Source organism: Strix uralensis, chromosome 21 (assembly GCF_047716275.1).
Source record: "Strix uralensis isolate ZFMK-TIS-50842 chromosome 21, bStrUra1, whole genome shotgun sequence".
In the NCBI taxonomy this organism is placed as follows: Eukaryota; Metazoa; Chordata; class Aves; order Strigiformes; family Strigidae; genus Strix; species Strix uralensis.
In genome coordinates, this window is record NC_133992.1 from 9,827,593 (window position 1) to 9,896,575 (window position 68,983).

The window sequence follows — 68,983 nt, forward strand, 5'->3', positions numbered from 1 at the left end:
TTAAGGATTTGAGGCTGATCGCCCGCGCTTCCTGCGTGGCATCCACAGCTGGCTCCGCACAACGCCGTCAGCTGCCTCTGCCTGCCTGACGGGGCCCTGATGGGGCTGAGCGCACTGGTTATAATTAGAAATGCTAATCAGCTCTTGTGTTTCTGGCTTGACAGTCCTGCCACCCCCAGCACAATCTTCCCTCCAATCTGTCCTATGCTCGCCCCCTCCACTTCCTCTCCAAATCCTTGCTACGTGTAACGAAGCCCTACGGAATTAGGGGGGGACCAAAGCTGGGGCTGCTGGGGGTCTTTGCATGCTTTGGGCCAGGCACGCAGCCCCCGCAGAGCTCCTGGCTTGCTGAGGATGCTTTGGGGGTCTCAGCCTCCATTGACCACCAGCCCCCTGGGCTGGGGACACCCCAGGGACACCCCTGCCCCTCGCCAAGAGCCTCAGCACTGAGCCATGGGGTGGAAGAGGGGCAGCCCAAGGGCTCTGCTGCAGTTTAAAGGCAAAGGGTGGTGGCTGTGGCCAGGAGCCTTGCGGCGCTGCTGGCCCAGCTCTGGAAGGGCAGCTGCTCTCATTAGGATTTCTGTCATGTGCCAACCGTGGGCTCTTCCCAGCTGAGGAGGAAAAGGAGCTTGCAGAGGAGCATGGACAAGGAGGCTGAGCAAGCAGATCCCTGCACAGGCTTGCTCTAGGAGACACAACCCAGGGGATTCCTCCCTCGCTGGTGCCTGCAGACAGCCCCTGCCAGCCCCCAGCCCCTCCGCACGGCTCCCCCCCAAGTCAGAGTGCTCCTGTTGCTGTGAGAGCCAGGACATGGCTTTCTCCCTGGGCATTTGGCTCCCAAAGTCAGGCTTGGCCAGCAAGTCGTTCCTTGGGAGCAGGCATGGGGCTCAGCTAGCCACGGAGGAGACAGAGGTGTGCAGGTGGGATGAGCAGCCACAGCATGAAGCCAACACAGCCCAGTGTGCTCAGAAAGGGAGGGACGGCATCCAAACACACGCTGGCTCGACGCCGGCCCTTCAGCGCTCCTCTCCCCGGCAAACAAGAGCCGGTGGCAGCACAGCATGGCACGGCCCAGGCAAAGGCCGGCGGTCCCTCACCCCACAAACGCCGTTCAGATGCTCACAGACACCCCTGCAGCCTCCTGGGGTTGTGCCCAGGGTGCTGATGTGTTAACTAGGGGTCAAACTCACCCAGCTGATACCTGAACCGCATCAAGTAACCCACAGCATCGGCACAACACAGCTGCACCAACATGGAGCAGGAAATTAATTTTATCTGGAGCCGCAGTCCACGTGCCCACCTGAGCTGTGAGATATTGCAGCATCTCTAAGTGGTGCTGTGCTGGGGGAAAACACACCCAGCTCTTGGGTTTTTAAGTCAGCCTTCATGTCCAGGTGCTCCCTGTTTATTAACTTCACATGGCTGCAGGGGAGAGGCTCCAGTCTGGAGGCTTGATGTGCAAAAGGGCAAGAGTTTTCAAGAAGGCAGCAGCTGTCTGAGCAAAGGAGACACCCACCCCCCTCACCTTCTCTGCCCAGGACCCCCACGCATGGCCACGCTTCACCTGGGGCACACGCCTGCTCCCATGGCATGTTACAGCACAGGCCCAGCCCGTGGGCACGTGGGAAGCAGAAAAGGGCTTCTTCCCCCTCCTCCCCACACACCGAGCACCGTGCTTACTGGAGAAAGGAAAAGAAACAAGGAGGTATCACAAAAAGGGTGCTGGGAGGGACAGGGTGTGGTGGCTCCAATGGTGATGGACTGGTGAAAAGGCCCAGGCACCTGACTGGGAAAGCACCGGGGACAAGCTGGATTGGATCTGTCATGACTAATTGACTCTCTCCAGTGCTGCAGTACAGGTTTCACGCGTTGGGTGAGCGGGGTCCCGAGCATCCAGGAATTAATGAGGGTCTGACCCTGTCTGCGCAGTCATTTGAGTTTTTCCAAGGCAGACAGCTGGCTTAAGAGGCCCCTTTATTCTTTACATATCAGATCAATCGGGATAGTTATAATCTAGTCCTTGCGAAAGCTTGGAGCAGGCTTTGCTGCCCAGCTAGCTCAAGGGGAAAAAAAGCAAGCAAGAGGGAGAGGTCATGATGAACTATTGATTGAGCAGACGGCGGTGCTGCTCCCAGAGATGGCTTTTGCAGAGAACTCGCCCGGGACAGTTTGCCTCTATATCTCTCACTAATGCTGCTCCATTGATCTTCTGTGACAGGCAGCAACTACGAGATTTTTTTAGCTGGAGTCATTAAGAGGCATTAATCAATAACAGGGGAAACAGAAAGAGAGAAACTGTTTGTTTCATGGAGACATATTCCCCGTGTGGATTTTAGCCCGCTGAGGTGTGCGTGTTTTATTTCCAGTGGCCAGGGAGGCCTGCCAGGAAAAGAATTCACCTTGTGCTGGACTCTGGTACTTGGAGGAGATCCTGAGCCAGTTGCAACACGCTGGCAGCTCTGGCCAGGCTGTGCGATGAGAGGAGACCAACTGGGGAGTTTGTGGCATCTTATTCCAGGTACCCCAGCATCCTACCCAGCACCCCACATCGCCCGGCCCCTCTGTTTCCACACAAATACCCCGGGAAGCGCTAGGTACCGATTTCATATGCCCAGAATGCTGGGTACTGGTTTCACGTCGTGCTTCTGCTAAATCCAGTGGCCGCCTGGCAGTGGTGCAATGGGTCCCAGCAGCTTGCTCAAAAATCCAGCCCTGTGTTTTGAGCTCAGCCCCTGCTCGCTGGCTCAGCCCGTGATGCTGCTGCTGTAGGCAAGACCCAGAGCTCATTCCCATGGCAAGACTGGAGTTGTCTGCTAGAGAAACGGTCTTTGTGCTGAAAGCACCCCAGGCTGCACCGCTCCCTCCCGCCCTGCCCCAAGGCATCAGTACATTTCCATCGCTCTGTGGTGGCAACACCCATTTTTCTTCTCCTCCAAGCAGCTCCTCTGCTCCAGCAAGTGTCTGTGCAGGTGCTGCAGCCCATTTTCCCCTGGAGAGCCGGAGAAGAGAGCTGGAGACGTGCTGAGGAGCAGGAGGACAGGATCGCCTTCAAAGGTGGCTGCAAAGAGTGTCCTGGAGGGAGCACAGGGAGAGAGAGCACGGCTCCTGCTAACAGGGCCTGCATGGAGCAGGTACCGAGGGATGCTTGAGAGAAAGGGAAATGCCCTTTGGGAGGCAGGGATGGAGATCAGCTTCCCTTCCCTCTCTGGAGCACATCTTGCCTCGACTCCCAAAGCCCCAGTCTCCCGCTGCTTCAGCTCTCACGGGCCACCGCGCAGTGGTAATTACCACAGCTCTCTGGGGAAACAGGATCTTCATCTTTGTTGTAATTACAGCTACACATCCACAGCAAAGGGATCGAAGGGAGCAGGAGGGGAGGGATGAGGAGATTGCTGTCTCAGAAGCAGGTTGCACTGGCAGTGCATGCAGCAGGCACACGCTGGCCGTAAGCACCTGATAGAGTCACAGCCCTGAAAACACACACAACACCCACGCAGAGCTCAGCACCATCACCCAAATCGAGCCCAGATGGGGCAAGTTATACTGCTGCTGGCTGGTGGCTCCCCGAGATGAGAGATAGAGCAAAACCCTCTTCAGCCCCAGGTTGCCCATCAAGAGAAGCCCTTGGCTAACGGCTTTGCCTTCCCTGTTCAGTCCACCAGTCTCCAGGTCGAGCACCCACCCCTTCCACCAGCACAAAACCCATGAGAAACAATTTAATTTCCTTTATTTACACATGATATCTGAGGAAGAGCCTAGTCCTATTGAAACGGGGAGGGGGAGGGGGGGGAAGTAATTCCAATTTTACAGCCTTGGGCCTGGAGGAGCTCAAGCTGCAGCCCGACAAGATGCTGTTTCCGGGGCTGTGTCCTGGCCTTGGTACATTCATTTTACTCAGAGCTTTGCCTGGGGCGGGTAGTGCCATGTCCTGCGGAGAACATCAGGTGCAGGGGGATTTCCAGCCTCGGTGTACAAATGCAAATGCAACAGTAAGATCTTGCAGTCTCATGTTTTCACTGCCTGCTGTTTTTGGCAAAGTCTGCTAGGAGAAAATATAAAAAACAGTGCTGGGGGGCATGGTGGGGTGTAAGCCCTGACTGATGGTGCAGTGACTCTCCAAACACCAACCTCTCCCCTCACTGACAGCCGGAGGAGCAGAACCCCGGCACTCAATGGGACGGCTCGTGTGGCATTCCTCCTGCATAAGCATCATGCCAAATCAGCTTTGTATCTCCTGTAGATTTAAATAATTGGTTGAGTTTTTCAAGGCTCCGAGAAAGCAGATCTTTAAAAAGCTGAGAAATGGTTTTAGGTGTGTTGGGAGCAGCAGGGCTGGGTGTGCCAAGGCACCTGCAGGGCTTTTTCCTGTGTGGGGCCTCAGACCTGCAAAGGGCTCCAGTCCCTGACAAATGGGACCATAAAACCACGTCGGGCTGCAGTGAACATCCGAGCAGGTAACGCAGTTACTTTCTCAATAGTTATCTGTAGGTGTGTAAAGGTTACAGGAAGGCTCTGATTATCTAATACACTTTTGCAATATGTTTCTCTCTTAATTGCAAGTTCCCAGAGTCAAACTCCCTCAGCCTCTCACTCTTTCCAGTGACCAGTGGAGGCTGTGCACGCACAACCCCAGACCAGGGCAGTTTAGCAATCTTCTGGTTTTTGTGTAACCCCGCTCCTGCGCAGTCCTGCGGGTAACTGCAGCGCTCGCCTTCACACCACACTGAGTCAACAGCCCGGTTCCTCCCCAAGTGTTTACTCTGTTGTCACGAGAGCACTGACGTGTTCTTACTTACAAGCACAGCAACTAAAGGGAGTGTGATCGCGGGGCAGCAGGAGCCAACGCAGCAGCGCGGGGGTCAGTCTGAAGCTCTGCCTGTGCAGGCGTGGGTTCGGCCGTGGGCTTCCGTGCTGCCCACACAGGAGTGGCAGGAGGGCTTCACCTCCTGTGTGCTGGTGCTCTTTTAGGCTGAAACAAGTGAGAGGGAAATGGGATTTGCCCACATCCTTTGCACAAACTGCTCTTAGCCACCATCCTTGCCTCGCCAAGCAGCCTGGCGCGGGCCCTGCTGTGTGCAGCAGTAGATACAGCACAGCCCAGGTCAGGTCTCGTCGCTGTCTTTGCTGGGACAACGCTTTGAGGAGAAGATTTCAGTGATGCCCTTAGGGCAGGTTTGCACACTCATGAAAAGATGGTCCAGGTGACCAGTCTGGAGCCCTGCCTGTGTGGGAGCAAGCTCTAGCAGCATAACCACATCTGTATCACGATTCTGGGCTGTTTTATGTACCCCGAGCTACACCAAGGTGAGCCGCAGCGATGCCAAGCTCCCAGCTGTCTCTCAAAGCCAGCTGGTAGTTGAGACAGTTAAAGAGGGACGAGGATGGATCAGTGGATGGATGGCCAGACTGACAGAGGAAGAAATTAGATCAGGTGCGTGGATCACCTTACTGTCCCCAATCCCTGAGGCTTGAGGCTGCTTTGCAGCACCCAGCAGCAGGGATTGCTGTCTAGGAGCTTGAGCAACTCGGGGCTTCGTGTGCCCACACTATCAGCCCTTTCCTGGGAGGGCTCACAAGCTGCGCATGTGCGTGCCTTGACATGGCCAAGAACGAAGAAGCTTGACTGGTCACCTCCTCTTCCCCCTGCCTTTAATGTCACAAACCCAGCTGCTGCTTCCAGCACATGTCCCTTGGCAGGAGGCGAGGAGAAGCAGGCCGTCCGGTAGCCAAAGATGCTGCGGGAAGTCAAGGGCAGCTGCCCGGTGAGGCAGCGGGGAGCGAGACACCGCTCCCAGCCCTCCTGCAGCACAGCCTGCGCCTCCTGGGGGATCCTCACCGAGCACCCACCCGCCTGGCCTCCCGCTGCTCTGCAGCCTGCTCGGCCCTGCTCGGCGATGCCAGGCGATGGGTAAGGTCTCTCCTTCTTTCCTACCCTGCTGAGTGCTTTCTTTCTCTTCCCTCCTCAGCTCACCTTCTCCCCGCGTGCGTGGGAGATGTTCTCCTGGCTCCATTTCTTTTCCAGTCAGAAGCTAGTCATCAAAAGGGAGGTCACATGTTGTTTCCAAGGGAAGCAATAAATTAAGACAAATAAAAGATAAAAAACACAGCCAGATTATAAAAGACACCAGAAAACTAAGGCCAAGGGTAACCCTCTCGGCTTTATGGCTTTTCACAGACCCCGTCACAGAAATCCCACCATCAGCGATGCTGTGTGGACCCTTCTGCTCACCATGTTTTGCTGTTAGAACACTTTTACCATTTCCAGGTAGTTTTTCCAGGCAGCTTTTCAAGGTCCCTGCTGAGGGTGCTGGAAGGCACTGGGTGCCACACACACCCGCAACAGGCAGCGCCTGCCGCAGAGAATTTACTGCCTGCTCGGCGCTGGCTGGGTGCTTGCTCCTGCCAGTGTTTCTGGACCCTGCTCAGCTAGACTACCTGCAGGCTACACTTGCCACACGTCTAAATAATTCAGTCAGTAGTTTAAATATGCAAAAAGTGCAGCACAATCTCGTAAGCTGGGGTTTTTTTAAAAGAATTCGGAGCTGCTTCGTTCTGGCTGCTGGAGCTTGGGAAGGCAGGGAGGGGGTTGCCTTTTCCTCTACCCAAAAACGGACACGTTTCAGGACACATGATGATGACATCCCTGTTGCGTTACGCAGCACGCTGAGGCTCGTGGGCCCTCTTCCATCAGGCAGTTAATAGTTACGATAATGTTAATGCACAAGCTGTCGTCATCTGGCAGCATAACTGCTTGCCTTATGAAATAACTCAGCGTGACAGCTCTGCTTGCTAGCAGGCAGGCCCATGTCTGGCTTCTAATCTGGCATCAGAAATCACTCCCCTTCCTTGAGCTACAGACTAATATTAAACGTTTCATTTGCATTACTCCAGATAATCTCTTGGAGAGCGTGGGGAGAAGGGAATTACAGCCAAGCTCCTTTAGGAGCCCACACATGAAGCAAACGCGCAACTGCCATCCCCATCACGCCATATCTGCTAAAAGCCGTTTGCCACCGGTGCTGCGGCCGCGCTGGAATTCGCATTTCAGTTTCCTCACGTCAGCCGGCGTTTGCGAGTTGAGCGGATCAGCTCGCACGATGCCCCAGTGACGGATCACCAGTGACTTTCTTCCCGTGTCAACAAAAGCAAAAGTCATGAGGATAATGTAGAATTGCTCCGGGCCAGCGTATGTTCAGCTGAAAAGGTCTCGGTGACTTCCCAGGCATATGCTGGCTGGCACGGCGCTGGAGCAAGGCTCTCTGAACAGCCTGTACGACGCAGGCCGGAGGGATTAATCTAATGCTGTGTTGAGATGCTAATACAATAAGGGTTCTTTGTGGCATTAGCAGGAATCATGAGACCAGCTCTGAGATGTCATTGCCTGGCAGCTGTAGGGAGCACCAGCGTTGAGCTCTCTGGCAGAGAGAAGGAGCTTGTCTCCTGCTTCAGGCGTTAAAGCTGCTGAGGGGCAGTGAAACTGCAGCGAACCCCTCTCCGTTTTGGTGACAGCCCATTTGTGAACAGCCCGCTACCTCTGTTGTTGAGTCTAGGGAGAGATGTTTTGTTAACAACGGTTATTTGGAAAGCGACAGTCACTTTTCCTTGAGTTTTTCAGGGGCTGCAAAGCTGCGGATGCCAAGAGGATGCTCAGGACCAGGGTTACATCTTACCCTGGTGAAGTCACCGCCACCCGTGGGACTGGGTTTTTGCTATAAAAAGTGTTGCAAAACCTGCTGAGGCCAGTGAAACAGTTTGTGTCAGTTCCAACAGACGTGCTTTCATCTCTCTTGCCAGCTTTGCGCCCACAAAGCTGTTGGGCCTGATCCTGACCTAACCCCAGTGCCAGTGGGGAAAGCTCCATCCCACTCAGCACATTTGTGCCGGTGGAAAACCAGCATCAAGCACCAGCGGAGAACATGGGCGAGAGGAGGAGCAGGGAGACGTGGCAAGCGGGGGTCTGTCACAAAAATTCGCAGCTGACCCCTGCTGAGCTCATTCAGTTGTGAATTTTCGTGACAGAACCAAAGACCCCACACCACATCAGGAGGGACCTAAAGACCCCACATAATGCCAAGAGGGCACCCAAACCCCCCATATCATGCCACAAGGGCACCCAAAGACCCCATATGGCTCTATGAGGGATCTGAAGACCCCACATGGCACCATGAGGGACCCCCAGAAACCCCATATGGCACTATGGGGTCCCCCACAGAGTTCCATGAGGCAACCAAAAGCCCTCCTCACCATGCCATGAGGGACCAAAAGCCCCCACATAGCATCATGAACAGACCCGAAGCCCCCACACCACACTGCGAGGGTCCCCAAACCCCCACATAGCACCATGAGGGACCCAAAGACCTTACATGGCACCATGAAGGGAGCGGAACCCCCCCCCCCCCCCCCCGGCCCTATGAGGGACCCAAAGACCCCACAGGGCTCCATGAGGGGACTTAAAGCCCGCCTCACCACGCCACGAGGGACCAAAAACCCCCACATACACCGTGAGGGGACCCCGCTGTGAGGGGACGCTCCCGCCGCGCCCTGAGGGGACTTTCCCGCCCTGCCTGAGGGGAGCGGCGGGGCGGCGGCGGGCGAGGCGGGCCGGGCCGGGCCGGGCCCTGCGCACCGCCCACATAAGGCGGGGGCTGCCCACGCTGCTCGGCTCGGCGGTGGAGGAGGAGGAGGAGGAGGCGGCGGCGGCGGCGGGAGCAGTAACAGCAACAGCAACAGCGGGGTTGTGTCGGCCGGGCTGCGCGGTCTGAGGCGGCGGCATGGAGCTGGGGTGGCTGCTGTGGGGCGCGGCGGTGCTGCTGCTGCTGCTCCCCGTCCTGATGGAGCTCAGCCCCGCCGTCAACTTCGCGCTGCGCATCAGCTTCTACTGCCTGCTCTGCGTCGTCAGCTCGGCGCTGACGGCGCCCGTCTGCCTCCTCGTCAACGGCGGCCGCACCGTCAAGAACATGAGGTGAATGAGGGGGGGTGTAATGGCAGAGCCAAGGCGCGGGCGGGTGAAACACAAACTGGGGGGATCGGTTTCAGTCCCAGCTTGTGTGGGGGGGTGATGGTGGCCTCCTTTACCTCAGCTCTGTGGCAGCAGACCCTCGGGTGGCCACTGTGGTGGCAGCAGGGTGGCCTCGTGGCGGGGGGGTGTGATGAGGGGCTGCTGTGCCCCATGGCTGTGCCCTCCCCTTCAGAGAGCCCTGTGTGGGGATGGGTGCCCTGCGGAGGGGGTGGAAGGTGTGAGGGTGGCGGCGAGTGGCCACGCTTCAGGGGCTGCGCAGGTTTGGGGGAAAGCTACATGGCAGCAGTGTGAGTTTGGGGGTTTTCCCCCCCTCTAGAAGCAGGGCTGTGCGCTGGCAGATGGTGTTTAATATTCTGCCCTCGGCCTGGCGCAAGGAGCGCAGCGGCCATGCAGCTGCCCGGAGCATGGTTGTTGCTGTCAGGCCTTGCTGCCTGTGTCCTCTGACAGGATGCTGGGGGCGGTGGCGAAGGCACATTTTTAAGGGCAGAACTGGCACTTCTGCTGGCAGCAAAGGAGAACTGGGGCTCTTTGCTTTGCTGTCCTGTAGACAGCTTTTTACCTACTCTAACCATCCGTGTCCAGGCCAAGTTATATGGGTGTGGGGGAAAGGGGAGCCCTCTTAATCCATCCTTTTGGATCAAAGGTTGGGCAGCGTCTCAGCTGGTGGAGCTGGACTTTGCTTTGTTCTTGCAGGCAGGGCTCAGGGCAGAGTGAGCAGGCGCAGGGCACCGACACGCTGCCTTGCGGGCTCTGCCCTGCCTGCCTGAGTCCATCGTCTGCCATCCACTCTGGTGCTGTGGCCCCAGGTGCTGGAAACAGCAGTCTGCGGGGGGATCTCCAGCCTAGCCCTGTCTCCAGCTTTGGTTGCCTCGGCTAGCTCAGGAGCAGCTTTCCAATGCACAAACCAGCTTTGCAGCTGGGAGAATTTATGATGTCAGTTACAGAAACACTCTGGGTGTTTGTTTGTTTGTTTTTCTTCTCCACCCCTAAAACTTGTAAATCTCCTGTAAACTTGAAGGAACTCTTTGGGAACAAAAATTCCTTGCACTGGACAACTCCTCATGTTGAAACTCGGAGCTGAATTTTGGCCAGAACCGCCCTTTTCCTGTAATTTAAGCTCATCGTTTCCATGTACTGGCACTGGCTGATGATCCTGGTCATGTATCCCAGCCCCTGGGAGGTCTGTGGCTGAGGTGATCGACCGAGCTCCCTCTTTCTACAACATCCCAGTCTGCTTATTCTGGCTCGGGGAAGGGGGTTGGAGCGGAGCACGTGCTGGTGGACAGACAGTGATAACAGTGTCACTGCCCGGCGCAGAACACCCCGTCCTCACTGTGCTCCTGGTTCCAGTGCCAAGCTGGTGTGACTTGGAAGAGGTTGCCCTCTGTGTCTGATAGAGATAGAGCTGTTTATCTAGCGGCAGAACCTCTTGCAAGAGCTTCCAATCTGGTAAGCACAGCTCATTAATTCTTGAAAATCAGAGGATCCTAAAAAGGCCTCTGGCACAGGCTGTGGAGCAGAGCACATGAAGCTGGGGGCTGCTGGCTTTCAGACTTGGGCTGTTACAGATGCATGAAAAGGCACATTCCCTCTTGCTTTTCTACTCTCTCCTTGCATCTGGCAATAACGTTAAATTTACAGCTCTCTCCAGCTGTGACTGCACCAAGTCAGGATCATTCATACCAGCAGAGAAGTTGCTTGCAGGGTTGGAGGGGAGTAGGACCCATCTGCTTAACCCCGTGGATGACGTGGCCAGCTCAGCAGGGCTGCTGGTCACCCGATGGTTCTTCTCCTGCTCTGAGCTCTGCCCCTTTCCCTCTTTCAGTGGCTCAGGCCACATCTTGTGCAAGGAAACGCTGGCTCCTTACTGGCAGGAGGAAGTTGAGTGGTTGCTCTTGAGTAATGTGTAACCAGCCTCTCCCAGCAGCTCCTGAGCAGTGTGACTTCCAGAGCAGTGACCTCTTTTTTGGTTGGCAGTCAGAAGGGAGGAGATGTGGGATTTAGGTTAGTCTGGTGGCATGGCATCCACCGTGACCTCACCGATTCATGTCACCCTGCCTCTCCTCACCTGCCCCCTCGTATCTTTACCTGGACTGCACTCCTGTAACCTCAGTGCAGGCCCGTGGTGCCCGGGAGCTCTGCAGGCTGTGCACCTCCCTGTGTCCTTTCCCTGAGCACGGCTTTAAGCTTTGCAGCGGGTTCAAATGACGGGGACTGATAGCAGTGGTGTCGCTCAGCTGTGTCACCTGCGGGCGTCAGCCTGGCCTGAACTCCAGTGTGAAAGCCAGCGCCTGGGTGGTTGGCATGGTGGGGCACCCCATGGAGATATGAACCCCACTGTGGGTAGAAGCAAGCTGGGGAGAGTCGCGTTGACAGAGGTGTGAGGTTGAAGAGCTGATGGCAGGAGTGGGAATACTTTTGGAGAGCAGATGCTGGGAGCTGCTGGCCAGCTGCTCACCTCCCACCCTGGGTGACAGGGATGCTTCCCACGCTGGTGGTGCTGCAACAGCTCTCCTGCTGCACCCTGTGGTGGGGGAGAAGCTGACACTGTCCCTCGGTCTTCTCCTGCAGGGAGGAAATCTCCATCCCCTGTCTGTCAGGGAGAAGGTGGGCCCTGAGGAATGGCATCCAGGTGCTTGCTGAAGGCAGGTCAGCTCCTGAGTCCGCTCTGGGGGAGAGCAGAGCAGAGCTGGTGGCTGCTTCTGGGAGCTTCATTCATGCGCAATCTCCTCTGCCTCCTGTCCTGGCAAATGGCTGCTCCCCAGCTCAAAATAGCCCCTGCGTGCTGCCAGCTTCTGGCTGTGTCCTTTGGCCGAGTTGGAGGGTCCCCAGCTCCCACCTGTCTGGGGGTGGTGTAGACGGGCCCTGCTCCCATGGGCTGGCAGGGTCTCAGCCGGCGAGCCTGGGCTGGGTGTGCTCAGCGAGGGCACCTCAACCTGCTCGATGCTTTGGCAGGCTGAGTGGAGCTGCTGGTGTCTCAGGCCAGCTGGGCCCCCAGCCCTCAGGCACCGGGGAAGAAAGCTGGGAGCTTTGTGGACAGACCTGTAGATCTGCTGGGAAGTGAACTGACAGGCAACAGCTATTTGCTTGAAGATGGGTTTGCCGGGGGCACCCAGCCTCTGCCAAGCTGTGTCGGAGCATCCTGTTTGCTGCTTGCATCCTTGTGTTGTACAGGGAAGTGTTTCTCACTGTTTCTCCTCTGTTCTTGGACTCCCCTGGGGTAACGACACCCTGTGTTTGTTTGTGTTGTTAAGCGGCATCTTCCAGCACTGCAAGGAGCAGAATTGGCAGTGCCTTCCTTGTGTGACGGGTGTGCAGGCTAACACCCATGTGCTGGGGAGCGGCAGCTCCTAGGAGAACTGTTTGAACAATTTATGGGGCTCTGCTGATGGCAGGAGGAAAACATTGGTAGTATCGGAGCAGACTACAGCCATGGCATAGGGGGAAACAAACAGCACTAAGTCGATGGGACTGGCAGGAGGAGGAGCTGTCCTTGATCCACAGTTGAAACGAGCATCTCTCCCTCCTGGACTTTGGAGGGATTCCAGTTCTGTTTGCAGGTGCGCTCAGCTGGACTTGCCTCTTCCAAAGAGCTTGTAGGGAGCTGATGCTGTCAGCTTGAAGGAAGCATGGACCATCAAGTCTGGCTGTACCAGCCTCAAAGTTACAATCAGCTTCTTCTGGGCTTCCAGTAAAATTCCCACCCTGGGAGTGCACAGGGCTTAGCATGTAACTGAAGTGCTGTGAGCACGTGGGACCATGCAGGACAGACACCTGCGTGCACCACAAGGCAAATGAGACTGGAAGCTCCAGGGAAGATGAGACTGGACTCTGTCACAGAGCTGCTCTTGTCTCCTTCCACCCACCCTGGGTATGGCAGACCCTGTCACCTTCCTGCCCTGCTGCTCTCTGACCGCTCTTTTCTTCTGCAGGATCATCAAAACTGTGGTCAAGACCTTCAAGTATTTCTTTGGCTTGAGGTTTGAGGTGAAGGGACTGGAGAACTTCAAGGTGGAGGGCCCTGCTATCATTGTGTCCAACCACCAGAGCATCCTTGACATGATGGGTGAGGAGCTGGTGGGAGAGAGGAAGGGAGGGAGCAGTTCTCTTGCTCGCCGTCAGAGAAATCCTGCTCGCATCTCCTGGCCAAGCAGCCCCCCGAGCCAGCTGCTCCAGCTTTTTCTATCAATGCTGGCTACAGGAAGGCTCTCCCCTCACTCCAAGCTGTCACACCCCCGTGCAGCACCCCAGATACTGCTCAGCTTCAGGTGCTTCTCGGCTCCCTGTTACCTCCCTGCCTGGCTGATAGCCTGGCTGACCTAGCACACGTCTCAGTGTGCAGGGTGGCCCTGCTGCGTGCCCTGGGGCCAAGGAGTGAGCTGCCTCTTGAGGAGTCTTGCTATGACCTGCAGCCACCCTGCCCCTGTCGTTCTGCTGCGTGCCAAGTCTCCATCTGCTCTCTTGATGGCAGCAGGAGCCAGCAAAGAAACAAGGCACTGGTCTGTCTCTCGTGCTCCCCTCCACACCTCAGATAGTCCCTCTTGTCCCCTCCAAGTGCAGGCAGAGGGGGGTGGCTGCTGGGTCTCACCCTCTGCCATCGTGTTAGGGCTGATGGAGGTCCTGCCCGACGACTGTGTCCAGGTGGGCAAGAAGGAGCTGATGTACACCGGCTCCGTGGGGCTCATCATCTACCTCGGCGGTGTCATCTTCATCAACAGGAAGAGCACCACCAGTGCCAAGATGGTGATGGCAGAGGTGGCCAAGACTATGACAACTGAAAATGTGAGTGTGACTGCGGTGTTTGGTGGGGTTGGTGTGTGGCTGGGCATCCTGGGGTGACATGGGGGCATGTGGAACTCCTGGTGTTGGCTCACCTGCAGTTACAGCCCCCAGCAGCTCTTGGTGGGGCTGGCTGGTAGCTGGGCCAGCAGGAAGGGGGCACTGCAGGTGGATTGCTGGAGCAGAACCTTATCTCCCTGTGTGCAGGTGAAGGTGTGGGTGTACCCAGAGGGCACGAGGAACTGCACTGGGGATTTGCTGCCATTCAAGAAAGGAGCATTTCACCTCGCCGTCCAGGCACAGGTAACAGCGCTTTGCTCCTCCACGGGGACCCTGAATGCTTTTGCAGTGACACTGCAGACGGGTCATGCAGCGATGCGGTTTATTTGCTCTCAGGTGAGCTCTGCTCCCAGGCCACAACTGAGCTCCTCGGCTAAACCCCCCTTAAGTGTGACCAGTGCAGGAGTCAAGGGCCTTTTCCATCCCCTGTGGGAGTGACTTGACCCCTGTGGACAGGTGGAGAAGCTGCCTTGTCCCCTCTCCTGGTCCCCCCAGCACTGTGTCCCCGTGTCCCATCTGGAGGGCAGAGCGTGGGGGACAGGCAGCACTTGGGCTTTGCAGGCAGCTGCTTGGCAGCGTGGCGGTGTAGTGTCTGCAGCACAGAGCTTGCTTCTGGCAGGGAGCCCAGCGGGGGCTATGCTTTGTGAGCTTGCCTGGGGCATCCCGAAGCTGTTGATGCAATTCTCAATCCCCTAGGTTGCAATAGTGTAGTGTTGATTGAGGATTGTCAGTGCCAGGGCTTTAGAGCAACATCTGGGCTTGGTCTGTGTGGAAATAGCTGCTCCCTCCCAGACAGCCATATGGTATTTCTTGGTATGTCTTAAATGCCTTTTCTCTCCAAAATGACAAGATCCGTGAGTTAGTGGTGGAGCAGACAAACAGCTCCTTGGCTTTGGACAGCTAGAGCTGTCAGTGCCGCTGAGGGAGCGGTGGTGCGTGCCCGGGCAGGGCTCTGGGGCGGTGTGCCAGCGGCACTGCAGGCCTGGCTCTGCTCCCCGTGTCCCGGCGGCTGCTGGAAGCTGGACCACCCTGCTCGGCTCCCGGGTGCTGGCGACTAGGTGCCAGAGAGGTGGCTGGGAGGAAGGAGATGGGTACTTTGCCTTCCCATGCGTGCTTGGCCTCGAATCTTGGGACTGGGATGACTCGAGACCTGAGGGAAAACTGCTTTCCCTAGAAGAGGTGTTACAGCAGGGATCCTGGGAAGGGAGTAAATGCCAGATCTCTTGCTGGGTTCAACTGGCCAAGCCCAGGGTGTAGCCTGGGTTGTACCATCCTCATTCCTGCTGGCGTGATGCAATCCAGGCAGGGGCTGGCAGCTGCTAGAAGGAAAAGAGAGTGGAAATGGTACCCACCTCTGCTAATACTCTCCCTGAGTCACTGACTGTAGATCCTGTCTGTGTTATTAGCACTGAGATAATGACTCTCTGCCTGCCCTCCTGGCTGTGTCTCTGCCTGTCTGAAGCTTCCCTGGGAGCAATTGTTTGCAACTGGTGACTCCTTTTCTTAGACACTGAAGGCACACCAGCCGGCCTCCCCCAAACATGTGCCTGTACAGCACGGCAGGACCTGTCAAAACAGGCACCCTCCAGATGTTTGCAGGTCACAAAATACCTCAGTTTTGAAGCCTGGCTTGGGACAAGAAGCCCTGAGAGCCAGTGCTGACCTGCAGCTGAAATGTAACTTGAGTGTCCCTGTGCCTTGAGTTGCTGGGGAGTGGTTTTGATCCCATTTAACTCCTGACTCTCCCAGCCTTTGGAAGCAGGTCTTGCCTCGTGAGTGCCCTGAGTGTCTGAGAGCTGGGCCAGGTCAGCTCTGCTGCGTGGGGTTTGCTGATTACCTCTGGCCTGCCCTGAGTTGCTGCAGTGCAAGTAACTCCTCTTTTTCTTCTTCCCCAAGGTCCCAGTGATCCCTGTGGTTTATTCCTCCTTCACTACCTTCTATAACCCAAAGAAGAATCTATTTACATCAGGTATCAAAGAGCCTGAGGGTCTTTACAGTCGCTTGGAGACAGGGCTGATGCCATAGCCATGTGGGGATCTGGTTCACAAGCATGTGAGAGGGAAGCGGAGCTGGGGTAAACAGGAGTCGTCCCTCTGGGAGATGTGTGGAATCAGTTGAAAGCACTTGGCATCAGAGCCTGGGCTGGGTTAACTCAGAAAAGAGCGTAATTAAATACGGTGAGGGATGTTGTCATTAAAAATTGGACACCACCTCTCCCTCTCATAACTCTCACAACCCAAGTCTTTTGGTGAGGGCTTGGGGGAAGGAGCCAGCGTTCAAAGCAGGGACCCCTCTGTGAGCAAACCGAGGAAGCTGGTTGTATCAAAGCTCTGGAGTCTGTCAGTGCAAGTGCTGGGCAGAAAGTTGGCTTGCAGTCAGCTTGGAGCAGTAACTCTCATTTTTGGGCAAAAGCCGTGCTTGCCGTGCTCCCTGCCCACATGGCTGGAGCCCCCCAAAGGTAGGAGGGCTGGAGGGAGGCAGATGGAGGGAGCACCCGGTCAGGCTGTGCCTGGCAGGGCCCTGGAGCTGAGCAGGTCCGTGGCCCTGGGCTCCCCCGACTCTTTTGGCCAGCAAGTGTGGGCAGAGTGGCCACTAGCCTTGGAAAGGGGCAAGTTCTGGCTGGGGTGTCAGTTTGGGGCAGAAGGGAAGTGCTCTGCGTGGCACGGCTGCTCGAGGGCAGGGTTGAATCCCAGAGCAGCCCTTACTCCTGAGACCGGTGCGGCCTCCGCCTGCGTTCCCTCCTGAAGCCCTGTGAGGGGATGAGAGCTGTACTGGGGGCTGGCCAGGGCAGGGGGAGCAGGGGGGCTGGGGGGGCTGAGAACAGCACTCCTGGGGCGTGTGGGTTTCTCACAAGCTCTTCTCTTGTTCCCAGGCAAAATCAAGGTTGAGGTTCTGCCTCCAATAGAGACCAAAGGCTTGACATCAGACGATGTCTCTGACCTCACTGACAGATGTTTCCGCACCATGAGGGAGACCCTTTTCAGGCTGTCAGGCCGTCCAAGTGAGGCCAAGGACTCATCCTAGATGCTTCTCCAGTGGCGTCACCTTGTGGCGGTGGCAGAAGGGACCCATCTGTTGCCAAATACCCAAGGAACTTCTCTTCCTCTGCAGCGACTTCTAACTCTGGGATCACCACAGACTGGCACACACACAGGGTGTCGAGCCAGCGCTGAGGTTCCCCATTGAGTGGATTTCTCCTGTGGGTTCATTATCTCGCAATGAAACGTCTCCTTTTTCTGAATTTCTCAGGCATCAAACTTGTGCTACCAAAGGGCTCAATGACCAGAGAGGTGAGTTCCCCCAGCTCAGGCAGCTGACGTGGGGTGACAATGAAAACCTGGCTGGAGGCAGGGCTCTGCCTCACGTCAGTGCCCCTGCACCTGTGTTTGTGCCGGCCTGGCCCTATGCTGCCCCTGATGGAAAGCACCAGGCAGCAGTTTGTATCTGCACAACCTTGATGCTGCTCAAACGGGGCTGAGAATCGGGTGAAAATCCAGACTCTGGCTCTTTGGCAGTGCTGGGAGCGCGGTGTCCTCCCAGAGCGCTGCACTGCGGCACGGTGGTCCCGGGGGCAGGACCTGTCTCCTTGAGAGCTGTCCTTGGGTGGCAGCAGCACCTTGTGCTGGGGTTTTATCTTGCCCAGGCACTCCTGAGCCAAGCCTTTCACTTCTGAAGGAGGCACTTGGGGCCAATAACCTCAGCTGGGCTGCGGAGGGGAATTTGTGGGGCCTTACGGTGTTTCTTCGGGCTCAATTGCCTTGTCTGAACGGGGGCCCTTGCTCGGGGTGGGGTGCAGCGGTGGAGAGGGAAGCTGCAGTCTGACCAAGCCAGCATGTATGGTCTGGGCCGAGTTTAGCTGAATGCTGCCCAGCCTTGCCAGGTTAGTCATCTTCTGAATGACACCCCACCCTTGTTTCTACTGCTCAGAGCCACCAGCTTGATTTTTAAAAACAGGACACTGGGCAAACCTGTCCTTGCGTGTGACTTGTTTGTGGCCCATCTCTGGATACCAGGGCAGGCTCGGGGCTGCTTTGGTGTTGGGGAAAGTGCCCCCAGCTCCCTGCCGTGGTGGTGGTTCAGTTGCGATGCAAAGGGCCCCACTGTTGCTCCTTTTGCCACTTGTCATGGTCAGCACTGGCCAAGAGATGGTGCCTCTCCCGTGTGTCTTTGCTGCTGCTCTGCAAGGCTTGTAAAACTCCTACAGAGCCACAGCGTGGGTGAGCTGCAGCTGTAAGGGGGCTCGGAAGGCTTCAGCTCTCCTTTTGGGGGCAAATGGGCTCTTTTCCCCGTTCAGATAAAGGGGTTTCCCCTGTGCTTTGAGGTGATGGGTCAACAGAGCTCCTGGATCCAGGGCTGGGAGCTGCAGAAGTGTTGGTGCCTTCTGGGAAGAGCAGGGTTGGATCAGGGCCGTGGTTCCAGGGAACCTTCCCCTCTCACTCGGGGTCAGGGAGGCTTTAGCCCTCCTGTTTGTGGTCCACGGTGTTTAACCTTGAGGTGGGCTACTTGGGCAACCAACGCAACCGGTTTTTGCAGCCCAGCTGGGGCTGCGCTGGTGGAATTGCAGTTGTGAGGCATTTGGGGGTTCAAGCCTCAACAGGAAAAGGCAGGGAATCCCCGAGGGAGCTGGGGACCCTCGGGCTGAGCTGGTGCCTTGGCGGGGGCCAGGGGGCTTTATCAGAGGGGCCTTAGTACAGACTCAGGGGTCAGACCCGCTGTGGGACGGGTCGGGGTGGGAGGATGGGAACGGAACCAGCACTTTGTAAGAGCAACAGATAAAGGGCTGTCGTGGAGGTTGAACCCAGGAGGCTCCTGGGAGAGCTCCTGGGGTGGGGGGGGGGACACAACCACGTCCACCGAGCGACTCCTGCAGCACCCGTCCGTCCCTGGGAGGAGGGAGTGGTGCCTCAGGGTGCGGTTTTCTGCTGTTCATTTTTCATTGGGGTGAGAATAATGTAATGTGCTTTAAAAAAAAAAAAAGAAAAAAAGTACACCTTTGGTTATTTAAATAAAGGAGACTCCTGGTCTTGTGTGGGAGCTTTGCTGCGGGAGGAAGAAGGGTGCTGAGCCCCCAGCTCTTGCAGGGGGTGGGTTTGGTGACCCAGGGGCAAGGGCAGGTCCCTGTCCCCACCCTGTGCCCCCCCCCGCCCCCCCTGGCAGAAGGGCTGTGCTGCTGCCCCCCCCAGCCTCCCCCTGAGCCACAGCTTGGCCGAACTAGGGGGACAAACACCCGCAGGGGCCTCCGGCAGGGGAGGAGGAAGGTGGTGCCTGTGTTAAAGCAGGGCCTCGGTGCAAGCACCCTCCGGGCCAATCCTGATGCAGCAGGAGGTTTTATTTCAGTACAACCCCTTCAGCTCTCAGCTGGAGGCAAGTAGGGAAGTGTTGTACCAGGTTGGCCACCTCTGCTCAGCTCTACCTGTCCTTGGGCCTGAGCAAAACAGTGCTGGGGGGAGGTAGGAGCGTGTGGCTGCCACGTCCGGCAGGGACTGGCTAAAGCAGCAGCCGGTGGCCGTGCCCCTGTAAGCACCCGCACTCACCAGGCCTCAGTCCTCAACACAGGGGACTGTCCCTCCCTCCTTGGCACAACCCAGGGGCAGAGGTTTGTCCCTGCCTGCTCTGTGCTGACGGTGGGAGCGTCGCAGGGAAAGGTTTTCTAACTCCAGTCAAACCAGACCCTCTGCACCTTCAGGCCCGTGGAGAAGCCTTGTTACTGCTGTGGTTCTCCAAAACGTGGGATTTGTCCCCAGGTTTTTGGCAGGGGGGGCAGCTGTCCTGCCTAGGCCAGGTCTGTGCTCCCCTGGGCGGGCAGCACGACCGCCCCGTGCCCCCAGCTCCTGGGGGGATGATGTCCCAGGGTAATGCTCAGTGAAAAGCAGGCAAAGCTCGGCACCGCGCGGCTTCGTGTACAGCCGGTCTCCCTGGCACAGCCAGGCACTAACGGTGTGAGGTAAGGTATTTTATTTTCTGCCTCTCCAGCAAGGAAGGGGGTGAGATGCTGAGGGCTGAGAGTCCAGTTTGGAAATAACTGCGTGACCTTTGATAAGGTGACTTGGAAGAGAAAATGATGGAGGTGCTGATAGGAAACCAGCCTTCTCCTGCTACCCTCTGCCTTCCTGTCGGTGCTGCGGCTTCGTCCCCAGCCTGGGGCTGGAGGATGAGACAAAAGCTGCTGATGCACTCGGCTAGAGTTCATTCCTGCAGGAACCTGGGAAAATGGGGGAAAAAAAAAAATAAAAATCCAGCAACGTTGTTAGCCTGGGTTTGGTTTGTCTCTTTCCCCAAGAAGGATATGGTTGACCTCAACCTCTGTGAATGTCACCCCCGCTTTCCCTTTGCCAGCCCCACCCCCAGGCTGGCTCTGTCCCGCCGCGTTTGGGAGCCCAGCGTGGTGCTGGCTCTGTGTGACAGGGAGCAGGAGCAGGCGCTGCTGGTCCCTGAGGGCCCCAGCGCCTGGGGAGCTCCCTGGGCTGGGGACGGGGCAGTGGTGACACAGCCCCACGCAGGTGGGAGCCTGCGCCCCCCCCCCGCCCCGAGCGGTGACAACCTGGGCTGACGTGGGGAATGAGTCGGACTTAGGGGGGCTAAAATGGTTCTGGCCTAAAGAGATCCGACCTTGTGCCTTCACTGGCGGTTTAAAGAAGAGAGAAGGTTTTTAGTCCTTACGTGCATCCCCACTGGGCAGATAATTGGAGGGTGCAGCTGTATCTTTGCATTCAGTTGTGAAATGCTTTGCAAAGCACAGAAAATGGACGGTTACTTCACTCTCTGGGATGCCCTGCAAGCCCCCGCGCTTGCTGGAGCGTGAAAGGAGAGTCTTGTGTCCTCCAGGGACCTTCAAGACCCTGAGAGGGACAAAAACAAGTTTTGCTTGCTGGAACGGGCTTGGCAGAAGTTAATTTGAGGATTTTGGAGTCATCCCCTGGAATAAATCCATGTTACCTTGTGATACTGCTCACATTCCTCGGTGCTGTCACTAATAATATGTACAGGGCAATACCAGGAAACTCGTTCTGCTGGAACACTCAGTAGTTCTGATCATTACCCCTTTCTGAGATGTTTTTTAAGTGTCTATTTGCAGCTACTTAGTCTTCAAACAAGTTCTTTGAAGTCTTTTATATCTAAGCCATTACTGCAAGCAGTGAACTGGGACGGGATATGCCCTCAAACAGTTTCCCCTTCAATCTTTCCGAGCACCTTCACCCCTCTGCCGTGAGCACCAGGCTGCTGCTGCACACCAGCTCTGGAGCTGGGCGTCTTTGACTAGAATTATTTAATGGGAAAACGAGCTGCAAAGAGCTGCCTCTCCAAATAAAGTGTTCATATGGTTTGTGCTCTACCCTGCCTCAAGCTGCAGTGCTGCGGGGACCCGAGGGGTGCCCTGCTCTGGGGTGCTGCAGACCCCCCGCCTTCAGCCGTTTCGCTCTCCCCCGTGTCTCTTGTTCAGACTTTGCTACTCAGGAGACGCTCTCTGGTCCGCTGCTTGGACCAGACTTCAAAAAAGAAATACCTACAACTTCCCAGGCTCGTAAATCTGCCAACTTCTGCACGCTCCCTCAACTTCCCTGATTGACTTTTTGGACTGTTAATTTCCTAAGAGCTGGGGTTTCTCTTCTGAGGAGTCAGTTATACCGGCACAGGAACGGAACACCGACGGTGAGGGTGCCGATGGCGAGACGTGACCCACTGCTCAGAGTGGGCTCCCTCTGCTTCTGCCCCAGAGCCCCCTTTCCGTGTGCCAGTCTCAGGATTTTTGGCTGCTACAAGGGCAGTCAGATGGCGCAGCCATAGAAACAGCTTTGAAATGAAGCTAATGGGCTGTTTGTGTTCATCTTCTATTAATTACAGGCTGCTGAGCTGGAGGGAAATACAGATTAATAGGGGCATGTGTGTTACTGATCTTGCTGGCCCGCATCTGCTTGCCGTGGCCAGCGTGGGTGGAGTGAAATACTCCAACCCCGCTTTTTCCCGGCACTTACACGTCTCCAGCCGCTCCTCAAGGAATGAGATCTGCTCACTGAGGGAGTCAATTCTGTCCAGTTGCTGGAGGGAGTGGGACAGCCGGCTGATGGGGTCTGCGCCGACGTCCTCCGGCGCGGATGGCATGAGGTTGTGGAAGGGGGCCAGCACCAACTGGAGTTTCTGCAGGGAGAAGGGGAGCCCTGAGCGTGTCCCCCGCAGCCAGGAGGACCACCCGCTGCGACGCAACACGCCGCCTACTGGGCTGCACCCCAGCGGGGTAAATTTGGGTGCATTCAAAGGGCTGCTGGGCCAAAAGAGCTGCTGCGTGGGCGCTGCCGGCAGCGTGGAGCACAGCTGGGATCGCTGCGGCGTGAGGCCAGTGTGATGTTAAAAATACAGCCGGGGTGGAGGGAAACTCTGGCTGCCATCGGCCCCCGGGTAGGAGCTGGCTGAGCGCGGCCTTGAGCTGCAACAGGGCGGGGGGGGGGGGCAGGATGGGGCAGGGCAGAGCTGGGTGCTGAAAACTCACCTGCTCCAGCGCTTCCACTCTGTTCTTCAGGTCTTTCATTTCTTCCTTCATTTCACTGGGGGGACCTGAAAAAGTGACCAAAAGAAGCCCATTGCCTGAGGGGAAGTGGAAGGTGGAGAGGGCCAAGCTCTGCTGCTTTCTGCTCCCCTCCAAGTGAGTCCCCGGGGTCTGCCCTGCTGGGACCAGCCCCCAGAACGTCAATCGGATCCAACGCCTGCTGCATCTAGTCCTGCTGCTAACGCACACAAGCCTCTCCTTGCTGCTGGAGTACCTGCAACAAAGCAGGGGAATTTTTCAGGCAGTGGGGTGATGCTTAAAGGATAAGATGTCTGGCAAAGCCTGGCCTTTCATGTGTTGTCAGATCAGTTAGCACCTGGGTCTGCCCTGTCCCATGGTGGGCACAAAGGATCGTCCCTGCTGAGGGCCCTGGATGGGGGATAAAGGCAGGTGGCTTGTGGGGCACATGTGGACAGTGTCCTGCTCTCCCAGGCGTTTGCTGCATGATGCCTGTGCTGGCCACAGCGCATTATTACTCACGGTACGAGTTTGAAGTGTCACAGCGCGTACCAAAAGTAATAATGGGCCGTCACCAGCGGCGCCCGCCGCTCCTTGTGGCTCCGGACTTGCCCTGCGGGAAGGACGATGACGATGGAGAGAACAGCCACATCCCAGACCCCGCATGCCGCAACCAGGCTCTGTCATCTTTGCAGATGGAGCAGCGACTGGATTTGTGCGCTGGGGAGGTTGGGTGGGTGGTAGAGGGACTCCTGAGTCACTGAGAATAAAGCTGAGGGCTTCTGGCTGTTGTCTCTCCTCCTGCTCCAGCCACCCTGCGATGCTGAGTGTTAATCCCAGCTTTCAGCAAAGGCCCTGAGCAGCTGGGGCTGTCTTGCAGTGGCGGGGGGACAGGTTACCTGCTTGGCTGAAGGTTTCTGGCTCGGGCACTGGCACCGGGGGCTGGCACGTCTTGTCGTCGGCAGCGAGGCTGAAGCCGTCCCGGCAGGCGCAGCGGTAGCTCCCGGCCGTGTTGATGCAGAGCTGACCGCATCCATGGCTCTGGCCGGTACATTCGTCCACGTCTGAAAGCACAGGGAGGGCTCAGCAAGGGCAGGAGGGGCGAGGAGGTGCTTACCGGGGCCAAGGGGCACCAGTGGCTCAGCCACGCGCAGGCTTAGGCCCAGTGGGACCCCAGCAAGGGCCCAGGCCACGCGCCCCAGGCTGAGCTGGGCACGGCGCTGGGGGCTGTCGGCACTGCAGGGTGTGAGCGCCTGGCGCAGCCTTTCCTCTTGCACCCAGCTGCAGTAAACCTGGGCTAACCCCGTGGGGGAGCTGGTCTCCTCCCCTCTGCCTGCTCCCCCCACAAAAAAGCCAGAAACAAAAGCTGTGGTCAGAAACGTCCCAGCTCTGGCCAGGCTGGTGCAGGCAGCGCTTGGCTCTCATCCTGGATTTACGGCCGGGGTTTTGGTTCCAGCCAGCCGTGGCGAGGAGCTATCAGCCTTTCAAGTGTGTACAAAACCCAGTAACCTCTCCTCACACGGGGGAGTTATTAAAGCTGTTCCCACAAAGCAAAATGAGCTGAACCGCTTCCCACGCCCAGGCGAATCTGTTTTAGGCAGTGGGAAAATCCTTTCCCCCCCTGCGCTGGAGCCGGAGCTGTCAGCGATGGGCTCAGCCCTGCCTGGCCCAGCGTGGGTCAATGCCACACGCTCCTCCTCTGCCTCACGGGAGGGTGGAAAACTGGGAAACGCCATGGCAGGGGGTTGCACCGTGCTGGTGTGCACCAGCTGCCTGATTTCCCCATGCTCTGGCGAGGACCGTCAGGCCACTCTCATGCTGGAGAGGAGCTCGGTGCCGGGAGATCGCCAGGCTTCCCCTCCACCCCCGGATATTTTCGTTTTACAGATTTAGTCTCTGCAGTAAATGGGCGTCTTAGTTTACAGCGAGAGTTTACAAAGCCTGGGAGATGGGTCATTACAAATACACAGTCCCAGACCGACCCCACAAGCTCTGCTCTGCAGAAAGCCTTTTGCTGGCTGCCCAGTCACAGCCTCTGCTCACGCCGAGCCAGCACGGAGCAGCAGAGAGAGAAAATGTGGATGCCAGGGGCTCCACATGAGGGCTGGGAGCACTGAGGCAGCCAAAGGGATGTCAGAGCTCCTCTGGGAGCTGAGTTTTGTGGCCTTTCCTGGCCAGACCATCAGGCATCGCTGCTCTGGAGTGACACGTGTGTGTGTGCGTGTGGAGGGGTAACACACGGGTTCCTCTCTGAGGTGTGTGCCAAGGCCTGGTGAGGAGCCACAGTGCTGGTCACTGTCCCCCACCACGGGGTCAGTCTGTGGGCAGAGCCCCAGAGCCCCGTGGCTGCTCTCCTGGCAGGGCAGGCGTGACGCAGGGAGCCCGGAGGGGAGCAGCGTGGCTGGTACCTGTCTGGCAGGCTCGCCCCATCCAGCCGGGCGGGCAGGCACATCTGCCGGGGAAGGCGCAGCTCCCGCCGTTCTGGCACGGCACCCAGCAGAGAGCTGCGAGACAAAACACCAGCACAGCGTCATCGGGCAGCTCTGGGGGTCCTGAGCACCCTCCCCTGCTACCGTGGGTGCGTGTTCACACATCATGCGCACGCACACACACACACACACACACACAGAGAATCACAGAATCATCTAGGTTGGAGAAGACAGAATCATATCACAGAATCATCTGGGTTGGAAAAGCCCTTGAAGCTCCTCCAGTCCAACCATGAACCTCACCCTGACCATTCCCAACTCCACCAGATCCCTCAGCGCTGGGTCAACCCGACTCTTCAACCCCTCCAGGGATGGGGACTCCCCCCCTGCCCTGGGCAGCCCATTCCAACGCCCAACAACCCCTTCTGCAAAGAAATCCTTCCTAAGAGCCAGTCTGACCTTGCCCTGGTGCAGCTTGAGGCCATTCCCTCTTGTCCTGGCGCTTGTTCCTTGACTCAAGAGACTCATCCGCCCTCTCTGCACCCTCCTTTCAGGGAGTTGTAGAGGGTGATGAGGTCTCCCCTCAGCCTCCTCTTCTCCAGACTAAACCCCCCCCAGTTCCCTCAGCTGCTCCTCATAAGACACACACACAGCAAAACACACACCAGCCTGGAGCCGGGATGCTCCGCACCAGCCCCAGCGTGGTGGCGTTGAACTGATCGGGGTGCAGCGGGGCACAGGGTGGGTGTGGGATGAACAGGACCTTGGTTTTGCAGCCTGGGAAGAGGCCAAGGTGCCGGCAGCCAGCCTGGCCGGGAAGGAGGGGGGCCGGTGGGCAGCAGCAGGCCCTGGGGAGCCCCTGGTGCTGTGCTCTGAGCTCATCTGGGGACGGGCTCGTTGCTGATGTGTTTTGCATTTGTTTCGTGCTGTACATCACGACTGCCTCCTGAAAGCATTTCTCTTCCATTACTGCTGATTTATATGGAAAGGACTTACTCGTTTTATTTATCCTCTGGTAACTATAAAGTTAATAAGCGATCCCAAAGGAAAAAGGCCTGCGAGGCAGCAAAGAAAGGCTGGGAATTAATCAGAAATTGAACCACATTTAGTTGTGACGCCAAAAATTTAAATGCTTTCCTACAGGGAGAATCTGCCTGAGAGGCAGAGTGCCGATAAATGAGAGCTGGCTGCCACGGCCTCATCCAGGGACCTGAGCTCCGCGGCCCACAGGGTCTGGGGGGAGGGTGAGAAGAGCTTCAAGGTCTTTTCCAACCTAGATGATTCTGAGTGCTGGCACTGAGGTGGCCCAGCAGCCTCTTACCTCTGTCACAGCTGAACGCGTGGCTGTTAGCTCTGCTCCAGCCGGGGCAGCACGAGGCCACGGGCTGGGGCAGCTGCCTGTACGCCTGCCGGTAGGCAACTCTGTAGATGGTCCTGCAACACAAGGATGGGGCTGAGCTGGGTGATGGAGAATCCACCCCAAACCCCCAGCCCAGGGTCAGACCCCCCGCACTGGCACCCCGTGCCCAGGGGCTGGGAGCCTCTTCCCCATGGATGGAAGCAGGACCCCCCCAGTCCTCACTGGGATGGATCTGGCTCCCTGTGAGGGCCCAGGTGGGTGGTGCAGGCAGCTGCCCTCACCTGTAGGTGCTGCAGAGGCGGTGGCCCTGGCAGGTGGTGAGGTAGGGCTGGTAGACGGGCTGGACGTGGGACTCGGTGTAAGTGGCCACCCTGTTCTGCGGCGCCGCGGCACAGACTCTGCGGCTGAGCAGAGGGGAGCAGGTCAGACACCGGCTAAAAACCAACGCGCCGCTTCTCCCTTCGGGGCAAAGGGGCTCCACTGATTTACACCAGCCCAGGACGTGGCCTGACAGTCCCTCTCTACAGAGGGCTATTTAAACGGCAGCAGCTAATTGGCCAAGTGACCCGGGAGGCTACTTCAAGCTGTTTCAGGGCAGCGACACAAAGCTTGAGCGCTGCTGGCTGCACATACTCTTCCTCCTCAGCCCCTGCGCCTCCTCGTACACTCACCCCGGCACAGTCCCTCCATCCTGGGGGAGCAGTTGGGGCCCAGATTTAAGGGGTTTTAACTCAAAGCAGTTCTCCTTCCATTCATCACTTCCCTTCCCCTAAAATCACTCACTTTCCAGGTGGATTTTTCCTGTCTGAGACTTTTGCACTCCTGAAGCGGATGCCCCTGTGGTCACCAAAAAATTAATGATTTCACAGGAAGGGTCAGGCTCACCGCAAAAGAGTAGAGGCCAGATGAAAGTTGCCCTCCAGTCTTCCTAAGAGATAACTGTGATCCAGTCAAAAACTTTCCCAAGGTTAACAGCCAAAGTGGTCTTGGTTAAAAATTCTTTCTTTCAACATTTTCCAGCCCAAGCAGGTCAGTCCCACTGAGGAACTCGTCTACTTGTCTCAGCCTCCCAGCCCAATTAGAAACTAGAATAAAAAGCCTGGGAATTAGCATGGACATCAGATGGCTTCCATTAACTCCAGAAAACTCCTCTCAGCCTCGCTGATTAATGCTATAGAACATGCAATTTTTAAATGGCAATTGTTTGCTTTGCAAAATTTAGAATAAATCTATAGCTGCAGCCTGTGCGTGAGAGCAAAGAATTCAGCCTGTGGTTTCAGTCACGACCCAGAATGCAGAAGGTTTAACGCTAGAGGAGAGTATTTCAATGTAAAAACAAACTTTGTAGAAGATGTGAGCTGTATCTGGGGGGGTGGGTGTTGAGCTCAAGCTCCTTTTGGCTGGGGAAGAAACTGGGGCACCAAGATCTGCGCTTCCTCTGACCTGTTGGGAGCTGGGCTGTGCCTGCCCAGGCTGTGCTGGGATCCAGGGCACATGTCAGACCCATTTCCCAGAAAGGGAAGGGGAATCGCTGGAGCTGCTGCTCCGGGGCAGCTGCCGCATCCCTGGGAGCACAGGGTACAGCAGGCAACAACCCGCTGGGGCTTCCCACGCCTGCAGCCCCTGGACGGTGCATCCTGCCAGAGCCAGGAGGCTGCGTCCACCTTTGATGGCTTGTTTGCAGGGCTCAATATTTTTGTGCAAGGATGTACTTGAAGGAGACGATAATAATTCATGAACAGCTCAGGGCCTGATTAGCTTTTGACTCTCCTGGACAAAAAGGCCAGAGTGTCTTTGTATCCCCTGCATGGAGCTACACGGAGCCAGGGCATTTTCTCTGAGAGGTTTTTTCGCTTCAGTGAAAAAACAAACACCAGTAAAGGGCTGCCAAACCTTGGCTGCCCCGGGAGGACTCAGCAGAGCCTTTTCCCACCTCCTCGCCAGCCTGGTGAGCTTCCCATGCATGTGCCGCTGAACAGGGTCCTTCATCCCCCAGAGAGGATGAGGATGCGCCTCACCGTGACACGCAGACAAGCACACCCGGGAGATGCAGACAAAAATGGGGCTTACCCTGCCCGGGCAAAGCCGTCCGTGCTGGTCGCGCTGAGGATGAAGAGGAGTCCCGAGATGAAGCAGCCGATGCGGCGCATGTCCTGTCCCTCCCGCGGTGCCCCGGGCTGTGCAGCAAGACCGAGTCTCACTCTTTGGTGGGAAGTGCTGGCTCCTACCGCATGTCTTGTCCTTCAGCGGGGAACCCTGCGACCGAGAGAAGAGCGGTGTGAACGTGGGGTGTCTGTCCCCAGCCGGTGACACCGGACAGAGCCGTGGGGATGGGGTCAGCCCCCACTCCCGGGGTCGGAGGGACGGCGCCGGGTGTGCACAGACCCTCCGAGGGCAGCACAAGGGGCTGGGGCAGGAGCACACTGGCTGGCAGCAGAGCAGGGGGACGTGCCAAAGCACAGGGGACACGAGGGACCTGTGAACCCCTCACAGGGCGGACGCTCCTCCCGCACAAACCCGCTTTGCCCCACTCGAGTCACCAGTGTGGCAGCGGTTTACGCCCGGCCCAGCACGCAGGAGATGCTCTTGTGGCACCGGGGGCCAAGTGGCAGAGAAGGGACCTGTGTCGCTCTGAAATATGCTGCCAATTCCAGGCAGCGAGGGCAAAACAATGGCCTGTAATTTCTTAATCCATACAGCATTGTAAAGCTGCGTTTTCCCACCACATAACACACTGAAATCTGATCTTCTTCTCTTTAAAATACAAATTCTTGCCAGAGAAAAGTGCTGTAAGGGCCATATGTACCGTCTGCAGAGTCAGGGCTAACACAGTCGTGAATAAAGAGGCTTTGATTTTCTAGCAGAGGACAAATATGAAACAAGGCTGAAGAAGGTCAGTAACAATATCTAAATTAAACAATATCTACTTTAAACAAAACAGTTGGCCTCCGGATGGCAGCAGTTAAAGGAGGAAGGACTAAAGAAACCCACCTTAAATATATGTGAATTAAAGACAGAATCAGTCTTTCTGATTAAGCCTTGAGAAAGGAGCGGCTTTGTGGAGAGGCAACATGAAATGAAGCACCCTTCTGAAACTGCTAATATACTAAAATCCCCAGGTGATGTGTGGTAGGATTGGACTGAAGAGTTGCAGGTTCATCCCCAAACTCCTTCGGGACAATTCCTAACTCTGAGCCAAGTTGTTAGGGATAACCATGCCAAGTCTATTGACCCTGCAGGTCTCAAAGCCCTTCTCCAAGGCACTCAGTGTCATCTTTTCCTTTGTGCAGGTGAAGAAACTGAGGCATGGAGAGATGCAGACCCACATCTGGAGATAAAACAGCCTGGTGCCTTCCTGCCCCTTAATATCAAATGTTTTGTGCATATTTCCAGTGCTGAGCAGGGTGGCCAGCCGGCCGAGCAGCCCCTTCCCCTCCTCACCCAGCCAGGGACTCATCTGGGTCCATGAGCAGGGCACCCAGCCCTGCCTGGCTGGGCAATAGGGGTTTTTTTTGTCACAGCAAATCAACTTTATTGCTATAAAATGTAATCAGGCCCTCACTCAGTCCCTGAATGCAGCGGTACTGCAGAAGCTGAGGGTCCAGGGACAGCAACGTGCCCACCCTGCTCCCACAGCGGTACGAGCTCTTCCCACTGAGCCGCAGCCCAGCAGGGAACTGCAGATGCCCAGGCCCGTCTGAACCTCCGGGCAAGCCCAGCTTTGAGGAGGTAAGGAGGATTTTGGTGATATAAAGCCTGTAGTCCTCCATTCTCCACCAAATATAGCAATAAATTTCATCTTCTAAAGATTAATATATGGTATCTCCACCATCAGGAAATCAAATCTTGGTTGACTTGCTGGAAAATTTTTAAAAAATCGTGAAGAAACCTTCTTTCTCCCCAGTCCTCCTGGAGACATCCCAGGGACCCTGGTGTACAGAGACATACTAACTCGCCACTGCTCAGCCAGCCGGCTTTTCCCAGGGCTATACTGGGACACATACTTTCCTCACAATCACAGATCCCCAGACTAGCAGTGCTCCTCCAGAAGTCTGTAAGTCAAACTCTGCCAACCATCTCCATCCTCCCACAGGATTCCCGTGACTGCTGTGGGAGCTTTCCCTGTGGGGAAGGCAAGAAATGCAGGGCACAAGCCTAAAATATAGATGGTTTGTTTTTTCGCTTTGAAATGGAGCAGCATTGCCCTACCTCAAGTGGTCAGAGTATCCCTCTGGGTCATAAAATTATGGTTGCTTCATACCAAAAAAAGTTGCAAAAGTGGAAAATAGGATAGTCTATACTTGTCTTTTTTGGGAGTTTATGAAAATCAGCCTCTTTAAAGCTGCTGCTGATCCTCCAACCTGTTGGCACTACCTATTCTAATACTCCTCTTTTTAAGCACATAACTGAAGGAAAATCTTTTCATGCTTAAGAAAAAAAATAGAGGGTTTTTTTGACAGTGCCTTTCTAGCCTCTCAAATGAAGAGGTGAAGCCCCATGGTCTGGTAAGTGAAACTATGTGGGTGCATCTGAGCTTCTGCTGTTTCAGGGGCAGCACTGTCTCCTCGCCTGGGCACGTGCTCCTCTGAGTTGGGGGGGTCAGAAGCATTTCCTAAGTCTGCTCTTGCCTAACCCGCCGCAGCAGCCAGCGGGAAAATACAACCCACCGTGCAGGTGAGCGGTGCTTTGTCCAGCTCTGCCCATGAAGCCAAGGCGAAAACTCCGGCTGATGGCAGCGGTAGGAATTGGGGTCTGTCTGCAACGTGGTGCAAGAGAGGATGCAGCTATCCTCACGGGAAGGAGAGAGATGCACTTTGAAACAGCTCTGGCCTAGTTCTGCAGGTGAAACCGCTGCTCCCAACTGCGCGTTGTGCCCTGAGAGCCAACCCCTCCCGGAGAGGGGCAGCAGCAGCAGCGGGGAGATGGATTTTCCCCTGACAAACGCCTGCGGCTGCTCTCTGCGCAGGCTGGGCTGCAGGCACGGCGGAGCACGGGCACAGGGATGCGGGCGCGATGGAGCTGGGCATGGGGACGCGGGGACCGCGGGGGTGGGCGCAGGGAGGGGGACACCGCGGGGGTGGGCACAGGGACACGGGGACCGTGGGGGACACGGGGACCCCGCTGCCCGGCGCAGGGATGCTCACCCCGGCCCGCAGCAGGCCGAGCCCCGCTCCCCCGGGCGCTTGCACCCCCCCCCCCCCGCCGGGGCAGACAGAGCCCTGCCCGCAGCCCTGCCACCGCCACCCCAGGGACACCAATCGCCCCCCCCCGCCCCTCTCCCCGCCCCGGGACCCCCGGGAGCTCCCGCTGCGGCAGCGAGTCCCGTTCCGCGAAACGCTCCCCACCCCCGCCCGTCTCTCCCCGTCTCTCCCCGCTGGAGGATGCAGCCGCGGACCCCCCCGGCGCGTGCCGACCCCCCCCCCATCCCCGTCCCGGGCTGCGCCCGCCGGGACTCACCGGTGGCGGCGGCGGTGCCGGAGCCGCGGAGTCGCCACCGCGCCGCGGCCCCCCGCGCATTTCCTCCCCCGGCCCGAGCCGGTCCCTCCGCCCCGGCCCAATGAGCTCCCGGCGGGGAGGAAAGCGGAGCCTCCCGGTCGGGGGGAAGCGCCGGGGCCCGGGGAGCCTCCGCCTGCCCCCGCCCCGCCGGCCCTCGCCAGCCGCCACCTGCCCCCGCCGAGGTGACCGGGCTCCCCGGGGGACGTGCAAGGACAGGGCAGGACACCCCGGAGAAGCCTGGTCCTGGGGGGGGGGACATGCAGAGACAGGCTGGGTCCCCCCAGGGAAGCCAGTACCTGAAGGGACATGCAGGGACACGGCAGGACCCCCCTAGGGAAGTCTGGTCCTGGGGGGGGACATGGAGGGACAGGGCAGGACCCCCAGGGAAGCCAGTATCTGAGGGGATGTGCAGAGACATGGCAGGACACCCCCAGAGAAGCCTGGTCCTGGGGGGCACATGGAGGGACAAGCTAGGTCCCCCCAGGTAAGCCCAGTCCTGAGGGGACGGGCAGAGGCAGGGCAGGACCCCTCCAGGAGAAGTCTGGTCCCAGGGGGGACACACAGAGACAGAGCAGAAGCCCAGCCCAGGGTGGGGGGACACGCTGATGCTGTATGTTGTCAGCACCACGCTGACCCCGACGAGGATGGGGTTGGGGGGGATCCGTACCCTGGCACCAACCTGCCCGCAGCAGGCTGAGCCCCGCAGCCCTGCCAGCCCGTTTCTGTGCGCTCCATGCTACAAGACACAGGATTTCTGCCCCCCCTGCCAAGACCAGCTCGCCCGGGTGGGCAGGGGATTAATGGCGAGAGGGAGAGATCCCAGCAGAGCCCCCGGCCCCTCACCCAGGAGTGTTCAGACTCCCAGGTGAAATGGTCTGTCACCAGTGCAGTGGCCAGGGCAAATTTATTTCTCTTTGCTAAAAAATATTGTAGCTAGTTCTGCACTCCCCAGGAGGACATATAATTATAAGACATATAATTATATTCTTAATTCCCCTGAGCTCATTACAACAGCAAAGTCCTCCAGAAGCAGGCGATGAACTGCCAGGACGGGGAGGCTGGTTTCCAGCGAGCCCTAAAGGATGCTGAAAGGATTCCTTGGACGCCCTGCTAGCTGTGGAGCGATGCGAGGATCGACCCGGAGAGACGCCCAAATTCAACACCCGGACCCACGCCGGGTGCAGCTTTGCCAACACCTGCCCAGGGACAGATCAGGCAGGCCGAGCCCCAGCTGCCTACAGGCTTCTCCTGTTAAACACCCGGTTATTAAAGCAAATTCTGCAGTTTGGTTTGTGCCAAACTGCCACTTGTTTTGTCTACATTTTTCTCTGGGAAATTAGAGCACAGAGGCTTATTGTTTTTCAAATAACTTAGGCGCCTGCCTGTGCGCAGAACCAACCTTAAAGATCGCAGGGTTCTGATGTGCAAATCAATGGCAGGATACAACCCCCTGGGAATATTTGTTCCCATTAAGCTTTGCAATTTTTTTGAAAGCATGTAGGCATTTAAAGGAAATATTCACCAGTTAAACAATAATGGCCGCAAAAGAGCAACTGAGATCACTGGCCCATCCCCTGTATTTCCTCATGGATACGCTGAGGCTGGAGCAGCCTTGGGTCGCACTGCACCCTCCGGGGAAGCTGCTGGGTGCTAGAGGTGCTGGCGTGGGGCGCTCAGATGGGCCCGGGTAAAAGGAGCATAAACTGCTTTGGTGAGATTCTCCCCAGGGAAGGGAGCGGAGCAGAGGGGAATCAGCTCAGGGACGTGCTGGTGAAGCTGGAGCTCCACTGCCGGGGAGGACGGAGGTGTGGGAGACGGGATCGCTCCCAGCAGCCAAGGGAAAGGCTTGCTGGTGCCGGTAGAAGTGCAGCTCCGTGTTACACAGCATCTCGCACGGCACAAACAGGTTTGCTCACTCTGTCTGGATCCAGCCTACCTCTGGGGAATGATTTCAGCTCACTTAATCTCATAAGCATGAAGCACAGGCAACTTTTCCCAAGAGCCTGGAAGGGACGGTAATTATCTTATTATGCAAAGAGTGTTATTGTTTTTTCTGGTGTATGGGGGAGATGAACAGAGCCTGATAGTCAACTTGTCTAATGATTGCAAAATGCCTTTGGAAGCCAATGGAAAGCTTCTCCATCTGATCATACTGAAAGCACAGGATCTCATTTCGCAGCCGAGATGCTCACCTTATCCTTGGTGCTCCATCATTTGTCCCAGGCAGGGATCCTTTCTTTACGGAGCATCTTGGTTTCTTACTGTCAGAACAGAGAAAGCTCAGTGTTACACTCCCCTTGTCATGCAGGCAGAGATCAGTGACCTGCCCTTGCCCACGACAGACCTTGTGTGGGTTCCCAGGATGCTCCCAAAGGTCCTTGTGGAGTGAGATGGAGGATGAAAGCAGGATCGTGGCCACAGCGTACCTGTCCCTGGCATTGGCACTGAGCTCACACCACAAAGGCTTGCTGGTGTGCCGAAGAGGCACGGACACTGCCAAACCGGTGGCAGGGCATGGGGAGGCCCATCCCTTCCCTGCACAGCGGGTGTTTTAGGAGCATCCTATGTGTCCTGATCCTCCCCTCGCTCACACGAGCTTGCAGTGTAGGTCACCTGGCTGTGACCCCCATGGGAAAGGCCAGGCAGACCCACGGTGCCTTTGGGCCCTTTGGGGCTGAGCAGGCAGGAGTACGAGCAAGGGCTGAGCAGGACAGAAGCCCTGGTTCCACCTCACGCAGTGCCTGGGCTTTGCTGAACACCGAGCTATCCCCTCCCACAGCTTCCTCAGTGCCCAAGGCTGGGATTTTCCAAGACCCCAAGAGATCAGAGTGCCCCATTCCTGTTGACACTTTCCTGGGTGTATCCAAGTCCCCTTAAACTGATTTGTGATCCCATCCCATATTTTATCATCTTCAGTACATACACACACACATTTAAGGACAAAGATCCCTAACTGCCCAGACAACCTTTGCATGAGTTCCCAGGATCCCACGTGTAAATTTGGTGGTGAGATGGGGGATGGACTCACTGACACCCAGCATCTCTCACAGCACTCATCTCTCAGCTCCTTGTGGGACAGCACCACATGGTGCAGGACTAAGCACGTCACCTTTCAGGGTCTCCGTTAGAGTCTTCTCAGCCATTAGGCAATTATTCCCTAAGTGCGCTGCAGCATTTTAAAATTCTGCCAGTATCTGAATTGCAAAATATTTGCTTTTCAGTTCCATTTTCTGGGGCAAATCTTTGCTCAAGCAAGTGCCCAAGTCAGCTGCTTAAGAACTGCATATAGTCCATTAAAAGAGCATTTAATCCTCCACTTTTAGGGAGAGCTCAGCATCTTATATGTTAATATTCATTATGCTGGGAGGAAATCCCCCAGGACACTGCCTGGCAAAGTTCCCTTGAAAGCAGAGGAGTTATGCCAGTTCAGAGTGCGGGAAGATCGGATCTGTTGGCTCTGTTAATATCAGTGTGATGGGCTTCTGACAAAGGCAGTAAGGGATTTTGGCTCCTGACTGCAAGTCTGTCTGAATTTGAAGTCCTCCCTGGACCGGTGTTTTACATGTTTCCTCCAAAGCTCTCTCCCTTGCACGCTAGAAGTGTACTCCCACGACATCTAATATTAATGCTTGTCTCCAGGCCAAGAGAGAAATGTTTCTGCCCAACCTCCCTCTTAGATTTAACAATGTCAAAATCTCCTTGTCTCCCGCTGGTTTTACCACCAGTGTGAGCTACAAGGCACGCTGAGTGCTGGCCCGGAGCGGGTCTCAGGCTGAGCACCGGGCTGGCTGTGAAGGTGAGATTTTCACCCACATCCCCGTTTCCTAGAGCCCGTCCTGCAGACCTGCCAAGCACACCGCACCCGCTCCAGATCCGACATCACCCTGAGAGCATCCGCGGTGGATTGAGAGCTGGAGGGGTGGGCTGGGCTTCCAGCCGGTCCCCTCTGCGGTTAGGTGAGCTCGGGGGCTGTGAGGGTGTCTGGGGTTGGGGTGGGGGGACTCAACTTTGCTCTGGCTCTGTAGGCATGACAAAGGAATGATTAACAGAGGAGAATGAATAGGAGATCAGCACTAAGGTCCCACATCAGGAACTCTCGGTTAAGAGAGGAGTGCTTACAGCCCATCACAATAAACGGGACATGCCCAAGCACACGAGCGCTTCCCCAGATGGGGACCAGAGGTGCTCAAGTGGCAGACGAAGATGGATGGATGGGGAGACAGAAGAGTGACACACACACAGATGCAAAACTTTTCAGCTCCTACAAGCCACGGCTGACCCCATACCTGCTGTGTACAATGGGCTCTCGCTGACCTCCGCAGGGGTCTTGGCACAGAACTGGAAGCACTTGCTAAAGCAGTAGGAATTTTTGGTACTTCTGAAAAAAGGGGGAATGGCTTTTCCTGTTTTAGGACAAACGCTTCTGTTCAGGCTCTTCATAAGACTGTTTGTCGTAAACTTTATATTGAAGTTTAGGCTTTGGAGCAGCCCCTGTTCTGCAGAGGAAAACGACCTCCCACTATTCTATTATGTCCCATATTGTTCTCGGTTGCGTCAGCTGCAGACCAGTTATCTCTGTGGAAATCTAGAGGAGTCCATTGATGTCAGTGGGATCAAAGCAGGTCAGACCAAGAAAAGTACTTGGCCCATAGCTCTCGGTCTGTCGTCACCAGTTGCCCAGTGCTATGCACATTATGACCGAGATCTGATTCCCACAAAATTATTTTTTTCTGCCTGAGTAAGAACTTCACAAGCATTATGTGTCCCGGGACCGGTATGTTATAACTTAAGGCGACCGTAGAGACATACAGCAGACTAGCTATAGCTGTGCAAAAACCAATGCATGAACAGGGCAACATCCTGTAGCCAGGTTTTTTTTCTCTTATGTGCACACAGAGAAGTTCTTATTTACATTTAGAGGAGGCAGTAATGGCTGCTGCATAAAAGCTGGGAAATGATTCATCTCACCCAGGAATAAACTGAATTTCGCGGCTTTCTGTGAAATTTCCCTGGCAAAAAGTGGCATTAGTCAGTGGGGAATGGTCCCCCACCCCGCCGTTCCCCTCTGTGTTTTCCCAGTGAATCACTCCCCGAGGAGCACATGGGAAGTGTGGTGGGAATAGCTGGGTATTGCATGCCCGGCTCGGTGCCTTCATCGCGGCTGTCCCAGTGAGCAGCTCAGGAGAGAGCACAAGACTTTTTTTTGCTCTGATTATCCTTCTCTAACAGGAGAAAGCCTCCAGCTCCAGAAACCTGCACTAAGTGGAGCTCCTCTCTGCAGTCACCTCCCAGGCTATAGGCAGGATGAGAATCCAAACGTTCACTTTGGGAGAGAGGACGGAGTGTGAAATAGCATTTCTTATCATCCTCTTCTGTTTACAGAGACCCTTTTCTTTCTCTGTCTGGTTTGAAACCTCAAGTTAAATCTTCCCTTGTGTTTTGCCATGCCCTTCTGCTGCTGGTGTGACTGAGTCAGGTTCGTTTACTCTAATTTGTTGCAGTTTGTAAATCTCTCTCCCCAGAGCCAGCCCCATCTGCAGCAGTAGAGTCTGGGAAACAGCTCAAATGAGCCCACAGCCCAGATTCAATTTGTCTTCCTTACCTCTAGGGAAACTTGTGCAGAGCTGGTAGTTTAACAGCATAGAGGGGGACTAACTCAATCAGCAGAATGAATGCTGGATCACAGGGAATAACATTCAAAATCTGTCAGTGCAGACTCGGTGTTTTCTGCTACTACCCAGAGGAGCAGTGGATTTTCGAGGAGACCGCTGCACCTGGGCTTCTGTCTCGCACAGCTTCCCAAGCGCTGGCAGAGCTTCCCAATCCACTTTTAAATTAATTTTATCACTGACAAAGAATTGTTATTTCTTCCTATATTTGATTCTCTGCCCAGTGAATTGATTCTGTGAATGTTAGACCCTGGGCAAAAGTATGCCAGGTTATTTCTACCAAAAGCCATTCACTGGTGTGGTCCGGCTCCATATTCCCACTGGGTATCCCAGCTGCTCCTACCCACAGCCAGCCTTTTATCCCAAAGTATCCCAGGTGCTTCACTGTAAGCCTCCTGCCCACGCTGTGTGATGCCACAAATAAGGATGACGGGACCCACAGGTCTGCAGGTAGCTGAAAACAGCATGCAAATCACCCAGCTCCAGTTATAAATTTGAGAGGCTTTGCTGAGCTCCTGGCACACACACACCAGCACACTCCAGGCTCAGCCGTTAGCCAGGACAAGCCTCAGGTCTGTGGGAGAGGAGGGACGGTCCCTGCCCGCAGCCCTGTCCAGCCCCACGTCATCCTGGATGCATCCAGGGGCCAAACTCTGCCGTGGTGCAATCTGAGATCATGGCTCGGGGTCCCACCGCACCGAGGGTGAGCAGCAGAGGGGAGTGAGAGCGGACGAGGGGAGCGCAGACAGAAGGATGAACAACGTGGCGTTGTATCAGAGGTGTTCAGAGAGCAGGCAGATGGAAAAAGTGAATGACTTATGGAAAGAAAAGACATTTGCTAAGAATTTCCAGCTATCTCGCAGGTATCTGTGCAAGTGTTTGTAGCTTTCCTCTACATGCACAGGAGGTAATATTTACCCTCTGAGATCTCCGCTCCTGGAAAACAGCCTGAGTGCCAGTGGGGTGAATTAAAAATAATAGTGCTGCAGGTTGGGCTCTGCTCTGAGCAAACCAGCGCTGGAGACACTCCTCAGCTCGGCACGTGCGTGGCTGACAGCAGAGCCAGCCTCGCTGCGAGCAGCCGAAGGACATTTTGAAAACCCGATTTCTCCAGCAGCCCTTTGCCAGTGCTGTGTGTTCAACCAGCCTCTGAGGCTCCCACCATCACCTCTGCCTGAGCAGGGGCAAAAACCCACCTGGATCCTGCAGGGTCTGGCCTGGCGAGGACACACTCCCTCTGTCCCCACGCCAGCTCCCCATCCCATCCCATCCCATCCCATCCCATCCCATCCACCCCATCCCCGCTGCGGTGATGGCCGCGGCTCGTACGGTACCTGCGGTGCCCCACCGTCCCTCGCTGCGCCGCCGTGCTTCCCGATGGCTCCCGGCAGCCATCCCTGCCTGACCGCCCCGGCTCCGGCGGGCCTGGGCACCCACCTCGCACCCCCGGCATGGCCGGCCGCCCGGCCGCACACAAGCAGGAGGTGGCTGCTGAGGTGGAAGGGCGGCTTTTTATGCTTTTCTTCCTGTATAAATCAGGCCGGGGATGGACAATCCCAGACAGGACTTCCTGTGTGTGTTGTGCGCTGATAACGGGCGCCGAGAGGAGAACAAACACGGCTGGCCCCGCACCCAGAGGGGGAGAAGGGCTGCGGGGCGGCACCCCCACGCTGTGCCCATCAGGGACGGCCACTGGGTGCCAAAATGGAGAGCAGGCAGCCACGTGTCCCCGGGGACACAGGGAGGGAGAGGGCTGCCTGCCCTGGGCTCCCCGCCTGCGCCTCACACTAGGCCTAAGATGGCTGCTGCCCCCCACCCTCCCACCTCACTGGCATGGGGCACATTTCAGTAGCCCCCACCACAGCCACCTCTCATTCCCCCTTGGAGAGGGCAGATGGGGGGCCAGCGGGGATCCCCGCAGCACTAGGGCCTCCCTCACAGCCTGCGCCAAGCATGGCAGGGCTGGTGGCCATCTTCTCAAGAGGGGGCCATGTTGGCATTAGGCACCAGTGGAGCACGTTCTGCGACCCCCTGAAATTTGGGCTAAAATGCAGTGGGCAGTCAGTTTGTTGGATGGCTTGTCACCCCTGTCACACTGTCCCTGTGTTGGGAAAGAGTGAGATATATGCACTTTGGGCCACTAAACCTGCAGGACACCACCCAGCAAAGATGGCATCTTCAGCGCCGGGCAGCGGAGAGAGGTGTGGAAACAACTGCCCCAGCTCTGTGATTTTTCAAGGCCGTTCTGGTGCAAAGCTGATTGTGATTTCAAATTTAATGTCTGCGTGACCTTGGTTCTGTGTAGCCAAAGGAGGAATAGTACACTTTTTAACTGGAATTTGAAACTTTGATCCAGACTGTGCCAGGAAAGGAGGCATTTTGGAACACAAGGGCTGTGAAGGTGTTAATTAGCTCTTGATTCTCTCAGAGGATGCAACCAAGCCACCAAGCGAGCAGCCCCATGGCTGCCAGCTCATTGTGCCTGCTGCTGCGGGCAGCAAGACCCCCACGGCAGCCCACGCGTTTTCCTCCTGTCCCGGCAGAGCACTCGGCACGGGTCGGGGGACACGTGTTGTCTGGGGCTCCCCTGGAGCAGAGCCACGTCCCCAGCTCGCGCCGCACACGCCTGGGTCCTCCCGCTCTGAGCAGCACAAAGCGCTTGTGCGCAGGCTTACGGTGAGCAGAGGATTTACTCCCACCCTTATTCAGCAAAATATTACTCTGGGCAAGTCGCTTGGGAGTTGAAAAATATTCCTGTGTTTATTTATATAAATGCATGGCTAAAGAAAGACCCCACTTGTTTTCCTTGGCAGATGTTTTTTTAAAGGCTGTTTTCTGCCGCCCATCATTCTCTCCAGCAATAGGTGACTTTATACCGCGTGCTGCTTGCTGCGAGCGTTGCCAGCTGAGGGACTCCATGGGAGCGCATCCGTCCAGGGGAGTCACTTATAGACACGAGCGTGTGTTTGTGCTCAGCTGCACATGAAACGCTGTGTGTGTTTGTGTGTGCATGCTACATTAACCTGTAGGGAGGATCTATCTCCATTCATTTTGGGCTTGGGGCTGAGGTTTAAGCAGCAGCTCCCTATGGAAAGTTACAGGGCTTGTGTGGATGGCACATGCTGCCTGCAAGAGGCAGCGCTGAATGCTCCTTTCAGAGAGATTGGACACTGGAAATTCAGGTCCAGAGCTGACAGCTTTCTCCACCATCCGCAGACACACAGGCTCAATCCTACAACATACAGAGCTGTCACAAAGGCTCCTAGCATCCTCCTCAAAAACTGAAGCTCATGAACTTTGAGAAAAACTCTAGACCCAAATTTTACCAGTTGCAGCAAACACTGCTTGGCCCTATGACATCTCTCCCATGTCCTCTGCCCCGGGACGGACACAGGTCGTGGTGCATGGCTGGGATATTGTCACCCACACCTCCACGCGCACATGGAGCTGAGCACGGAGCGGGACTGCTCTGGCAGTGAAATGGGATGTGTGGAAAACACTTCCTGTTTACCCAGTCTTCAGTATCTTTAGTAGAAGCTGCTGGAGCGGGAAGCCGTCAGCAGGGGCCATAGGAATGGGTATTTTTAAATTTGAAATCATGACGCTTCATCTTGCAGAGCCGCCGCTACCCTCCCATGGAAGTTGATGTTGGGGAAAATCTGGGTGCCAGCCAAGGCTCAGTTACGGTGTGCGAGAGGGAGGGAAGGAGGGAGGGAGCCACAGGGTGTTGATGCCTCACACCCGGCTGTGCTTGACCGTGTCCACAGCCCTGCCTCTGCCTGCACCTCCCCATCAACCCCAAACCTCCTGCTGAGGTGCCCTCCGGCACACGCCTGCTGGCAGCCTCCCCAGCCTGTCACAAGGTGACAATTTCAGTAGCCCACAGTGGCGCGTGGCAGTGGGACCCACCAAAAGCAGAGCACCCAGATGGTCAGGCAGCCCCTAGCCGGGACACATGCTTTTCCAAAGGCCGGGCAGCCCGCTCTGCCCTGGCTCTGTCACATTCAGGGCCTGCCAGGCGTGAGTTGAGTAGGGGGATGAAGGGGGCTTTAGCTCTCATTAGCACTAGCCAATTAGTGTTGCATGCCTCTCTCCTGTCAGCTGATGTGACTGCTGTTGAATACAACTTGCCCGCACTGATCCCTTTAAGTTTGAGGCAGTGTTTGTTTTATGATTGGTTTTCCTCCATGGTTTTGTGGCAGGAACTTTTGTCTTATGTGTGTCTTTTCCCTCTTATCTCAGCTGTTCCTGAGAAATGAAGTTCTGCCTGGTTTGTTTTATTGGCCTTTTTGAGCTGCTCTCTGCTAGCGTGCTGCTGTTCACTGCGATGCTGCGGTCAGTCAGGGTTTAATCAACATACAAGCGAGTATTAGGAAAAATGCTGTCCTGTAGCAACATTTGATACTTGAAATAATAAAGCCAATCACCAAGCAGCAATCAAAATGAGATAGCAAAAACTCCAGCTTCAGTTTGGGCAGGTTTTGCCAGTGCAGTGAGCTGAGTTCAGCCCAGAGTGTCTGGCAGGGGTGTGCAGGCTGTTTGCAGAGGGACGGCTCGAAGCCTCAGCCAGCGCAAAGCGCTGCTGCACCCCCACAGAGCTGGCCCAGGCCTTGGTCGGATTTAGGAGCACTGTGCTAAATGCTTCCAGGCTCAAGCCACTCCAAATCCTTGAGTGATGACTGCTTCTTGGGGAGCACACTGCATCTGGGAATGGTCTCTGGCCATCGGGTGGGGGCATGGGATCCAGGCCACCCGGGTCCTTGTTTCCACCCACTTCCTGTATTCTCCATGGAAAAACTATTTTACCCTCCCTTGCCTGCTTTCTCATCAGTGGATAATAAAAGCACCAGTCCCATCACAGGGATGTTGTGCTGCTTGCTCGACTAACATCCACGAACTGATTTTAGATTCCTGCACGAAACCTACATAAATTTAACTCTTAATTTTAGGTGTTGTGAACTTTTCATGGGGTTTAATTTCTCAGCAGAAGCAGCAGATGCTTGCTTGAGCCTCAAAGTATAAGAGGAAATGGTATTTCAAACCTGAACAGCTTTGGGAGCAGGGGAGGAAAAGCAAAACCTTTCACTGCTCATTCTCTGCTGAACCCAGGTTGCCATCCTCATGCTTTAACAACCTCTTGATGTCTCCAGCCGCTGAAGATGCTGCACATGGGATGCACAGGGCACCTGTGGGGACCCGGAGCCAGGTCCTGGCGCTGCTCTGCAGCATGCCCATGCCATTGCCAGGGTGCTCAGAGCCACCAGTACCAGGGCAAGACTCCCAGTAGCCAGGTTTCAGCACTGGGAGCCTTTCTTACATGCCCTGTGCACCCCACCATCCCCTGGATGAGCTGCACCCCAGCCAACTCATCCCCTCGCTGATATTTCTTGTGAGGCACCAGGTCTTGCATGCCCAGACCTCATGAGCTCCTGGGGAGAAGTGGCACCTCTAAACCCTACTTGGCCGCTCTCCAGCCCATCCTTGAGGTGAAGATGCTGGTGAAAACAACAGGCGACAGTGCTGGGCAGAGTCCAGCCCGGAGATTATGGTGTGCCTCCTGCGTGCCGGGGCAGGACCAAGAAGTTTTGAGGGTGCCGTGGGAATACCCGCGCAGTGCAGACGTAATTAATCAAGTTCAGAGATTGTATTCTTCGTTAGTGCTTCTTGCTGTGCAGGGAGAGCCTCGGGAGTCTGGCAGGCAACCGCAGCCTGGCTGGGAAACAGATCTGTCTTTTCCTGGTGAAAATCTTCTATGAAAAGGAATTTTATCCACATTTTGCAAAGAATGTTGCAGATTTCAAAGAAATTAGAACTCAGGAAAAAAGTTCCTCTGCAACTATCAAATTCTCCAAGTTCAGAAATTGAGTTTTGAACCTTAAAGCCCTGAATTTTGAATGATTAGTTGAAATAATATTTTTCTCACTCAAATTTCCCTAAGGGTTAAAAAAAAAGCATTATTGTTAAAACAAAACCTCGCCAGTGAAGCATCTGGGGAGGCTGTGAGCCAGGGCACATGACAGCTGGTTTGGGATGGGGGCATGATTCAGGGTGACAAGCTGAGATGGCCGATAGGCTTCTGCTGGCAGAGGGGTTTTTGGGTCACTGCAGCTCTGTGTCCAGCAGGACCCCCCTGCACAGCACTGGGGAAGGCTCCTCTGACAGAGCTGTTTGGGGAATATTTGTTCCCTCAGCTCTTTGATTATTATCCTTTTCATTTAAAAAAAAAGATCACAAAGAGAGGTACAGAAAAGATGCTTTGGGATAGCTGCCTCTTCCAAAATCTTCCCTTGTTGTTTCAGCTTGTCCAAGGCTTTTTGTGTCTCCAGATTTTTTAATCTCACAGTAAATGCGTATTTTATCTCTGACAGGGAGGTCAGAAAGACTCCTGATTTGCAACACTTGGGAAGCACCATGCAACGTCATCCAGGGATGGCTGGATCTGCCGCTGACACCACCAGGACCGGAGGCTGCAGATGCCACCGGAGAGCGGCTGGGTCTCTTCCCCAGGAGAAGTCAGCTTGGGCCCACTTCGGGCAAAGACCTCCTCTTTGGGCAGGTCTCTCCTTCCTCGTGAATGTCTCCACTTTTGCAATAAAGACATTTTTCAAGGTGTCCTGACACCCTCTTCTCCCTCCCATTGGTACTAGTAGCTGCTCATTAACACAAAAGGCTAATTGCTACCAATTTGTTAATTAGATATTCAACATCACGTTACACAAGGAGTTGGGGTTGTGGTGACAGAAAGCTGGAGGTTGACCTCTATAATGGTGACTTCAAGTAGTGCTTCCTACGGAAGATTGGTGGGTTCTTCCAGGACGTTTCTAACATGGAAATAAGCCGAAGCAAAGGCTACGTGCGTGAGCAACTGGCCTGGGGCTCTGGACACAGCCCCTGGCCAGAGAAGTGTTTCTATTGTGGGCAACACCTGAGTGCATGCTTAGAGCCCTGCACATGCTCCTGTGCTGTGTCAGAGGCACAGGGGAACCTCAGCGCCAGCGAGCTTCTGTCATCAAGGTCAGCTTGTCCAGGCCCATAAATCAACTCCAGCAAAATTAAGACTGGCATCAAAAGATTGGCCAGACCTTACCGTAAAGCACCTCGTACATCCGTGCTTTCCTGAATCAGAGCCGCCCTGAGACACTACTGAAGCACTCCCACACACGGAGCTGCCAAGGACTGTGTACTAGTTACCAGGAGAGCTTGTGTGTTATTTTCCATGAAAAATATGTTCCTGTAAGACTGGCGGTGGGCAGCTCCTGCGCAGGTGGGCTGAGCAGCATGCCAGCCCTCGGTGCGCTTCATCTGGGTGACCCCGTGGGCCCAGCCTCCCCTCTCACTCTTGCTCTTGACAAAGAGTGCAAGGAAAGCCTGATAAGAGAGGGGAAGAAAGTGAGGGAGACTAAATATCATGCAAGTTGGTGTCTTTCACACAGGCAGCAAACCCTGGGCTGGGGGACAAACTCCCCTGCTCTGCAGCAGTGCAGTCTGGGGTACTGCTGGGACCCCGGTGTACCCAGGGTCGGGGATGTGGCCATGGCTTGCTGCTGCTGTTGTGATAACATCGAGGACAGAGATGGGAAAAAGCCCAGAGCCTCCCTTTTGCTAAGCCAGCTTGGTAAAGGGCTCCTTTATCTGCCCTTTGGTGTGAGATAAGGTTTCAGTGTTGTCCTGCCGGAGCAGCTTTGTATCGCTCACAGATACCTCCCCTTGCTGCAGAAAGGTATCAGGCATTCAGAAAATATTTGAGCAAGACCGTATCTTTTTGAAACCCATGTGCAATGGAAAGACACACAGGGTGGATTAGATCTACACTGCAGGGGTTTCAGTGTCTCCTTGTCCATGCAAGGACAAAACACGTTTCCTCAGCTTGTAGGACTGGGCTGCAAGGGCCTCTCTCATTGCAGGTCCCTACGGAGAAGAATTATCTCAGACCAAATAGGGACCTGAGTGCCTCGTCTCCTTACTGGGCTGGGAAACCTACATGTTCCCCCTCGATTCCCCGAGGTACAGGGAGATGTGGTCTCTGCACGTCCCTGATCCCACCAGCACAGAAAGATGGGAAAACATTTTCCACTGCCAAAATTTTACTCAGTTAAACCAGCTGCCCCTTTCTTGCACCAGCAGCATCTCTCCAGATGGATACATTTACAGTCATCCTTTTATTTTTACTATCCTTTGACAACAGAGCTCAAATCCTAAATGCAGAACTTTTCTTTCAGCAAAGATTTAAAATATGCATTTTGAATTCTCCCCACAAAGTGACACCAAATGATCAAGTGAGTAAGGACCACCACAGACCTGCCTTCATCCTGAGGATGCAAAAAGAAAACGTCCTCTCCCTGCTTCAAAGTTTAATGGATTGCTTTGGTTATACATGAACATCTTGAGAGATAATCAAGATTAATGTTTGTTTTAATGAGTCAGTGAGAACTGTATCTTATTGCAACAAGCCACGTACTTTAAATTCCCTGACACACGTGCATATTTGAAAAGGATGAGCTGGATTTCTCCGGGATGATTTATCACCATCCAGGAGTGCAGCTCTTCACTTTGTGCTCTGCCCTCCCATAGAAGGACCTGGTTTGGAAGACCTTCAGTGACCATTTATTTCTTATGCAACACCATGAGGAAAAGGCATATGATGAAAGTAGAGGATAAGGAATAAAAACCATCCCTTTGCAGGGTCTGACAAAAGAGCCATGCACAACACCAGAGCAGTCATACGGTTCAGGTGGTGCAGAGGCATGAACCTCCTGGTGCCTAAAGCCAGAGTCTTGAGCAGCACCTTCATGCCTGCTCACACAACGCTGGCTTCTGGGTGAAGGCACCAAAAGGGGAAACATTTCCTTCTCACCACAACAAAGCTATTTGCACAGCACAAAATGGTGTTAGATCCTGGGGAGGCAACTTCTTCTGGGCTGCTCCATGCTCCACCAGAGTCCTGAGAGCTAAGAGCCCTCCCCCTCCCTGCTTGCAGCTGATACTCCCTTTCCCAGCAACTCTTGGTGGTCATTACAGAAAATAATAATTAAAATTTTTAAACTGCCCAGTTGCAGAACAAAACACTCGCAACTGATTAAAAGTTTTCTATGTCAAAAATACTTGGTGTATTCAAAAATGCACTCAAAGGGCCTGTTCGTTCTGATCTCACTGTGTGGGATCAAGTCCAGAGGAGGTCTCCATGGAGGAAACCTGAAGAATGGACAGGACGTTACACTAATGGCATTCTAGAGAAATGATTAAGCCAAGTAACATGCAGCTGAATAGAGCTCAATGTCTTTTTTATAAAATTAATAAGTCATGTAATAGATAACTGTCTCCCCACTAGTGGATCTATTACCTTGGCTTAAAAGTCCTACCCAGGAAACTTTCATGGCTTTTCTGCTGACTTCACTGGATTTCAGCAACATAATAGAGAAGTTGAATGCAGCCTAAAAGTCAGACAGTGAATGCAGAAGTCAAGATTTAGGAAAAAGATGCAAAAAAAGAACTGTTGATATGTCTCTTCTCTGACACGTCGCAGTGTATCAAAACGGCCACTGCCTTTATTTTGTTTAATCACTTATCTCCACACAGGGAAGAGGAAATTCCCAAGAGCGCATGATCGTTAAAAATATTAGCCAGGGCCTGGTGATTATTTTTGGTAGCTAAAAACTTCCTGACTGAAGGTTTTTGGTTTGCACTGGACTTCAGTAAATGTTTTAGTATAACTTTCATAAATACCCATTATACTCAAATCAGTGTGCAGTTTACAATTCAACTGGAAGGGCGGGGATATGTTTCTCCTTCTTTTGTTTTGCCGTGCAGCATGCTAAAGTGCATAGCGCTACTCTGAATTAGCATTTAGCTATTTTCTTGTATCCTTAAATAAAGGACTAGTTCACACAGTCAGAAATCTCTGTTTCCTTTTTGGCAGGAAAAAGGAAGTGAATGCGAGGGGCAGATTTGGAGCTTGCTTGCAAGAACAATTGAACTCCCATCCAGAGGGGAAGGGGATCTGCGTCAAGAGGAATTCACTTTTTTTTTTCTTTTTTTTTTTCTGGAAGGGAAGAAAAAAATGACCTTTAGTTTAAAAGCCTGAAAGAATAAAGGTCTGAGCATTTAGAGCTGCCTGCACAAATATAGTCATAAAGGCTTTTTCCTGACAAAGGGCTCCCGCAGCCATTGCACCATCCTTCAGCAGCGGGGCCCGACTGCCAACCCTGCACCGCGCGCTCCCCTCTTAGTTATCCTACGTGAAGGGCGTCACCGAAACCTGTCAACAGCTCCTGGCTAGGAGGGACAGTCCCTGGGGTTTTTTTGCAAAATATTTACCATTTTTCTCTTTGTCCCTCCCCAGTGCTGCCAGTCTAGTGGGTCAGATGAGATATGGTGGATGGGATTTAGTGGATCCCCTTGCCTGTCTCCCAAAAAGTCCCATTTATAGTTGTTTGTACAAGCAGGCAGGGCATCAACTCAACCTGTTATGTGGTCAAGACCTCACACTGGCCCCACCATTTTTGATCCTTTTTCAGTCAACCACAAAACCCTCTCCCAGCTTTGCTGGGAAGAGGATGTGAACTGAGGCCTCAGGGGCCTGACTGTGTGTCAAAACATTAACTGTGTGGTCTCGTCTATGAGTCTTAATGATTTTAGTCCTTGCCACTAGTCTCCATTTTAGTGAGCCCTGAATATCCACATTTTCTTCTGTATTTCTTTCTCACCCCTTGCAAGCCAGATTCCCAAGGAAGCTCCAGAACTGGAGAATACATGGGTTGAGACATTGATATGATGCTTAAGCATCCTATCTCCAAGGGCACCAAGCACTTTAGGACATTTGAGGCAACCAGCCCCCGAGCCAGCTGAGGCGAGTGCCGCAGTCTGGGACCTCCCTGTGGTACCTAGCTCTTTGCCAGAGCGATTCTGGGTAAAGAGCATTAGCTTATAACCTGCTACAGCTGAGGGGCTCATCACCCTTCCCTCCCTCTTTGCTTTTCACAGCATCAGTCAGACCTGTGCCGAACCCCCAGCACAAACCTGCATGAGGGGTTTCTGCCCTAAAACCAGAGCTCAGACTAACAGCTTGCGTCATGCGTGCTGCAGCGAGAGCATCACTTTCCCAGGCCTGCTTTCCTCCAGGGCTGCAGGTAATAAACAGGGTCCTGAGGGAGCACAGGGGATCCAGCTCCAGTTTGGGTTCCCACATACTCACACGAGCTTCTCGGAGATGTTTTTCTCCCATCCAAGCAAAATATTTGCTCAGAACGTGAAGCTGCGGCTGGGCAATGTCAGCAGCAAATGTCAGCAAGTGTCAGCAAGAGAAAAACTAATTAGACAAAACGGGCCAAATTTCTCCCGGGGGGAGCTCCTCTGTGATCACTGCAGGAAGGATGAATGTGGCCTAATGGTTAAATAGATTATTTTGTGCTCTCTTGTTGCCTCTATCCTGCTTTTATCCAGGCAGGCAGCCTCACTGATTTTGGCTGGAGCCAGCCTGCCTTGCCCAATGGCTCACCTGGCTCTGGTAACTTACCCCAGGGCAAAGCAACCCAGGCATGGAGCCCCCTGACAGCACATCACGGCCACCTTGCAGCTGAGCTCGGATGAAATCACCTCTCAATACTAAAGCTGTGCTTCTCCAAATACATCTTGGCAGGCTTCCACTTTTCTTCTCCAAAGTTGTCCAGCCTCAATGCGTGCAGCTGGAGGGATGCCCCTGCCAGCACTCAGAGGGACAAAACCGGAGCCGATAGAGAGCCAGAGGGACAAACACAGTCGCTTCTGAGTGGGTCGGGCATCATCTCAGCTAAGGTCATCCATCTGCGGAGCCTGGCGCTAGGCAAAGATGCATCTGGAAGCGCCGTGGCTGCAATGAGTCACTGCATGAGGAAATGGTGTCACCCTCCAGCTCTCTGCAGCAGGTCTGCTCCCTTGCCTTCACTGCTGATGCCAGTTCCAACACGCATTTTTATCTTTTACCACCAAAAGTTCTGGACCAAGCTCCCCCAGATGAAGCCTGAGTTAAACTTCAGGTCCTACTTATGGGTCTGTTGACATCCAGGGAGCCAAGCTGGGCAAGTCCGTCCCCGTGTCCAGCCCGGGATGTCAGCAGAAGAGTGGTGTGAGTGATGCATGGAGCAGGCGAGGATTACAGTGCACCACAGGCATAGGAATTTGTCAGCCCCATGGTTTTCTATTCTTATTTCTGTTCCCCTTGTACTCCCAGCCAGCACCTTGGTGCATAAAGGTAATTCATTAACCTACAGGAATGAGGAGGCCTAAACTTTCCCCTAGTCGCTGTGACGGCAGCAGCTCACAATCACGATGGCGTGTCGGGGACAGGCTCCCGGAGCGGTGCCAGCAGTGCGGGGGATGTGTACACAGCTCCGCAGGAATGCACCCTCCGAGCAGGGAGAGGAGGGCTGCAGAGGGACAAGGGAAAGGCACAAAGTCCAGGAGAGCCCAGAGAGCACCCCCAGGGCACGGTCACGGAAAGGACAACAGAAATCCCAGTTCACCCCGCTTGTACCCACTGGCTTTCCCCGGTGGGGCAACCCCCATCGCCCAAGAGAAAGTGCTGCGTAACCGTCAGGCTGATGACACAGAGGCACTGCTGGTTTGCAGTGTAAAAGCGAGCAGCGGGTTGTTTGAAGAGCAGGGAGCTGGTGTCGGCAGAGTTGGATGTGTAAGGCTGGGTACCAGGAGGAGTTTTGTTCCTCTCACAGGAAAGATGGGTTTAGCAGAGTCATGGATTTGGGACTCTAGACCAGTCTGGGAGGACAAGTGCTACCATGGTGAGACCAGGCAGGCTGTACCCCGTGGGGACGATCATGACAGGGTTGTGAGTGCTTGTGCAAGGCCAGGGATAGTGGCAGAGCTGGAGGTGCAGTGAGAGGAGCCCTGAGCTCCACATCACGCGTAGGTCTTCAAGGTCCCCCGTGGGGTTGGAGTAAGCTCATTCCCTCTCCAATCCTTGCTTTGCCCATCAGAAAGCAGCAGAAGTCAGTCCCAAGCAGGGCTGTGCACAAATGTCAGGATTTTTACCCCACTCTGGGCACACAAATGTTACCCAAGCGCCCCAACAGAGAGGAGACAACTTGTCTAGCAGAAATGTTGGGAAGGACCCAACTTTCATTGAGCAGCGAAAGGGCACTTTCATCGAGCAACGAAAGGACGCGGGGCTCAGCAAGGCTGCCGGAGGCTCTGCCAGCCCAGCGCACTGCAGGGAGCCTTCAGCTGCTTTATTCATAGAAATCCACACTGCACAGCAGCTCTGAAGCTGCTGCCTCCCTGGCAGCGGCCCAGAGAGGGTCTGTGCTTCGAGCAAACGACCAGGTCGGCAAAGGCACAGCGGCCAATGTCACAGCGGGAGCAGTAACATCTAGATCAGCCAGTTGGTAGCAGAGAAATCAAGTCATTGGAACAGGACATTGTCACGTGCCCAGTTCCTCCCGCTGCACAAATGAACACTTCAGTTTGCATCCTGCATCTTTTTCCATGAACATACCAGATTTTGCATCCAGGATTTGCAGGAGAGCGCTGCTGGGACAGTGCATTGAGCTCAAGTATCAGCCTTAAATCTGAGCTTTACTGAGACTGGTCCCAGGTAGAAAGCTGCCAACACTCAGTAGGTTCTATATTAGCACAAAAATCAGTTGGATCAGGATTCCTGTGGCACACAGTGAACTAAATTATTTGTCTGTTATTCTGAATTCCTTTTTTTTTTTTTTGCTTTGTTTTGATTTTGATTTATTTTTCTGCTATCATAGGAAGCAGCTCGGAGATTGGTTGTGACATACCCTGGGCTAATTCAGTGGAAAGTCTGTTTTCAAAAGGAAGCATTTGCCATCTTGCTCCCAGCTTTGATTTGCCTGTCCCTGCTCGCTTGCCAGAGCTTATTCTGCGATGTTAATAGGAAAGTTTCTTTGCACAGAGCCAACCAGCTATTGTGCCCAGAGTGATTTTGTTCAAGAAATAAAAAGCACATTCACTTTGTGTTCGAGGAGATGACATGTGTTTGATTGGTGTGTTTGAGAGCTCGGTGGGGAATACAGCAGAGAAAAAACATTCTTGTGAGGAGCTATTTCAAAAGAAAAGAAACAAGAATCCAGAAGAGATAAGAAAATGAATGTTTGCAGAATCTGGGAAAGCCTGGTGCAGAGGGACGGAGACAAAGTACGAGAATGCACTTTATTTGTGACAAGCTTTCCATCCTGGGCAGCCAAACAGGACATCCTGCTTCAGTTCTCCTTCCTCTCTTTAATTAGAGTTGCGTTCAGGACACTGCCATTAATGTCGTCTCAGCATTTCCATGACAAAGCCCTGTTTTTGCGGGACTTTAGGAACTTGGCCCTAGAAAAATTTGTTATTAGTGTAGAACTGCTCAGCCCAGAGACTGTGGCAGGTTTGCAGCCAGTTTCTGCAACATTTCCGTCACAGGGAGCTGATGCCGGCTCAGAGCGAGGTGGCCCTGTCAGGGACGTGGGAGCAGTGGAGGAGGTTGAACCCCATCTCCGGACGTGGTGGGGTTTGTGGTGGGCTGTGCACTCCGTCTCCATTTCAGATCTGAAATGTGGCACCCCTGTGAAGTTCATAATGGCGCTGAAAACACAATGCTCACATTTCTGAGTCTATAAGTCACTGTGGAAACGTCTGTGTTCAAATAATTTAAGAAAGTCTGAAAAGGAAACCGGATTCTCTTGAAATAGTATTTTCACTACCTGGAAGTAGGGCCTGGCTACAGTCCCTCTGGTTGAACTTGCCCCAGAGAGACCCCTAAAAATCACTCCAGGAAGAGCAGATCCTGGCAGTGTAGCACACCCTGCCCTCCCCAGCCTGGGGACATGCTGCCACAGCTTCCCAGGGCTCCCCGACCTCTGTAGCCACTGCAATTTCACGCTGAGCCAAGACACGGAGCAGCGGTGGCAGAAATCACTTGCTTTCCCGCTGCCTTCTTAATTGCTGCCCTTCCCCTTCGCTCAGCGTTGGCAGCTCAGCTCTCGCAAGGCTCAGGCTGTCGCTGCTGCTCCTTATCAATCCCACGTGTTGGAGAAGCTGCTGCAAATGGTGCCTTGTCAAACCTGCTGTTTGCAACAGCAAAGCAAGTAAAACCAAACAGGGTTGTAAAAGTAATCAAAGAGGGGCTGAAACTACACCGGGGCTGTGTGGGAGCTCTGGGCTAGGGCAGCGCTGGCGAAGAACCTGGCTGACAATGAGCTATAAAAAAAACATGTTTGAAAGACACTGAAATGTACCTTAAACATCAGGACAGCCTGGGCAAGTGTTGAAACCCACTCCAGTGATAACCCTGTTTCCCATTGCGTTTTGCTATACTGTATAAACTCCTTCCTTCAGGTCTCCGCGGCAGGACCTGGGGTTTGTGTACTGGCTATAAGTTCATGGACAGGAAAAATCCTCATTCCCATCCCACCACCGGCACCGATGGCCCTGCCACACCAGGCCAGGCAGATCATGCTTTGCTGAAACAGGCAGCAGGAGAGCAGGAGAAGCCATAGCTCAGTCCAGCCAACACCTCTGGGGCTGGTTTTGGCTCAAAAATTTCTAAGTATTATCAGCAAAAATAAAACACTTTTTTCATGGTGGAAAAAACAGTCTTTCCAACTGAAAATATTATTGAGACTCTTCCACTCCTAAAGGGAGAGAAAACAGATTCCTGTGTTTCTGTTGAAGTCCCAGGTGCATCACTGGCATCCAGAGTGGAGAGGGCTCTGAAAGAAGCTGTAAAGCAACATTTCAGCACAGGATACTCCAAAGCAGAGAGGGTTAAGCTAAACATCCTTTTACTGCTACTCTTTCACTTCCCATTTCAGGGAGGATGATACAATGGTCCTGGACCCTGTACTAAGGCTGTGCTGGGGGGATCCCCTCCCTGCCCAGTCGTCCCTGGATCCCTCCAGGGCCAGTTCGGCTGCCAGAGCGGGGCTGTGTTTCTCTCCCGCAGCCCTGTGATGTGCTGTCTTCCCGCAGCTTGGCGACATGGCCGTGCTGGTTCGTCCCCTGTCCCAGGCTCATGTGCCTGCAGCCGGGGGACCACGCACAATGTCCTGCCTTTTCCTACCCTCACTGCTGCCCCATGGTGTGGGAGGCCGGGAGCCAGCGAGCTGCCAGTGGTGCCGCTACTGGCTTTTCTCACTCAGGGTCTGCTGAGAAGCCAAGTCAGAGAAACGATCTAATTTAAATGAACCAAGAGTGAGGAAATGGTAGAAAGCAGCTGGTTTGGGGCTTTTCAAGCCAACTGGAGATGTTTGACTGATTTCTCACCTACTGGAGCAAGCCAGTTTGGGTAAAAGGCGTTTATGCTCCATTGTCACCCTGGCTGATGAGCTGCTCTGCATATGAGAAGCCCAACTGGCTTCTGGACTTTAGCTCAGGAGATTTAGGATGTGCTGGCACAGGGACCCACAGGGCTTCTTCAGCAGTGCCCACCAACACCAGGCACCACTGGGAGAGGCAGCCGGGTCCCGTCCCCCTGCCCAGGGCCCACCGAACCGCAGCGCGGGGCGAGGCAGGGCAGGAAGGGAGCCAGCGGAGATGAGTGTTTCCTGACTCTCAGGACCGAAACAGAAAAGCGCTGTCACTCAGCGGCCCCCACAAGTGCAGCGGCAAGATAACTCCAGACACAGCCGCCATCACTTCCCCCCTTTGTCCCTGGCTTTTTTCAGGCCTTCCTGAGCAGAAACGTCCCATCTCCGAAGGAATGTCGTTGCTGCTGTCCGCCCACGAAGCACCGAGCAGTCGTGCTGCCCGCAGCGTGCTGCCGGCTCAGCGGGGATGTGGGTGCCCCGGGCACCTTGGTGTGTGGAGCAGCCGGCAGCCCCGGGCTGGGAGCTGCTGTGGGAGCCTGAGGAGGACACACGAGGCATCCTGACATGGTGGAAATGGGCTGCCGCGTTCCCCAGTTTCCTGGCCTGAGCCACTCCTGAGTGCAGGAGATGAAAGGCAGTCAGGGGCTCATGAAGAAAAGGTCACTCAGGAACCCGGGGCAGCCCCAGAGCCCCAGCAAGCAGCCCCAGTGCTGGCTACTGTCCTTCAGCTCCTGGGACAGCACTGGTCCCTGCCAGCCTCAGCAAACGCCCCAGCCCATGGCCGGGGGTGCTCACAGGGCGTTTCATGGTTGCGACAGTCCCTGCTACCTGCCTGTCCCTGGCCTGGTGTGGGTTGAGCCATCCCGGGGTAACCCCAGGCGTTGCCGTCCCTGGCAGGGGACATGCATCCCCTGCATAAACCCCAGAGGGACCCTTCTGATCTGAAAGGAGGGAGCACTTCCACCCCTTCAGTTAGGCTATATTTTTCCCCAGGATCCTTCTCAAAAAAGGACTCTGGGTTTGGCTCTTCGGATGCAGCTTCCCCTACGACCACCTCTGTTTCTGTTCAGTAAAGACCTAAGTCAATGACCTTGCCTCCTCGATGCAGGATAACAACCAGCTGGTCACTCAGCTCTGCCCAAGGCCCCAGGGCCACTGTTGGCCGTGGAGCCAGTGCTGCATTTGCCACGAGCCAAGGACTGGGGCAAGATGACCTTGCTGGGGGTTCTCCATCATGGGGAGCCCCGGTCCCCAAAGCCAGGAGCAGGCAGGGCAGACGCGGGAGCAGCACACAGCTGCAGAGGAGCAGCCCCGCAGCAGACACTTTTGCTCCCACAGCAGCGTGGGGCAAAGGAGGGGCTTGATAGGAACAAGGGGGCGATGGGGCACCCCCAGACAGGGCCCTTGGATAGCACAGCATCAGCGTCCCCAGAGCCAAGTCTGGAATGCAACGAGGCTGTTTTATTATCTCCCTCCCCTGCCTCTCAAGGACAAAATAATCTAACTGTTGTAGAAACACATTCTTCACCAAGGAATTCTTCATTAGTGGTTGTTTCCTCTCCCAGCTCGTTTCCTGGAAGGAGTTTGTGCTGACAGAGGTGGGCAGGAGCCGGCCGCAAGCTGCAGCGTAGCTGCCACGGGCCACACGGGCCACGTGCGTGTGTGCGGGTGCACAGACATCCCTTCCACGCTCTGTGGCCCGGGGTTACAGCTGGGGACACGTTGCATTGCTGCTGGCCACTGGCTCTCCAAGTCTGGAAACGCCAGGTGATGGATCTTTGTTGGAACAAGACTTTTTTTAATGTTTATCATAAAGTGGAGGCCCAAACACCTTGCAGACAGGTCCTGGTGTACATAGCCCAGAGCCCACCCAGCGTCGGAGCAGAGTGCGCGCTGGCACGGCATGGACAGCCAGAAGTTCCCATTATAAAAGCCTTCCTCGCAGGCATTTACAGTTCAGTCATAAATATTTGCTCCTGGCTGGAGTTCTCCCAGGCAAGATTTCAGCCCAAGAGCGATTGCTCACCGAGCTAGTTCTTCTGTGGTTGTTTACTTTTAGAGTTAAACACAGAGTTAAACACAGCTTTATTCCTCGAACAACTGGAATGGCAATCTCTACTATCACCAACTATTAGACTAAACCTGTTATGGATCTTGTGGCAACCAAATAACAAAAGATGATCCTGTAACTGGTGCCACTGATCAGACATAAACTCAAGAGAGCACAGGTCCGGCCCTCCCCTGTATGGGCCGAGGCCATACACTCAGAAAAGGGCTTCAGAGAACATTCAATTGTCTTCTGAATACCTTGTGCAGAGTCTGAGGTTTGAGGTTTGTGGGTGCAAAGCAAATCTCAGGTCTCCCAGGTTGGAAGGCTTCAAAAGCTGCCTGTATGGTTTGATTTTGGCTGGCTTTGAGATGTTTGTGCAAATGCTTATGGGCCCAAAGCACACTGCACAGGACACACTAAATTAAATTATTACCCCAAGAAACTCTATCAAAAATGCTGCAGTTTGCATCTTTCTTTTTGAAACCCTACCTGTGAGCCTGAATTAGCTGCCACCCAGCCCAGCTGAGACCAAAACTGTTCCCCACATCCCCTAAAGTAACCCAAGTCCAGATGACCTGTGGGCAGACATGGGACACCCCATGGGTGCAGGAGAGAGGGCTCACAGCATCCTGCACATCAGTTCCAGACTCAGCTCATGGATCTGTCCTCTCCGTGAGCAGCTCCCACCACGGGGTTTTGCCCCTTTGGGCTGAGTGAGGATGTCCCTGCATCCCCCCTCTGCCTTCAGTGGCGGCCAGCCTGCCCCAGGGAGGGAGGGAGCCGGCAGCAAGAGGAAAAGGATATGGTGCTTCTGGGAGCTGCGGCCGTTTGAAGGCTGCGAAGGGAAACAGGCCAGAGGGTTATCCAATCTCTCCGAGCAGACATTTCCGCCTGGCACGCCCCAGCGGCACAGTCGCTCCGCTTCATTAATAAATCACTAATCCCGCCTGCTGCGGCTGCCTTGGGGAGGAAACGGGAGCCGGTGCGAGCGGGGCCAGGAGCGGGGCGCGTGTGCCCGCGGGTGTGTGCGCACGGGGAGGGGTGCAGGTCGCAACCAGGAGCCCCACAAAGATTTCCCGGGCAGGCGAAGCCCTTTCTTGGTTTGCCCAGGTCTGGTCGCGGGCAAAGGATGCTAAATCGGCACCTTGGCCACGGCTTCCTGTGGTCAAGATGACCCAGAACCACAAGCACGTGTGACACAACCTGGAGATGGGCAGAAACCTTCCTTCTACCAACTGGCACAAGCGCCGTTCCCCTCTCCTAGCTGCCTCTCTATATTTATAGAAAGTCAGAGCTTTCCTAGGGCTCTGAGGCTCTCCAGGACACTATTTCAGCCCTAAACAATGCGAGCAGCATTGTTTCCCCAGGAACACAAATACGGTTTATACAAGGACCACTTGGCAGTTTGGCGGATTATCAACAGGCGAAGGCAGGGCTTTCCGGGCCTTGGGGCGGTGGCTGCCTGACAGCCCTGGTGATGCCACAGCCTCTCTGTGTGAGCCACAGGGCCAGTGCTTGGGTCTGAGGGGCTACAGAGGCCCAGGCAGTTCTCTGGGCGGGCACTGCTCCCCCAGATGCGGCTTGCCGGGACCCAAGCAGCCACAGGACAGGCTGATGTATCCACAGATTCAGAGCCAGGAACCAGAAATCCAGCCTTGGCACTTCCCACCGCTGCAGCGGGGATTTCAAGTGCCCACCGCGCAGGAAGGCATCCTGGAGCAAACCCTGCAGCTGCTGCGGCGTGTCTTTGCAGAGTAAACACTGGTGTAACGGTGCGGCACAGATGTTTGAGCACAGATAACACAGGGCATCCCACTGGAACCAGCCACATGCTGCTCCCCATCGTGGCACTGTGGCCACTGGCCACATGAATGATCCCCTGGTCCCTTCTCCTTCGGCACACAATGCAGGGAGCCAGTCTGCACTGCGCGGGGTGTCTGGACCATCAAAGGTCTGGTTTGCAGCCCTTCATCCCTGGGATGGGCTGGGGCACCCAGGGCCCCCCAGGTGGATGGGGGACACCTCATGGGGCAAGGGCCCACCTCACACACCCACCCTGGAGTCAGCATCAGCAGGACAGGTTTATATTGGAGCTGGAGGAGCAGCATATGCAACGGGCATTGCTCTCTGCTTCGACACATCCTTACCCATTCCCCAGAGGCATCCACAGTACCCCGACCGCAGCGGAGTTGGACACAAGTATGTCAGGGGCGATGGCAGACCCTGTGGCACCCAGTCCCACTTGGGGTGCAAGGACTCCCCGCAAAGACACTTGAGTTAATGATGGAGGACAAAAGCTGCCCGGCGTGTGGCTGCTTGAGACCCGGCCTCCAGCAGTGTGATGCAACAAGCCTTGGCCCCACACCTCCCCGGGACGTGAAACCCTAAATGAAACAAATTCCTGCCACCAGCACCGTTTCCTGTTTTCCTGCTACAACGGATCACGGTTCCCCGCCGTCCTTGACCCCAGGGACCGTGCTATAAAGGATGAGACAAACCGCCCCCCCAGCCCAGGGCGCGCAGGGCTGGGTTAGCGGGCTGCCCTGCGTGCCCTGAGCCCCCAGCCTGTTTGTTTGTCCACCTGTGCAGACACAATAGCCACGCGATGCCTCCAGAGCAGGCACGGCTGCCAGCTTCCTCTGGGGAGAGGATCTGATAGCCAAGGGGGGAAAGCAGAGCCACAGAACAAAGCAAAGCCCAGCACGGGAAAGCAAAGCTGAACCTTTGATTCAAACCCTTTTTTTTCCCTCACAGAGCAAGACAACAGGGTTGTCTTCTCACTTGCACCTCCCCATGGTTGCAGCTCGATCTCCTGCTCAGCTCTAGCAGACGGAGCGAGGTTAACCAAAGCTCGGGGCTTGCTGCTTTCCCTGCGTGTGTGGAAGGGTTTTCTCCACTACTGGCTCCAAACTCCCTAACACATATTCCTTGCACAGGCAAGATGTCGAGCAGAGGAAGGTGAGATTTCTGTGACAGCAGAAGAAAGCAGCTCTCCCCAAATTCCTGCCAGGCTGTGCAGACCTTCAAGGACACACGTGTTTAAGGAAACATCCCAGCCAGGGCAGGTTACTTACTGCCTTTCATCTCCTTCAGAGAGGCACCACCTCCTGTCCCTGCTAGGAAATGATGCTTTTGCAACTTCTCAAGATTTCAAAATGTAAAGTACACGTTGATCAACCCAAAATGATGGATGTTTCACTCTCTTTTTCTTGGGTTGACATGCCATTTCAGCACTGGTTTTGTTTCATTTTCCATCTATTATGGGAGTGTCAAGAGTCAGAAAACCCTCCACAGACAATTCAAACCCAGGTCTCCCCCAGCCAATTTCACAACAGGAAACGCCCCACGCTGCAATGAGGATAAGCCAGAGAGCAAGAAAACGTGAGCAGGGCTCTGGGGAGGGGGGAAATACAAGGGCAGTGGGTACCAGTCTTCAGACAGCATCAAGCAGACCCAATGCTTGTGGCCGTTCTTGCAAAGGGGAACTGTGGCAACCATTTATTTGGGGGCTGAAGGGTGGCTGTGCAAGCGCAGATCTCCTTTGCACCCAACAGTGCCTGGCCAGACCACCCGGCAGCACTAGACTGGCCTTCAGAGACATCATCAAAAGCTCTCAAAAGAGCTCAGCTCCCACAAAGTAGATGTGAGGACACGCTGTCACACAAATGCTCCGGCCAGCCCTCTGAAGCCATCCCCTGACCGCACATGGCTGAGCGCTTTGCAAAGCACAGGTCGGCGGAGCTCACCCCTGCTCCCACTTTGCAATCACAGCCCTTCCCAGCGCGCCAGGCTCACGGCTCCAGTTACAACACACTTAATCCTTGAGCCAGTTTGACATTGCAGCTTCAGGCTGATTGCATGAAGTTGTGAGAGAGCGAGGCCCCACTGAGCTCAGAAATGTTAAATACATTGTAATTGGACCCCTGGTGCCTCCACTTTTCTTTAGAAGAAGAGGCCCTGGTAAGTGAATTTTCCACAGCATTCCCATGCCGGCATGGCAGCCGCGGCCCTGGAGTGCAGCTGATTTTCAAAACACCCTGGACAGAAGATTTGGAGGCTCTTCCCCATCTGCCCACAGTGGCAGCACTGGTCTGGGTGGGCCACATCAATTGCAAAGTGAAGGAAACCAAATCCACCCATTCCTGGTTTATCCCAGAAGGAAACGGGAGTGGGGCTAGATAAAGGCAGAACTCCCGGGAGAAGGGAGGGGAGAGCTATGTGCTCCCTGTTCCTACTTTTGCTTTTTACTTTTCTGTACCTTTAATATCAAATCTTCCATGCAACACTGCCAGCGTGCAGACCCCGGTGAAGGGATGCTGCATCACAGCCCAGGGAGCCTCCACCAATAACTACCTCTGCCTTTATGCAGTTTTAAGTGAGCTGCCAACACACATCAACTGCTGCTGCTGTTGAATGTCAGGCATAAGCCCATTCTTGTCCATCCTGGGAAATCAAGGAGTGCAGTGAGTTGGTAACACATCAGCCCTGATGTGCAAGAGGCTGCGTGAAGGGCAGCAAGGGCACTCGTCCCTGCTGCATGGCTTGCTCTGTCCAGGGGAGCCATGATCTGCCTTTGCCTGGGGAGCCTGGAGGCTTCCTGGGGCAGGGCTGTCTCCACGGCCATGGGGCATCGCTCCCAGGTGCTATTTTGATGTAAAGAGTAGCACTTCCCCCAGCTTTGAAACGCTTTTGCTCTTTGCCAATGCAGGTGAGCGCTCCTGTCGCAGCTGCCATCCTCTCTGGAGGAACTTTGAAGGACATCGTCACAAAATCAGCAAACTGGGGCAAGAGGCTCTGAAAGATATACAGGCAAAGGAAACAGATGCAAAGGGAGCCCTGTAGCAGCCTCATTTTGCTACCAAACCCTCCAAAACATTATGAGGCCAAAGCCATTAGGAGTGTGAAAAAACCTCCTCAGCCTCTTGGGGGCTTTAAAAAAAGCTGCTTTGTTCTCCTGAAGCGTCCAGACTTGGGTGTCACAGCCAGTGGGGTCGAGCTCTTCAGAGAAAGTGAGTCAAGCTGTTCGCTGGCACGGGGCTGCGTTTCGCTGGCTGTGCTGGGGCAGAGCTGGGGGTCAGCAGGTCCGGTGGCGATGAGGAGCACCCACGCAGGAAGCAGACAGGCTCCAGGCATGTTTCCGACATGACTGTTGTGGGCTAGACCTCAGATTTGGTTGTCATCTGCATAGAAACAGTTTTGATGCTCCTGAAAATCCTAGAGCATCTTTCCTGTGTTGTGAGCTGTGTGGGGCCTGAGCCAGCCCCCCCCCCACTGATGGGAGAGCTTGTGGCTCCGCTGTGGCTGTTTCTCTCTGGCTGTGGGAGGGTAGGACATGTCCCAGGCCTGGGGTCAGCAGAGAATGGCTGCCTTGACATGATACGCTGAGGCACTTCAGGGAGAGAGATGCTCTCGTTGTTTGCCTTCCTTTGAAGTAAAAGGCCTTGAAAAGGGAGGAACGCCAGAGCCTTCTCCAAACGCACTTAATTAATTCAACTTGTCACATTAACAACATCAAAACAGGGCAACTTCAGCAGAGTCTGGGCCTCATCTCACACCCACCAAGCCAAGAGGGCTCCAAAGAGCTTCCCCCAGAGCTGGGCTGATTGGTTATAATGCAAAAACTTGGGCAGGATGCAAAGAACTCAAGGGGCGAGCTGTGCCTCGACAGCATTTGTACCACATCATGGACAATGGGGCCAGGCCCCCACCCACCATGCTCAGAGCCCACTGACAACACGAACTGCACGGAGCACCCTGCGTTTTCTTTGCTGTCCTGCTTCTTCCAGCTGGCAGGTTTGGTCCCCTGCTCAGTATTTCTATATCCACGAACTTGTGTGTGCCCTTTCCCAGGCGGCTGTCGGAGCAGCGTAGGATGTCTATCCCAGTAACTGCACCCCAAGGTCACGCCGTTGTCTCGCCGTGCATCGTTGCGAGCAGCAGCCAGGTCAGAGGGATGGGTCTCGCTGAGTGGGGCCGAGCCCCGGCGCCCGGCGGGCACAGCCGCCCTGGCGCCCCAGGCCCCCCAGCCTCTCATCGCCTTCCTCCCAGAAGCTGACCCCAGCTGATAACCTCGGAAAGCTCCCTCTGCCCCCGAGGAGCTGGGAGGGGGAAAGAGGTTGACTTTTAACCCCCTGCTGTGCTTCATCCTCCTCCTAAATGCTCTGAACCCTTCCCTGGTGCCTCCTCTCTACACCGAACACATCCATCTCCCTGCTGCTGGAGGGGCCACTGGAGCTGGAGGCTCCCAGGTCCTCCCACAAGCCCATTTTACAATGAGGATGAAAGAGCTTCGCTTACAACCACAATCTTGCCTGGACCCACAGTTCCCTCCTCACTCTGACAGGGCAATGGGACCCCAGCAGCAGGTCCCCAGCCGTCTGTCTGGTGAGGGTCAGTCACTCAAGGAAACGTAGGGGCAGAGCAGTTAAGACAGGGCTGCAGGCAGTGCTGCTCCATGGTTAAACCACAGACCTCAGCCAAGTCACCAAGAGAGACAGACCTTGACCCCTTCCTGTCTAAAAGGAGCCGGTGAGCAGCCCCGCACCCAGCCGGGACCTGGTGATAAACGCGGGGCTTTGATGTGGAGGGGAAAGGGAGCTGTCCCATGCAAGCCCTTATCTCCCTTTTTTTCTGTCCCTGGTGTGAATGAGTGGTGTGGGAAAACACAATTTCCAAAAGGTATCCCTGGAATGGAGGGGCTGGGCAGAGGGGCCGGGTACCCCCAGAGCCACGGGACAACGGGGCAGTGGTTGCAGCCCAAGCCCTCGATAAGCCATGCACAGGGAGGCACTACATGCCAGCAGAGAGCCTGTCACACCAGGCCAGCCATGTCCCCAGGGCCACGCAGGAGCTCAGACACAAAGCTGGGACACACAGGCTGATCAGAGGAGACGGCAAGCGCCTTGGTGGGGCCCCAATCCCCCTGCCTCCTCCTGCCCTCCTCCGGTGTCCGTGGGAGGTTTTCCTTGGATCATTCTCAGCGGCTGCGCCAGCTAAAGCCTGCTTGTTCATGTGGAGATAGACCTTTAACGAAGCCCCCAGCATGGTAGGGATAATTATCTTGTGCTCTAGGAACTGCTCTCATTATTTGTTATTAATACTAGACGGGGTGTTCCCAGCCCAAAGAATTACCATAAGAAATCCCAGCCCTGAACCTGCCAGGCGCTCTGCGGGAGTCATGCAAAAGGGTTTGAGGCGTCTGGGACTAAATATAGACCATGATGCAATGAGGAGGAAGAAGCAAGACCAAGAGTCAGGAAGGAACGACACACGTGCAGTTCCTTGGGCGGAGTGGGAGCTGCCTGTACATGCTGCCTGTGTCTGCCCGTACTGCTCTCTCCCAGCGCACTTAGGAAGGAAAAGCACACCCCACCGTGGCTGCTCGTGCACTTGTTAGGCGGTTTGCATCGAGGATCTCCCTGACAGAACAGCACCCGTCTCAGCTCTCGATACCATCCACCAAGGTGACACCAGCACTTTCCAGCAGGAAAACCCTGGGGTGAGGGAGCATAGGGCTGGCAGCTGCCCTTCACACGCCACTGCTCTCAGAGCGAGAGGCAGCAGGGAGGAAAGGAGATAGCTGCTGGGAGGAGGTTTTCCCTCCTTCACCCTGTCCTCTTCAGAGGGGCAAAAAGTCTGGAGACGGGGTGTGCTTTTGTGCAGAAAAATCAGTGTACCCCATTGCCCCTCCGGACAGTGCAGGCAGGAGACGGCTCTCTGGGGAATGTCCTGAGCTACCGCGGGGCTGCTCAGTCCCTGCCACCGCTGCACGGCTGGGTCCCGTCCTCGGGGTCACACACCATAGCATCTGGGCTGCAAAAGGCAGCAGGGAGAGTACTGAGGGTCCAGAGGCTTTTTTTGACACTGTTTTAAACCTCAGAAATACATTTCAGGAAACTGTAGAGGAGAAAATGTATAAAGCAGAGGAGCAGCATCTCCAGGCGACAGGAAGGTGGAGTGGGAGAGCCACGCTAGCAGGAGTGGAACCGTTTAAGAGCAGAGGTTTCTTTGGTTTTACAAGTTTAAGAGATTCAAAGTTTGAAAATGAGTGAAGCTGTCTGCTTGCATGGGTCAAGTTGAGGCAGCGGCTTCACAGAGAAAGAGGAAGGAGGATGGATGCAATAAAAACACTGAAATACTTTGTACGAGGGCTTGCCAATAAAAAGTTTAATTCTGGAGCTGCTAAATGTTTTGTTTCATCATTTTCAGATATGAAGCGTGCTTTTGGGAAGAGGCATTTTCCCTGAGAAATTGGTCCCAGCCTAAGAAGAAAGCAAAAAAGCTTTTAAAATATATTAAATGCCCCCCAAGAAAGTAAGGAAGGTTTTAATTTCATGTGGAACACAACATTTGCAGAATGAACCAGGAAAGGAAACATGGCAGAGACTCTCTCTTTGAATCTGAGCCTGTGTGACTGTCCTTGTGGTTTTCAGTTTAGCTACAGAGTAGAAACATCCGTTTTCCCCCCGTTTCTCCCCTTGAGCCCTCAAGTGCAGCTCTGCTGCAGACACAAGCATGTTACCTCACAGCCTGGCAGTGCCCGTTGGAGCAGCAGTTGGGTGTGATTAATTCACTTTGGGTGCTGCTGGTGAAGAGCCTTCCACAAACCCCAGCTCTCAGCTGCAGCTGAGGTTATTGCTCTTCCAGGCTCAGCCATGTGTTTCTGTTTATTTGCTTTGTGTGCTAGCAGAGCCCCTACGTCCAGATACATTATGTTTGCATATAAGATGCAAATTTGAGTTTGATTTGGTGGGCTGGAGCCCTGGGGGCCTCCTGGCTGCCTTTGAAATAATCGCTGGGTCTGAAAGGTCTCTAATGCATGGGGCTGTGTGGTCCGGGAGAGGTGCTGGAGTGGGTGTGGGGGGAGAAGACCAGGAGGAAAGAAAGGAAAAGGAGAGGAAAAGAATGAGGGTATTAAAGGAGAAAACCCAGACAGGAGAGGGACCAGCAGAGCCAGCGTCCTCGGGGCTGCACCCAGCACAGAGCACTGTGGAGTCCATCTAATGGCGGCTACGTTGGACCCTGCCTGGCTCACAGTGGCCCAGCCAATGCCCAGATCACCACAGACACAGCCAGACCCCGTCTTTCCACTTCCTTTATTGAGGGATGGACACAGAGCTCAGCATCCCCAGCCCGACAGTGAAAGTCCTTCCCTTGAGGCAGCAGAGACAGAACCAGCTCTGGTCACCCAAGCAAGGCGGTGACCTCCTGATCTCATCCTCCAGTGCAATCTGGCGGCTTTCGCAGAGCCCAGCAGCTCCCGTCCCCGTCCCCCCGCTCTCCCCCCAAACCCACAGGACCGCCGTGCCCTCGCATCCTCCAGCGCGCCCGTCTGAAACACCCAGCAGGAGGCTGGGAACGTTTGGCTGCTCTCCCAAGGAGATTTTCCTTCATAAAACACAAGGCAGGCGGGGGCTTTTCACATGCGGTGGGCACGGCTGAATCATTTTTCTCGGCAGCCAGCAGGAGGAAAATGGAGGGGGGACAAGAGACGGCCCAGCCCGCACCCCCTCCTGCAGCCAGCGGGACGGCCAGCGCCTTTGTTCAGCTTTTGGAGGCAGAAAGAGGACGTTATGGGGGGTTTAAAGATATAATGATGGGCCTGAATGTGGTGAAGGAGCAGCATGGGGTGGGAGGGCTTTAGGCTGCCAAGGCTGGGGCCAGGAGAGGTTTGGTTGTCACTGCCGGTGGCTCTGGGCAGGCTGGGCACAAGGGCAGGGCCGAGCCCCTCACTTTGGGTGTCTGTAGGGTGGCATTTTCCTCTGGGATTATTCTGTTGCACTCACGGGCCATATTCAGGGCACCCAGACAGGTCCCCATGCATGGGGCTCCCACACAGCCTCAGGAGCTGTTGGGGGGTCTGGAGACACCTGGGCTGACCCCGGGGAGAGCAATGGCCCTGCAACTGGTTTCTGCAGCCGGGCCCTCAGAGAGGGGCGGGTTTCCCTCACAAGTCCTGTGAGGAAATGAGCTTTTAAAAAAATAAGATAAATAAACCAACACTGTTTTGCACTTCAGTGTTTCTGCACTGCCTGACCCCACAAGGCACTTGGCATGGAGGGGACCCCACTCCTGCTCCCGCACACGGCTCTGGCTCTGCCCCCTGAGGAGCTGAGGATGGTGGGGACAGGGACAAGGGCAGGGACGGGGCCACCACCCGCCCTGGGGACCCGCCGGGGGAGCGGGGCCAGCCTGGCTACATGTCACTAGATGGCGGCGCCACCTCAGAAATGGCTGCCGGGGCCTGGCGGGGGCCAGCTTGGGGGTCCCCTGTCCTCAAAGGGTGGTCTGGGGGACCCCCGGCCCCACAGGGCTGCTGGAGGGGCCCAGTGCAGCCCCTGTGCCCCCCTGGCACCCCGTGTCCCCACAGACACCAGTGGAGGCCGCCATGGAGGCCGTGCAGAGCCAGCTCACTCTCCCGCCATGGGGGAAGAAGCCTGTGGTAAAACAGCCGGCATGAGGCCGGGACGCTGCTCCTGCAGCAGCCACCCCGAGGAGAAGGAGGAGGAGGAGGAGATGAGGGGCCATCCTGCCCGCCTGGCCCCTGATTCTCAAGCCCAACTTGGGTGCACAAGCGGCGCCAGAGAAGGAGGCCTTCATGCGAGGCCGTGGCGGGAGGCACACGGGCGGCAGCACCATGGCAGGTGGTGGCATGGAGGAGAGCGCTCACCCTACTGCCGCCCCCGAGCCCTGCAGCCGCCCGGACAAAGCCTGGAATGAGGGGCTCTTGCCAACAGTCTTGCCAGGGAGACAATGAGGTGATTGTGGCTGGGCTGGGGCTTCATCAGCCGCCATTGTCCTCACTGGGAAGGGCTGGGGCAGGCCGAGCTGACATGGGTCCCCTGGTCCCCGCAGCCACGCAGGGGATGAAGTGGGTCAATGGGGTGTTCGTGGGACCTGGTGGTCGAGTTATTTGCTTAATTAGTCGTTCATCCACCAGTGTGAGACCCCACCCGTTGGTATTTACCCAGGTATGGGGTGTTACCGCCATCACCCAGGACAGCAGATGGCACGCAGGGACGGGGAACGAGGGCCCATGTTGCAGTCACCCATGAGTAAATAAAGATGTGATATACCTCACCTAGTCAATTTGGAGGCTTGTCTTTTTCTGATCGCTGCAGCCTCACCTGATGGGCCCATTCCTTGTGGTCAAGACCGCAGTAGCCATGTTGTCCTCAGGATGCATCCAGCACACTCCTCGTGTGTGCACACAGTCATCTTCTCTCCTGTGAGCTTTACTTTGCATCTCTCTTTTCTACCCTCAAATCTGAGTCTATTGCAGCCTGAAATACTACTTTTGCTCCCATGTAAGAAGAAGCATGAATTCATTAGCCAAATCCCAGGGAATTTGTCTAACCAGCACAGGCCATGCTCGTCTGCCAGCTGCTGAGTTGCCTGTGATATACATTAAAGTTGCAAGCAAAATACACTCAGTTGGAGAGAGACAGGAAGACAGGCTTTGAGTTAGAAGATACAAGATGGATTTTCCTGGGGGAGCCCTAAAGCAGAACGCCAGTATCTTCTGGGTCATGATCAGACTCACGTGGCAGGACAAAACACCTCCCTCCCCTTGCCAGACTAATGTACTTTTTAATTCACTACATTTTAAACAAGCAAAATGTTGTGGAAAGTGAAGTCAATCTGCCTCAGAAAGCCAGTGGGTATGTGACATAACCCTGAAGAGTGGTATGGGGTTGTCCCACAGCTCCCAAGCTGATCCCAGTTGAGTCAGGGCTAAAACTGTCTCTCCCTTGAGGTCTCCTTCCCATTTTACCAGCTGTTGAGCCAATTCCTGTCCTTAGGCTTTCACACCACCTTAAACAGGTCACTTTAGCACGTTTCTGACCTCTGCTGCTCTGGGTTCACAGGTCGAGACATTCCCTCCTGCATTAATTCCCGATGAGAGCACGCTCCGCATCACTTAACCAGGATCATCTCCTCCAGGCATTTCCCTCTGCACCTCCCATGTCTTCTGGAAGCCTTCAGGAGCTGCCTACTGCAATGCAGCAGCGACAGCGAGACAGCTCCCACCCCCCTGGGAGTGGTGTGAGCGTGGAAGCCCTCCAGCAGGACATTCGGCACATGCCCCATGGCCATCAGCCCCTCAAAGCCCATCCAGGCTTCCCTCTGTACGGCTCCTTCGTGCAGGGCTGCTCCTGAGCCACAGCACAGCCTGACCACGGCTGAGAGCAGAGAGGAGGTCAGAGAACTGCGTCCCTCTCATTCCCCCTGAAGGAAACCCAGGTGAAGAAATTGAAAAGATCTCATTTCATGGCTCGACCACCACAGGTTGAAGGGTGTGAACCTTGTCTAAAACACCCTGCAGCACATCAGAGGAAAGCCCTTCACAGTGCTGAACCCCCAAGCCTGGGTGGATGCAGATGGGGAATGTGGATGTGCACCCCACCGGGGCAGGGTCCAGGGTCCCCATCCATGCAAAACCATCAGTGATTCCCTGGGAGGTAGACAAGCCTCAAAAATGGAAAGCAGACACTTCTCTCAGCAGCAGAGGTCCCCAGTATGGACCCCACCGAATTCCTGTGCTGCCCCATAGTCAGGCCCATGCTGTGGTGTTCATGTTCCCAGTATGACCAGTTCCCTCCAGCACTGGTGTCCATTACTGGACAGATCTGCAGCTTTAAGGCACAGCCAGGCCGCAGAGCAGGTTGCTCTTCCCAGCCTCCAGTGACCTGCCAGAGTCAACTTAGCTGAGAGTAATTAGTGTGGTTATCAAGGGAAGAGGTGGATTAATGTGGGAAAGTCATTGATGAAGGCAGAGAAGGGCAGATGCTTTCCTGGAGTCCCCAATCAATACAGACCTTGGAGGATGAATGAGGGCTTCAAAGAAAAGCATCAGTGAACAATTGAATGCTTTTAGCTCCCGGATGGCTGCTCTGCCTGAAGCAATGAGTGAAATGTGGCACAGGGCACCCCGCACACTCTAGCAATTATCCTTGGCTTGTGTCTCTGAAGGAGCCTCTGCATACCGGCACCTGTGCAAGGGAGGAAGACGCTGGCGGGGTGGGATGAAGACAGGCACTAAGGAAGCAGAAGTGGCTGTGAATTTGTGAGTTGGAGGGATCGAGAGCTCCCTCCAAAACTCCTGTCCCCTCTCCGCCCTCCAGCTCTGCCCCACACCTTCCCTCCCCAGAATGGTGAGTGGACACCGGCAACATGAGTGGGGCTGTCAGTGACCACTGGCGTGCAGGGCTCGCTGGGGCAGCCACAGCTCCGAACGTGTCCCACAAAGGGCTGTGGGCAAGAGAAAACCCTACAAGCTCAAGTCTCTGAGCCTGAGCAGCACCCAGCACCACCCGC

The 68,983-nt window shown here is 55.1% G+C and overlaps 2 protein-coding genes across 3 annotated transcripts; one reads left to right on the top strand and one right to left on the bottom strand.

Annotated features, from left to right (window-relative positions):
* Positions 1–8,674: 8,674 nt before the first annotated feature.
* On the top strand, positions 8,675–18,881 carry AGPAT2 (1-acylglycerol-3-phosphate O-acyltransferase 2). The gene is made up of 6 exons (XM_074891052.1): positions 8,675–8,962; positions 12,952–13,085; positions 13,626–13,801; positions 14,006–14,101; positions 15,755–15,827; positions 16,731–18,881. Exons 1-6 carry the CDS (start codon positions 8,772–8,774, stop codon positions 16,880–16,882), a joined length of 822 nt encoding a protein of 273 aa, XP_074747153.1. The 5' UTR covers positions 8,675–8,771; the 3' UTR covers positions 16,883–18,881.
* Positions 18,882–19,796: 915 nt separating this feature from the next.
* On the bottom strand, positions 19,797–38,803 carry EGFL7 (EGF like domain multiple 7). 2 transcript variants are annotated; one of them, XR_012631819.1, is made up of 11 exons: positions 38,647–38,803; positions 33,836–33,904; positions 28,218–28,403; positions 26,429–26,551; positions 26,109–26,221; positions 24,767–24,862; positions 23,258–23,422; positions 22,344–22,408; positions 21,832–21,994; positions 20,519–20,697; positions 19,797–20,060 (listed from the first exon to the last, which is right to left on the bottom strand). XR_012631819.1 is itself a non-coding variant. In XM_074891051.1 (10 exons), the coding sequence occupies exons 3-10, from the start codon at positions 28,295–28,297 to the stop codon at positions 20,038–20,040; spliced, it is 828 nt and encodes a 275-aa protein (XP_074747152.1). In that variant the 5' UTR covers positions 28,298–28,403; positions 33,836–33,904; positions 38,647–38,803; the 3' UTR covers positions 19,797–20,037. The 2 variants fall into 2 exon arrangements, 1 of the variants encoding a protein (XP_074747152.1); XM_074891051.1 differs by lacking the exon at positions 20,519–20,697.
* Positions 38,804–68,983: the final 30,180 nt, after the last annotated feature.

Excerpts from the sequence above, each read along its gene's own strand:
- AGPAT2 (XM_074891052.1), top strand. The coding sequence starts at position 8,772 with ATGGAGCTGGGGTGGCTGCTGTGGGGCGCGGCGGTGCTGCTGCTGCTG. Across the intron at positions 8,963-12,951 it reads CGCACCGTCAAGAACATGAG|GATCATCAAAACTGTGGTCA; the intron begins GTGAATGAGGGG and ends TTTCTTCTGCAG. Across the intron at positions 15,828-16,730 it reads GAAGAATCTATTTACATCAG|GCAAAATCAAGGTTGAGGTT; the intron begins GTATCAAAGAGC and ends TCTTGTTCCCAG.
- EGFL7 (XM_074891051.1), bottom strand. The coding sequence starts at position 28,297 with ATGCGCCGCATCGGCTGCTTCATCTCGGGACTCCTCTTCATCCTCAGC. Across the intron at positions 23,423-24,766 it reads GGGGCGAGCCTGCCAGACAG|ACGTGGACGAATGTACCGGC; the intron begins GTACCAGCCACG and ends CTGTGCTTTCAG. Across the intron at positions 22,409-23,257 it reads AGAAACCTTCAGCCAAGCAG|GTCCCCCCAGTGAAATGAAG; the intron begins GTAACCTGTCCC and ends TCACTTTTTCAG.